At 41.5% G+C, this 72,089-nt stretch overlaps 1 protein-coding gene across 1 annotated transcript; it reads right to left on the bottom strand.

Annotated features, from left to right (window-relative positions):
• Window positions 1–33,023: 33,023 nt before the first annotated feature.
• On the bottom strand, window positions 33,024–67,933 carry LOC127581794 (serine incorporator 1-like). The gene is made up of 10 exons (XM_052036497.1): window positions 67,774–67,933; window positions 56,268–56,429; window positions 52,558–52,745; window positions 49,164–49,243; window positions 47,766–47,903; window positions 45,137–45,306; window positions 39,257–39,347; window positions 37,500–37,650; window positions 36,349–36,561; window positions 33,024–35,450 (listed from the first exon to the last, which is right to left on the bottom strand). The coding sequence occupies exons 1-10, from the start codon at window positions 67,810–67,812 to the stop codon at window positions 35,312–35,314; spliced, it is 1,371 nt and encodes a 456-aa protein (XP_051892457.1). The 5' UTR covers window positions 67,813–67,933; the 3' UTR covers window positions 33,024–35,311.
• Window positions 67,934–72,089: the final 4,156 nt, after the last annotated feature.

Raw genomic sequence — 72,089 nt, 5'->3', positions numbered from 1 at the left:
TTTAAGTCTTCACCAATGCTTACGGGAATTTATTTTATGAAGTCAAGGTGATTGGAGGAAGTCAATTTTTGGTTGGTCATGGCATTCCTTAGATGTTTGTCTTGAGTATTTTATCTTTTATATTTTACTCTTTGCTTTGGCAACTTTTCACAGGGCATTGCCGCCTGCAGCATTTCCATTGGCAGATGTGTCAACAACAAAACATTCCAGCTAAATGCCATGGAAAGAAAGAAATATTGTTGAAAGGAAAATAAAGATCAAACAAATTGTTGAGGTAAAACATTCAAAAGAGTCAAAAAACAAACTGCTGGAGGAACTCAGTGGGTCAGGCAGCATCTGTGGAAGTAAATGGACTGTCAGCATTTCAGATCAAGACCCTTCATCTGGAATCAAAAGAGTCAGCCCGGTCTAGTTACTTCCAAGCCAAGAGGTCATCTTGCACATTGCCGTAATCTTAGCTGATGTAGATATTTTGTACTAGAGACTCTGTGACTTTTGGAAGTGATATTAGACTAAGCCCGATTTTCTCGAGGCTCAGATGAATGTCAAGACCACATGGCAATGGTCAATGAAGAGAAACAAAATGCTGTTCTGGCCAGCGTTTCTCTCTGCCTGACCTAAAACTGCTGAAACCAAATTAACTGATCTAACTGTGGAAGTAACTGTTCACAAAATGTTTATTCTTTTCACAATGGGTACTGGATTTACAAGTTATCTATTTCAAGGTGACATAGTTGGAAATATGCTGAAAAGATGCATGTAATTATTAATTTAAAATCTTCTCACAACTCTACAAGTGCCTTTACATGGACATTGTCATTCATTGATCCAATGTTGGAAGGTCAGTGGCCTTAACTCACCGTAAGGTGGTTTCATGTTTTACATCTTATGGTGATGGAGAGCAAAATAGCCTGGAACATCTGCAATGATTTCCACCCACTTTACATGGAAAAATCTGCTGCAAACCTATCTCTCACTCCCTACTTCAACCTGCAAATCCCTTGTGCACCCTCCTAAGCTCCATTCACTGCCACCCCTCCAAGGATGCACACTAAGCAAGTCCCTAACAATCCCAGAAACAAAAATATCTCACTGAAGGAATTCAACAGCAGTAAGGAATATCAAATAAGAATATTAGAACATGAGAAAATAGGATCAAGACGAGGTTAACTCATTCCCTCATGCCTGCTCAGCCATTCCATATGATCATGGCTGATCTGTGCCAGATCCCATCTCCTCCCCTCCATCTGTAAGTACTCCCAATGATCTAACCTCCACAATCCTCTGAGGTAGAGAATTCCAGAGATTCACCATCTTCTGTGAGAAGAAATTCCACTGATCTTGTAACTTTTGTCTCCTTACTCGAGACTCTCGCATGAGTGGGAATACAATCCTGGCCCCCTCAGGTCTGTACTTTGAAAATCTTTCATCTTTAAGCAAAATTCATGCTTTTTCCATAACCTACAATGCTTATAATATGTATCAATCATTATGTTGCTCTCTTTCATTCAATAAGAGACAATACAAGGCTCTGGCCAGTTATCCAAACTAAGAAACAAATCTTTTTTATATAAGAACTTATTGTGTAAAGCAGCATTTTTCTATTGTGCCTATTATCGCAAAGGCAGGCCTTTTCTCGTCCCTTGAGCAAGTTAGATTGTCTCAAGTACAATTTTGAAAGTGGTACTAACCCAATATTACACAAGTCATAAGTGGTTCAAAGGAAACAATACTTAGTTTTTGTTAGTCAGGTTTTCAGTGTATATTCCTCTTCCAAACCATGATAATGACACTTCCCTTCTGTCTTTATCATCCAATGGATTCAAATGGCAATTTCTCTGCCAACCACTGCAAGATACTGCAGAGAGTCGTGGACACAGCTCAGCACATCGCAGAAATCAGTCTCCCCTCCATGGACTCTGTCTATACCTCTCGCTGCCTCAGTAAAGCAGCCAGCATAATCAAAGACCCCACCCACCCTGGACATTCTCTCTTCTCCCCTCTCCCAGTGGGCAGAGGTACAAAAGCCTGAAAGCACGCACCACCAGGCTCAAGGACTGCTTCTATCCCACAGTTATAAGACTATTGAACAGTCCCCTAGTCCGATAAGATGGACTCTTGACCTCATAATCTACCTCATTATGACCTTGCACCTTATTGACTACCTACACTGCACTTTCCTCTGTAGCTGTGACACCTTACTCTGCATTCTGTATTGTTTTACCTTGTACTACCTCAATGCACTGTGTAATAAATTGATCTGTATGGATGGTACGCAAGACAAGCCTTTCACTGTACCTCAGTACAAGTGACAATAATAAACCAATTCCAATTCCAAATGATAATACAACAGACCTGAATACAGTTTAAATATGAAACAATTAATTGTGATTAATGTGAAACTGAAAAGAAGGAAAAATCATCTTATCATGTATACTGTAGGTCCACTTGTTAAAAATTTACTCCAGGCACAATTTTTTTTACCTCAGATCTCATGTGCACTGTAGTAGCCCACTGAAGAAAAGGGTAAATACTTACTGTTAGACTTTCCCACAAGACTATTATTTCAAGAAAAGATTTCTAATGTTTAAACTTTAGTGGGCAGTGGTCCAGTCTACCAGTTACAGATACCAGACTCTTGCTGACACCATGACAATTCAGGAGTGTTCACCTGCAACTTGCAAAAAAAGAACATGGTTGCCATGGGACAGGAAAAGCTGCAACAAAATGAAGGTCAAAGTTCATTTTTCTTTTTTGCAGAAGAACATTCACTTTAAATTTTTCGTTAAAAAAAGAAAACACTGTTGTATTTTTCATTGAAACCGGAAAAAACAAAAATGGAAAAGTAATCAATGACACCCATAAATTATTCAGTTTTATGCCTGCAATTCTACAATATCAAATATTCTACCTTAAAAACATATTTCTTTGGAAACTTTGTTTGGGTCAAGTTGGAGAGATGTGGAGGAATGCTCCAGATATTGTCCTCGATTAAATACATTTGGCTAATAAGACACGAGGCAGTAAGAAAGATCCCTGCCATAGTTAATTATGATGGATGTTCATAAACTTATAGGTTAGTTGCTGGTTGATCTCTTTTTTCTGGTCGTCACTGCAGTTCTGGAAGTTTGATGCTGGCATGTTGTTTCAGCTTGAGAAAGTCCACAGGGTGGTGTGGCTGATGCTGAAAGACATTCTGGAAAAAGTGATTGCTGAAAGTTAGCTTTCCTCTTCAAAAGCTTAGGTAATGTCCAATGAGTTTCTCCTTGTGCCAGTTAAAATGATTCAAAATGGTGGCTGTTGTATGAGATTTTGGCTTTAAATGTCTGAAGAAAAGTTGATTAAAATACATTTATGATGTATATAATAATATTAACCTTTATTACATAAGGATGATACATGCATCAATGAACTTTGGCTCCATAAAGGAATTTCTTTTATGCAGCACCTGTTGTTACATAGGCAAACATGGGCTTTCTGAAAATGAGATGGGGTCCTTGTTAATCTGGTTTGCTTTGATGATGACAAGGGAGAAAGATATTGAACGATACTGAGAAAATATTTTCTCTTTTTACCATCGAAATCAATGGGAATCAAGAGTAAACCTAATGGTTGGGTTCATACATTGCACAAAGGAGGTTGTAGGTATCTCGTCCGAGGACATCACTCCAGGAGTTTCTTATGCTGATGTCTCACCTTGAATCATCTTCAGCTGTTTCTTCAATGACTTTCCTGTCAACTTAAGATCAGAAGTGCAGATGTTTCATGATGATCCTTTCACAACTCCTCAGTTAATGCAACAGTCCATGCCTGCACGTAGCAAGACCTTCAGGCTTAGGCTGAAAAGTAGCAAATAGCCCACAAGTGTCAAGAAACATTCACTTTCAACAAGAATCTACCAAACCACCATTCCCCATTCCCCAATCCACTTGAAGATCAATGACACTCCTCTCAGCAAATAGCCCACCATCAACATTCTGGGGGCTCACCATTGGCCAGAGATGGACTGGACCCACTGTAGGAACGAGAACAAGTCAAAGACTGGATGTCCTCAGGTGGAATAGCTCACCTTCAGATACCTCAGATCCTTTCTATTATCTTCATGGCACAAGTCAAGAAGTGTGATGGAATACTCTTCACTTGCCTGGATGAGTGCACCTTTAAGAAAATTGATACCAGCCAGGGCAAAGCAGCCCACTTGATTGGCATTCCAAGTACCACCCTAAATATTAATTCCCTCACACCTTAGTTGCACTATGGATCACCCACAAAATACACTGTAGCAATTTGTTAAGGCCTCTACACAGCACCATCCAAACTTGGGACTTCTATCACCCAGAAAGGATAGGCAAAAGGCATTTGGGAATACCACCACCTGCAGGGTCTAAATCCTTGACCTCTGCTGGGTCTAAATTCCAGAATGCAACAAGAAGATCGGAGTACCCTAACCACGCAGACTGCAGTGGTTCAAGGTGTACGATGGATATCACAGCCTCCCTCCCCAATATGTGTCTGCTGAGATCAGAAAGTACTGTGTGCTGAATGGCACAGCTCCCCTATTTGCATCTTTCACAGTTACAGTTCAAGTGTGGCTCTTGGAGGTTCACATTTACAGTTTGTTTACCATGAATTTTGCCACCACCTTCTTAAAGACCATTAAAAATGGGCATCAAATACTGCTCACAAGATCACAAGATCACAAGATAAGGGAGCAGAAGCAGGCCATTCGGCCCATCGAGTCTGCTCCAAGGAAAAGGGAAAAAGAAATGGGGTGGGAAAAAAAGAGAGAAAAAAAAAACTATTCTAATCCCATTTGCCAGCCTTATCCCCATATCCCTTGATACCCTGACTATTTAGATATCTGTCTATCTCCTCCTTGAATACCCCCACTGATCTGGCCTCCACTGCTGTGCGTGGCAAGGAGTTCCACAATTTCACCACCCTCTGGGTAAAGAAACTTCTCCTCATCTCTGTCTTGAAACTGTACCCTCTAATTCTAAGATTGTGCCCTCTGGTCCTGGACACGCCCACCAAGGGAAACAGCCTAGCCACATCTACTCTATCCTTACCTGTCAACATTTTAAATGTCACTACGAGGTCCCCTCTCATCCTTCTGTACTCCAGCGAGTACAGTCCAAGAGCCGACAAACGCTCATCATACTTAAGCCCTTTCATTCCTGGAATCATTCTCGTAAATCTCCTCTGAACCCTCTCCAACGTCAGCACATCCTTCCTAAGATGCGGGGCCCAAAACTGCGCACAGTATTCCAAATGAGGCCTCACTAGCGCCCTGTAGCGCCTCTAGGTATTCGGTAACCTCCTCCTGCTAGCGCTGGATACATTGAGTGTATGAATAGTAAAAAGAGACATGACTATGTGAAATAAAATCTCATGGTATTACATTTGACCGGTCACTGAATAATGAGCCAAAGGAAATGAAAGATCAAAGTTAAAGAATTGCTCGAAGAGTTGAAGAATTTACCAGTTATAATTTGTGTAAAACTCACTTAGTACCTAGTTGTACAGATAATGAAGGTTTTTGCCTGCCATAACCACCATATGACTGGTGGCCAAACCAGAACCCTTTTATGATTTAGGCACAGCCCTTTGAAATTCACAAACTCTTGCCATGAGCTTCTCACAGCCAGACTTGGGTCACGAATGTGGCAGGTGTATAGCGGGGGTGGGGCTGTGACATTCAGTGCATAGTGCCCTGTAACCTCAGCAGGTGTGTTGGGAGGGGAGGGGGGGTTAGTATATCCAATGCACATGGCCGTCTAGCCTCCACAGACTGGCCGTGTGCAGCTTCATGGAACAATTACAACAAACTGCTGCAATCAGACTGTGTTCAGCCACTGTGGGGAATGCACATGGTGTGTTTGCAATCTCCTGCAGAATATCTCTGCTGTATACAAAGCCTGCGTATTGCAGGCTGTGCTCACTACTCTTTACTTAGTTGTACTACATTAAGTTCAGTGATGATTTCAGAGGCCAAAGCGTCCTTTTAAAATATGCAAGCATTCTGTGCATTTCTAAGTGGAGAAAAAGCAGAAGATTTCAGAGAATCAGGGATGTAAGGCGCTGAGAGTTGATCAGAGAAGGCTGGGGAACAGATAACAGGCAGGGAACCGCAGAAAGAAAATATTGGAGGTAAAAAGAATGGTGATGGACAAATGGCACTGTGAAAAGATTGATGACAAGCAGGTGTTATGACACACAGTTTTAAGCCAGAATGGCAAGACACTCACTGTTTAAAATGGCAAACAGTTCTGCATTATCTGCAAAGTATCACCCACTCACTACAAAGCGAGCTAATTGAAACATCACCATAAACACATCACAGCCAGTTTTCATCTGAATGTCCTCTTGGATCTAACAGGAGGAAAAAAAAATCAAGGTCACCACATTCTTTCTGCGCTCTGCAGGACACCGGCCAGGAATATGACACTGCACTTGCCCAGTAGACTGAAATTTCAACGCTTAGAATTATCCTCACCATCCAAGATAAACCAATTTGCTCTAACAGCAGTACAATCACAAGCTAAAACATCCATTCCCTCTCCCAGTGGTACGCTATAACTGCAATGTGTACCAGCTACAAGAGTCATTGAAGCAACCCCAAGGGTATGGTTCAGAAAACCACCCAAACCCAAGACCCCTGCCCTGTAGCAGAATGAAGAAACCAGGTATGGGGGAACACGATCATCTCTAAGTTCCCTCCAAGTCACACACAATCTTGACTTGGACAAGTTGCCTTTCCATCATGGTTTGGTAAAATTCCAAGCAGCATTGTGACCATACCTTCACCCTATGGACTGCAGCTGTTCAAGAAGAAAGCTTACTACCAACTTCTGAAGGATATATAGCAATGAGCAATAAATACCAGCCTTCCAAACAGTGCCCACATGCTGAGAATAGATTACAAAATACAAAGGAAGCAAGTAATTTATACTCGGAAATAATTAATGAACCTTTGAGATGTCACTGCATTGCAGAACAGTTAATTGAAGGAATGAATTCTATGATATATACCTTTCATTTTCTTACTCTGACACAACATATAAAATGGTGTAATGGTGCCGGCAATATTTGATAACCTGAAGTGCAGCCAAAAGCAGTAATAAGCAATATTAAACTGCAACTGTCTTTTGTCAGATTGTAAATTCTTCGCTAATGACTCCAATCCCTATTTTTAGACGTCCTATTATTGCAATGTCTAGACCTGGCTCCACAGTTTTGAATGATAAGGCTAACAATTCATGGAAGCCATGGTAACAAAGCAGACCCTCTGCCTCTCAGAACAGACAGCACCTCCCACAGTGAAAGTGAACATGATTAAGCTTGATCATTGCCTGTCTTCATTTCTTCAAACTGATCAAACAAATTCATTCTTTCATTAGTTAGACTTCTTGCTTCTTTGAAATTATTCTGAGAGAGAAACCTAAATTGGTTCAGTTTTGGAAGAAGGCATAATTTCCAAATATCCTACAGGGTATTTATTACTGAATCTATTTACAGTGATGCGGTGGGTTGCATATTCCTGCCTTCAGTTGGAAAAGCTAATAAGTTTTGGACTAAAATAATATACATATTTTCTTCCTCTTCTTCGATAGTCCCTTGAGATTGAAGATGACTTGCTTCCACTCGAGTTTTGTGGGTTCTGAGGTGGTTAATGGTACCAGTGTGGAAACTGCAGATCTTTCCATAGATAGGCAGGAGGTGGTTGACAGGGTAGGTGGATGGGTCATTTGTGAGGTGGTGCACTACTGCCACTTTCACAGGGCTTCTGTTTGTTCCCAATGCTGGGCCCCGAGGTGATCAATGCTCCTTCTCCACTTTGAGAGGTTCCTCAGAGTTGGCAGGGATGTTCCATTTCTTCAAGGAAGCTTCGAGCTTCCACTTTTGTCTCTGTCTGCCTGGCAATCTCCTCCCAAGACTGACCTCAAAGTGTCCGTTTGGTGAGTCTGTTGCAGAGCACGTGAACAATATGTCAACTCTGAGTAAGTGGGGCCTCTACACTGAGAATGTTGCCCTTGGAGACGGTGCAGATGTTAGTTTGCTTCTCCTTCCAGTGAAGTTGAAGGATTTTGTGGAGAAAACATTGGTGGAATTTTTCCAGTGCCTTGATACACTTGCTATAGGAAGTCCAGTTCTCAGAAGCATATAGGAGGGCAGGGATCACTACTGCCCAGTAGACCATGTTTTCTGTCACAGCTGAAGTCTTGATCTTCGAATACCCTTTTCTTCAATCGACCAAAAGCTACACTGGCACATTGAAGGCAATGGTGAATTTGATTATCGATATCTGCCTTCATCAAGAGTTGCCCCTGAGACGTAGAAGGTGGTCCATAGTTTCATGGGGTGATTGCATCACAGAGTCATACAGCATAGAAATGGACCCTTTAGCTCTCCATGTCCATGCCAACTATTTTGCCCATCTACAACAATCCTATTTGCCTGCATTAGGACCGCATCTTCTATGACTTGCCTTGTCAAGTGCCTGTCTAAATGCTTCTTAAAATGATTGTGTCTGACTCCAACATCTCATCTGGGAGCATGTCTCTTATATCAATAACTTTCTGAGTAAAAAAAAATCCCTTTTAAAACTCCTTCCTTTCACCTTAAACCTGTATGCTCTTGTTTTTGACACCCCGACTATGGGGAAAAGATGCTGACTATCTATGCCTCAGATACTTTTCTATACTTCTATCAGGTCACCACTCAGCCTCCTTCACTTCCCAGTAAACAAGCCTGGCCCATCCAATCTCTCCCCATACCTAAATTCCTCCAATCTGGGCAACATTCTGGTCAATCTCCTCTGCACTCTCTCTAGCGCAATCACATCCGAGGGTCTTGATGTGCACACATATATGAGTGTAGCTTCTACATGACAATGTACAAGGCTCGTGGCATAAGGGGTCAGAGGTGCTCCTCTCATCATCATTGTCTGCAGCCACAGCATTAGGAACAATAGAATGAGAAGGGGTGAATCAACCAAGAAGGCCATACCTGCAGCCATGGTGGAATGTGTGACACAACACTCCTCAAATCAAAGCAATTTTTCCAAATGTTCATCCATTCTCAGATCTCCATCACTGAACCCTCAACCCTGTAGATTCCGTTGCTCCCATCTCTGACACCACAGGAACAATACTATCCCTATACATCTTATCATACTCTGGATCTCATTTTTACAGCTACACATATATCCAGCTTCTTTACAAAATGAATGGGGATCAGTCTTCTGGCTGTGCTTCCTGTGAGTACCTTGTTACGTAGATTCAGCCCTGGTTAGTACTGGGAATACCAGATGTGTTTGGCTTGATACCTGAGGCAACAGGTGATCTAACCAATAGGCCAAATGTGCAAATGAGAATCTCAGTCACACTGCTTGCACTTAAGAAAACTGAATTTATTATGCGTTGTAACATTCTGTACCTCCCTATATCTTCCAAGTGGTGGGGAAAAGTTGATTCTGATTCTGGTTCAAATTTAGCTTAGTTTATTTAAATCTGCATCCCTTCTTTCTATCTTTTTACTCTAATTCAAATTACTTGTGTACCCATGGGCCATTGTGTGTCTCGGCTTTCTAAGGTTTGAATTTTATAACCTTTTTTTAGTCACCGCCTCAATCATGTCCATTTTTTTTTGTTGAAACCTAGTTCTGCAAATCTTTGCTTGCAGTTTTGCAGTGACCATTGTCACATCCGATATCAAAACAATGTCGGTCTCCACTTTCATTTTTTAATCACTTTCTTGGTTTAATGAGGAAAAGCCAAAGACTTGTATCAGCAAGAGTCTGGATTTGGAATCATTGTTCAGCTGTTGTTATATTTGTTGCTGATGTTACTGAATACGCAGGTGGCTTCAGTGTGGTGTTATTCTGTTTATCTGTAGAATTCTGGCCAGGACAATGTCATTTCAGGGATCAATGATGGCTCTGTAGAAAAGGATGAACATGGAGCAAAAGCCATGCACAGATGCTACCCATCATTCACTCCCAGAAAGATTAATCTTGATGGGAATATTAAGGGAGCCCCATTGTATTTTCGAGAATACATGCCTTATTGTTCAAATGGTTCAAACAGCAAGTAATCCAACAAATGGTGAAAATGGATATTCCAAGCTCCCAGTGGCTCCAATGCAACTGCCATAAACAAGGTACACAACATCAACCCTGGAATGGACATTACAATAAGAAATATTTTCAAATAAGATGATTTACTTCAAAAAAGATCTTATATTGATTTCAGACAAGTTTCATCTTGACCGGTGAATATTAATGGTTTCTGTGGGTGGCGAACCAACTTGTAAAGGCTGGTTACATGCGTGAGGCAATGAGATCAAAGTCAGTGTGCACATGAGGAGGCGCTGGTGATGGACATTACAGACTGATTTATGAGCTCAGTGCAAACACTTTCACCAAGTTTTTGAAGCATTTAATTTCCGAGAACTGCCTGTAAGGGTTGTTATCAAGGTCATTGCCTCTTGTATTGATCTATGTCACTCGGAGAATGGCTGCTGTGTTTCACACATTAAGACACTAACTACTGCCCTAGTGCTTTGGGAAAACTTGTGATTGTGAAATAAGCTATAGAAATGCAAGTGCTTTATTACTTATGACCAGAGGATGCCAATCCCGCAGGAGATAAAATAAACCAGTCCCTGGGATTTAATTCACAGTTCGGATTGGGCTAACTGTGGTATTTATGTACAAGTAATCATGAAACAAACTGTTCTGATTGGTTTAAACATTCTGCAGTTCTCCAAACTCGCACACATGCATGTCAAACTTTTGAATGTTGTTGCTTCATGCATTTTAATTTTGTAAACGTAGTCCCAATTGAGCCTGTGTTAGCAATCAGGAGCCCATTGAGTTTTGAACACATGCAGGATGGCCACAAGTAGGTCTTTCAGCTCAAAATGCTTGCAAGATATTTGGCTTAAGTCATTTACACGGATGATTAAATTGTGCCCAAATATCCACATTCTTTTAAGTGTTTCCATAATATCCTTTGTTTAGGAACAAGTTTCTGGTCACAATACTGGCCTCTCCCTAACATCGAAAACATGAACATCCTTCAATTGTGCTCTTTGTGGAGGTGAGGACACAGAGAAATTGCAGGAGGTTGCAGATGTTGGTGATCAAGTCTTTTAGGTGCAACATGTGTCTGAAACACAAAAGGGAGGGGGCATAGATCTAGGGTGAGAGGGGAAAGATTTAAAAGGGACCTGAAGGGCAACTTTTTCACACAGAGGGTGGTGAGTATATGGAACGAGCTGCCAGAGGAAGTGGTTGAGGCAGGTACAATAGTATCATTTAAGAAGCACTTGGGTAGGTACATGGAGGGGCGGGGCTTAGAGGGATATGGACCGAACGCACAAAATTAGGACCAGATAGGTGGGTACCATGGTCAGCATGGACTTGTTGGTTCGAAGGACCTGTATTGCTCTATAACTCTCTGAATTCAGCAAGTTTCTGCTTATGAAGGAAGATCGGAATGGCAAAGAGTCATAAACCATTATTGAACATGAAATCACTTTGCCAGCTTATACAATACACTAAAAGTAGCCCCAGCCAAAGGAAAACAGAAAATAAAACAGTTGAGACACAAGGGACTACAGATGCCGGAATCTGGAGCAACAAACAATCTGCTGGAACAGCTCACCAGGTCGAGCAGCATCTGTGGGAGGAAAGGAAATATCGATGTTTCTGATTGAAACCCCGCATCGGGGCTGAGAGTGGAGAGGCGAGCTGGCCAGTATAAGGAGGAGAAGGGGAGTGGTGAGACAGGAGCCCGATATGTTTGGTGGACTGAGGAGGGGTGTAAGATGACAGACAGGAGGTGCCAGGTAGGGAAGGGGAGCAGAACCTATTGAGTTGGTTTCTTTACAAGAAAAATTTGAGACTAACGTGAGAAACATTTTTTGGAGAAGGAATTATTCCAGAGATCTGAGCACATAAATCTGTCCTGACTTTTCCACTGCAGTGCTGAGGGATTGATTCATTGTCAAAGGTGATGTCATTCAGATGAGAGGTTAAACAAAGGCCCCATTAGCTCTTGCAGGCAGAAATAATATATCTCATGGAACTAGTCTGAAGAAGATCAGGGGATTAAGCTGGTGTCCAATGTTTACCCTTGTAAGTATAACATTTAAACAAAATCATTTTATGATCATTATCTCCTGTGTTCAAAGTGTCCTCCAAATTTCCCACATGAAGTTCTCTAGTATATCCTAAAGTCTTGAAAGCTACTGTAGAAATGCAAAATTTTCCAAGTTCTTCTTTACTTAGCTGAATTTCTTTGTAATAAATCAGAGCTTGCTTCACCACCTTCGTGTACCAGCTAAAAACTTTGTGAAAGAACTGGCCCAGGGAGCTTCAACTCAAGGGTGATCTGAGGGACTTAGTACCCACTGAACAGTCTAACAAATGGTTGAAATGCCTTGCTTAGTCCCAGCTATTACAGAAGCTGAGGGCCCTCTCATTGGAATCAATCACAAACACTAAATAATGGTTGGGATTTTAAGACTATAATGATATGGATGTAATAAAAACTTCAGCTGAACTTTTATTGCTGTAAATAAATTTCAAAATAGTAATGTCCCAGTCCTTAGCTTCTGCCAAATTTCCCATGTCTAACACCAGTGCTCCTGCACTTGTTTGCCCCTCTCAGTATCTGACTTCCCCTTTTAACTCACATGATGAGGATCTACTTTGGACTCACAATCTTTTTAAGGAAACAAACCTCTGATCATAAGCTCCTTTGGATCCTAATTTGGATGGTTTCATTTAATCTAGCTACTAATAAAGTGTAAAATTCAAATTAATTGCAAATACCTCTTCTCCAAAAGCAATGTCATCCCTGTAATAATCCGTAACCTATCTATTGCTGCTTATTAGGAGCCCCATGGCACTGTGGTTGAAGGTTGTGTGAAAACTCTGAAGTGACCTCTATTGAACCAAAGAGGTTAGATCACCAAAGACATGGGGTGCCATTAAATATATTGTTACTAGCTCAGCAAATTCCACACCAATTTATCCCTTCTTTTAAAGTTAAATTCGGTCATCCTTATAACTGAGTAATTTATACCCACCAATGGGAAGGACATTGATTATGAAGTTAAGTATTTTTCAACATCAGTCCGGCAAGAAATGTGCAAGAGTTGGCTGAGTTGGAGGGGTTTATTCAGCAGTGCTGGTCAAGCAAAACAAGAGTCTCGCAAGAAGGGAGGGTGCTTCAAAGAATCAGTATTACAGTGTTATTGCACAACTACAGAACTTCTGGGAGGGGACGGTTGCCAGACCTGGCCAATGGAGACCCTTTTACTTTGCCTTAAGGATTTGCCCTGACCTCCAATACCATTGAAGGTTGCGTTAACATCCATTTTCTGCAGCCATCTCCTGTGGTCCTGACCTTTAGCATAGCCATGGAGAAGGATAGGAGCAGACATTATAAGAAAGTATTTAATTGGGGAGGGCAAATTACGATGGTATTAGGCAGGAACTTGGGACCGTAAATTGGGAAAAGATGGTCTCTGGTAAATGCATCGCAGAATTGTGGAGGTTATTTAGAGTCCACTTACATGGGGTCTTGGTAGGTTTGTCCCACTGAGACAAGGAAAGGATGGTAGGGTGAAGGAACCATGGTTAGCAGAGAAGGAAGCATATTTAAGGTTTAGGAAGCAAAAATCAGACAGGATTCTTGAGAGTTATAAGGTAGCCAGGAAGGAGTTTAAGAAGGGACTTAGGAAAGCTAGAAGGGGGCATGAGAAGGCCTTGGCAAGTAAGGTTAAGGAAAACCCGAAAGCGTTCTACATGTTTGTGAGGGACAAGAGGATGACTAGGGTGAGGGTAGGACCGCTCAGGGATAAGGGGAGGAATATGTGTCTGGAGGTGAAGGAGGTAGGGAAGGTCCTGAATGAATGCTTTGCTTCAGTGTTCACCAGGGAGAGGGCCTTAGATGAATGTGAGGTTAGCGTAGAACAGGCAAATGTGTTGGAGCTTTTCAAGGTTAAGAAAAAGACAGTATTGGAGCTACTAAAAAGCATCAGGATAGGTAATTCCCCGGGGTCAGATAGGATATACCCCAGGTTACTATGGGAAGACAGGAAGAGATTGTTGGAGCATTAACGGTGGTCTTTGAGCCCTCCCTGGCCACAAGAGTGGTGCCGGAGAATTGGAGGATGGCAATCATTGTTCCATTGTTCAAGAAAGGTAAAAGGGATAAATCCTGGGAATTATAGACCAGTGAGTATTACATCAGTGGTGGGCAAACTAGTGGAGAGGATTCTTAGGGACAGGGTTTATGAGCATTTGGAGAAGCATAGTCTTATTAGGGATAGTCAACACGGCTTTGTGAAGGGCAGGTCGTGCCTCACGAGCCTAATAAAGTTTTTTGAGGAAGTGAAAAGACAAATTGGTGAAGGTAGTGCGGTGGATGTGGTATATATGGATTTTAACAAGGTATTTAACTAAGTTCCCCATGGTAGGCTCATCCAGAAAGTCATGAGATATGGGATCCATGGAAAATTGGCAGTGTGGATTCAAAATTGGCTTGCCCACAGAACGCAGAGGGTGATTGTAGAAGGGGAGTATTCGTCCTGGAGGTTAGTGACTAGTGGCGTTCCACAGGGATCTGGTCTGGGACCCCTGCTCTTTGTGATTTTTGTAAATGACTTGGATGAAGAAGTGGAAGGATGAGTTGGTAAGTTTCCAAACGACATGAAGGTTGGTGGTGTAGTAGATAGTGCAGAAGGTTTTCGTAGGTTGCAACAGGATTTAGACAGGATGTAGAGCTGGGCAGAGAAATGGCAGATGGAGTTCAATCCGGAGAAATGTGAAGTAATACAATTTGCAAGATCGAACTTGAAGGCAGAGTACATGGTTGATGGCAGGATTCTTAGCAGTGTGAAGGAACAGAGAGATCTTAGGGTCTAAGTACATAGATCCCTCAAAGCTGCTGCGCAAGTTCATAGGGTGATTAAGAAGGCATACAGTGTGCTGGCCTTCATTAGCCAGAGGATTGAGTTCAAGAGCCAAGAGGTTATGTTGCAGCTCTATAAGACTCTGGTTAGACCACACTTGGACTATTGTGTTCAGTTCTGGTCGCCACATTATAGGAAGGATGTGGAAGCTTTGTAGAGGGTGTAGAGGAGATTTACAAGGACACTGCCTGGATTGGAGAACATGCCTTATGAGGAGAGGTTGAGCAAGTTAGGGCATTTCTCTTTGGAGTGACGGAGGACAAGAGGAGACTTAATAGAGGTATTTAAGATTATGAGGGGCATAGATAGAGTGGACAGCCAGCACCTTTACCCCTGGGTGGCAATGGGCAATACTAGAGGTCACTCATTTAAGGTGCATGGAGGAAAGTTCAGGGCAGATGTCAGAGAAAGGTTTTTTACACAGAGAGTGGTGGGTGCCTGGAATGCACTGCCGGGGGTGGTGGTAGGGGCTGATAGGATAGGGTCAATTAAGAGACTCTTAGATAGGCACGTGGATGAAAGAAAAATAGAGGGTTATGGGAGGTTAAGTAGAGAGGGGGATAGATTGAATGGGGATAAGGTTTATATAGGTCGGCACAACATCGTAGGCCAAAGGGCCCATATTATGATGTACTGTTCTATATTCTGTGTAATATTCTCAGTAGTGCACCTGCTCCCAATCCTCACCTCTGTAGGGGATAGGTTGAGTGAATGAATCCACATGTATAAAAATAAATTGCCCAGTACCTTTAAAGTTTTTATTAAGATTCAGCTCTGAGTAACGAGAAGCCTCCTGCTGCAAGCCACTAATTGTTATTTTTGGGATGATTCCAGATTATTTGTAATTGTGCTAGTTGAGGTTGGTTAGAAGAAAATGCTGAGCTTTTCTCTCTATTTGTTAGGTCTCATGCTGAAATGTGCACCTACAGTAAAGTGCATTACCTGAAGACTAATGTGTGTGCACCTAATGGCTTTGTTCTTTCATTGCCTCTGTACTTTCTCTTGTTGTAGTATTTGATTATGGTCATGTAGGAGTGTCAGACAGTTTTAAAGAAAAATACAGAATAAAACTTGATAATTGATCCTAGTTGCAGAGCTAACACTCCCTACTCCCTCAGAGACAGTAAGCTCCTAAGGCAGCTTTAATATTAAGCCAGAATGGAAAATGATGGTTTTCACTGTTTGAAGAACTGTACAGAGTTCCATTAAAAAAATGAACAGATTTTTCATTCCCTTCTGAACTCAATAGGAGAGAGCTATCATTTCAGGAATGCATGTACACCAATAATATGCACTGTTTTTTTTCCATGGAGCTGGGTGCCAGTTTCTTTTTGGGGCTTTCAAAAGCTGTTTATTAAACTTATTCATTGAACTTAACCTCATCTGTTAATATATCATCACTTCGATGTTTGAGTAATCCTAGCTACTGATGTTTACTTGTTGCTATGCAGTCTTCTCCATACCCTTGCTGGAATATTTTTTGATGACTTTTCCATACTCTCCACATCCATCATGATGCTTATGTCGACGTTCTGAATTTTCTTCCCATGGCAACAGGGAGCATTGCTGTTCAGCAAAACAAAAACGTTTTTCTGACATACTTCCACATGTAATGCAAAGGAAATACCTTTCATGTCGTGTTGGGGGAATTAATGACCTGAAGCAGTCTGTTGTCATTATAAAGGATTTAAATGAACTAAAGAAACCGAAAATTCTACCTTTGAATTCTACCTAAACTTGGAGCCATGGAAGAACTAAACACTCAAAAATTTGGATCATAAGATGGGATCCTGATTCCTGAAACTCTACCAGGGCCTAATGACATAATCAGCCATTGACAAGTGATGAAGCAGGAGGCACTGGTGCACAATGGATTAAGATGTGAAGATATCCGATTAGAGCTTCCCTACTGGTTTAGAGAGGATATATCGTGCCTAGTGTGACATTCAGTTATAGAGACCAAGAACAACCCAGACTCCAGGTTCCAGGAGTGAGGGCATGCAGTTACATGGAATGGTTGGAGAAAGCAAAGTGGTTCTCCATAAAGTGAAGGTTTGATACAGGTGTTCAAAATCATGAAGCATTTAGAGAAGGGGGAGAAACACTTGTCAATATCTTAAGGGTCAGTAGCCAGTTGCTGCAATTTTAATATTATCAATTAAATAACCATCAAAGAGATGAGGAAAGTCTTAGATCTTCTTTCAGTTAGGAGCTGAATGGCGCTGCCTGAGGGAGGAGAAACAGATTCAACAGTTGTCTTCAGAAGGATAATGCATGAAGAGTTGATGGAGAAAAGGTTTGCCTGTATATAGGGAAAAGGCTGGGATCTGAAAATACCTGGTTTTTGGAAAAGCATCCCAGCTTAATGGTTCAAATGGCCTCCTTTTGTACTGGGTATGACGGGCAGCCTGTGTTGGCTAGGACAGCTTTAATGGGAGTAAGTTCTGTGGGCATCACTAACACTGAGCCAAGCAGTATCTATATAAATATCAGGGATCTGGATATCCATGGGATTCTCCCAGTCTCTCTATATAACATCAGTAGAATCCTTGGAGTGATCACAACCATGCAGATCTTCAGAAATAGTGATCATGGATGAAGCGATGACCTGCACAATCAAACAGCCTTTTGACACTCACTTTACACATCAACAGTGTATCTCAGGGTGGCTAATTTCTGGAAATGTGCCCACAGTTGCTTCATGTAGTAAAGACTGAAGAAGGGAAAACCGTGAAGAGATATTTCATTGGGATTTTATATAACAGACGAGAAGATTTCCCAAAAATCACTGTCATCTCAATGAATGTGATCTTGATCATTCTGGTACTGATTAAAAAATATTCTCATCCACAATTCAGTGCCAACCAAAAAAAATCAAAAAGTGAAATTTATGAATCCCATGCATTAACATCAGTGGCTGACATTTGTCATGGGCTGACGTTTGGCAGGGAATATTCATGCTATTTTGGCACCTAATGGCTATCTCCATTAAGAAAAGGCTAATTGGCCTTTGTAAATCTCCCCTAAAGTGTAGGTGAGTGAGAGAATCAAGGAGGACTTGAAGCAAATGCAGGGGGAGAATATTAAATGGGGTTAATGTAAGAGTGTCGGTGGTTCTTGATCAGCATGGACTCCGTGGGCTGAAAGGCTTTTCTCCCATCTCTCTGAATCTATGAATCTATATGTGACCAAGTTTACCCTGACAGAAGCTCCCAGACTCATGACTTCTAACTTCAAGAGGCTCAAAAGCTTACGAACACCATCATTCCCCCTGCTTCTTCCTAGTCATGCAACTTTCATCTTGAACATGTATCATTATTCCTGCATTGACACTAGGCCAGTATCTGAGAATTCTGTATATTCTATCTTCAGAAGAGTAGCAACCAGGCAAGGACCGTAGTGACTCAGGAAGAAGGCTTTTTTCTCAAGCCAACTGGAGATGGACAACCACCATGCAATGTTGTTGTTAATTTCAGATTAATCTGAATAATGCTGGTTGTACCTTTTTTTAAATTCACTGCAGCCCTGTGTTAAACCTTTGTGTTAATCCCACTTCCAAAACTATTTCCAAAGAGTGCACTCCCCAAGCTGATCTATAGTTGGTGCATGTGCCTTACGGTTACTAAATAATGTCAAAACTTTGGCAAAAGCAAAGTATCCAACAGTGGAGTAGAGGTATGTCTGTTCATTTATCAAGTGATTGAGCCTCAAGGAGCATTCTCTGTTCTCATGTGATGGATATCATCCACGTGTAATTTCATGATATCTTCAGAGCGAAATAGCACTTTCCAAATGAATATCAACCCAAATTGTTAATGTTTCATTATTTTGCCTCTCTTGGTAAATTGTTCCCTAAATCATCTTGCACAACTTCTCAAAGGGCTGTTCAGACTATTGTTTTATTGTCTTTTTTTCTTCATTTTCTCTCCATTTAACACAGCTGCAAACATCCATACAACCATTGCTTCCTCTGGGAGGCCAATGGCTCGTTTCACCAAAGATGTAAATTCACATTTTTGCCAAATTTGCAGCTGCCCACAGTTATAGAGCAAAGTGCAAATAATAAATTAATTATCTCCAATCTTCAATCCAAGCAAAACATTTAGTGTCCTGATGCAATTTTAGTCTCAGCTCAAAGGCAAAATGTTTCAAACTGGCCTATTATTTTGATTCAAAGCTTCTCTCCTGCTCTGCTAACTATCATTATGCAAGTGTCCTTTTCTCGTTCCATTATCAGTTTTCACATATAACCGTGCTTTTGTTGGATGTTAGCTTTGTACAACGTTATGGTGACAATCCTTCACAATCAAACTGAAAACTGGATTTGAGCATTTTGAATTCTTCCATTATTGATCCTGTTCAGTCTGTCTGAATCCAGACATCCTTTCAAAATCTCTTGCTGCAAAGTATTCAATTTCATATCAATCCCATTCACTCATCACCCATGATGTCCAAATTAGATTCGTGACCACTAACAGCTCATTTTTTAGGTTATTTTCCTTGTTCTTAAACCCTTCCATGACTATGTCCTCCCTGCCTTCTCCCAGCTCCCTAAACCTCAAAGGTCTCTGAGCTTCCCAGTTATGGTGGCTTGTGCAAACTCAATTTTCATTGCTCTGTAAGAATCAGAATCAGCTTTATTATCTCTGACTTAGATGACACGAAATTTGTTGTTTTGCAGCAACAGTACAGTGCAAAGACATGAAATTACTATAAATTACAAAAATAAATAAATAGTGCAAAAGAAAAGGAATAACGAGGTAGTGTTTATGGGTTCATGGACCGTTCAGAAATCTGATGGCGGAGGGGAAGAAGCTGTTTCTAAATCATTGAGTGTGAGTCTCCAGGCTCCTGTACCTCCTCCCCATGGTAGTAATGAGAAGAGGGCCTGTCCCGGATGGTGAGGGTCCTTAGTGATGGATGTCACCTTCTTGAGGCACCACCTCTTGAAGATGCCCTCGATGGTGGGGAGTGTTGTGCCTGTGATGGAGCTGGCTGAGTCTACAACCCTCTGCAGCCTCTTGCGATCCTGTGCATTGGAGGCTCCATACCAGGTGGCGATGCAACCAGTCAAAATGCTCTCCACTGTACATCTATAGAATCTGCGGTGACATGCTGAAACTCTCAATGAAGTAGAACCTGTCTGCTGCCATTTGCTCTACAATTCCCTCTTTTAGCGCTTCCCCATCTCTATTCTCTGTTATGCTCTTTAAAGCCTACCTCTTTGGCCAAGCAGTTGTTCACCAGCCCTAAAACCTCCTTAGTCAGCTGATTGTCACATTTTGTTCAATAACATTCCTTTAAAGCACCTTAGGACATTTCTATTGGGTTAAAAATCGCAGCGTAATCGTAACTTGTTTCTGCTGTGAAGTATATCCTTCCTCATTTCCCAAATGAAAGGTGTGATGTCAGCTATCATGCTCTCACTGAAAGCTAAAATTGCACCTGTTTAAGGGTTCTTTATGTAGACAGTAAACAACCATTCACATTCACTTGTTCTCAGCCTCTTTTTAAATGCATCTATCAACTGGGGACTCTGGACTCTTCAGAGAGCTGGTCAAGTTAGTTAGCTTGTGTGTAAGAATCACTGTAAGAGCTGATTTTCAAATGTAGTTTTACTTATTATTTTCTATTGGTTATCTTTTCTTATAACTAATCAAACAGAAATGTTGTACTACTGCTACTAATCTCATTATCTTTGGCATATGAACACAGATGAGTAACTTTGTCTGCAGCATCCAGACCCAGAGGATCATACAAAATAAAAAGAAATTTGCATCACAGACCATCTTTCATGACCTTAAGGTGACACAAGGTGAATGAAACACTCCTGAAGTATGTTGCGATGTGGGAAATGCTGCATCTAGTTGACACTCTCATAGACAGCAATCAGGTCATAAGTATGTAATCCGTTTTAGTAATCTTTGTTGATGCTGACAATTCAGGATTTCACAGGACACAGGGAAGCACTTCCCCACTCTTATTCAAAGAGTCCTGCAGAATTTTTCATGTTCAGCATTTTGGCTTTCAATGGCAGAAGCTGGCATCAGGGACACTGCAGCACTCCCTCAGTAATACACCGAAGTATTGTCCTAGAAGATGTGCTTGGGAGTGGATTGGCAGCCACGACCTGTATCCAGAGCCAAGTGTGATGTCACCTTGGCTGACACCAATGGAGAGTCAGTCAGTCAGTTTTATTGCCTAGTGGTAGCTTGAACATTTTCTCCTAAGTCCCTGCAAACACTGGATAGCACTAACCTCAAGTCAACTGGCCACATTCTGTTTTCAGGTCATAAGACAATTCCATTTCAGTAAAGACTCGTAAGTTGCTGGATCTATGATGTAGCTGTTCTTTTGCCATCCTTAACAAGGCAGGCAAGGAATTAGATGTTTAGTTATATGAAATATTTCTCAAGTTTTGTTTTTTCCTCTTCCACATGCCAATGTTTATTGTAAAGCTGTGTCCAGCCTTTGGAAGAAAGTATTGCAAAGTTTGGATTTTTACAGAGATCAGATTGAATGCTGAACTTCATCAATCTTAATATTCTCAAGTTAAACCAAATTCCTAAAGCATTACTCTGTAACCATTCTTTAACTGAATAAATTTAAATTAGACAGGAAACTGGGGTTTATCCAATCAGAAAGCATTGTACTACTGTCTGTCAAAAGTTCAAGCAAAAAATTCCATCGAAAATATCATCTGTTTAACATCAAGCAGAGAAGGAATACAGAAGCAACTGCTTAATGCATTTCCAGTCTTCCCTTTTTGTTGGGGGTTAAGGCAACACCACCTCTCCTGGTTGTTCTTTTTTTCTCAGTCTGAAGTCTTATAAAGCACCCCTTCCTGTAGTCTGTTCATATCATTCTCACTGGGATTTGGACTAGAACCCACTAAAGGTGCCACCCATTCATTACTAATCTAATGTGCCTTTGTGTTGAATGTGTTTATCTGGTTTGAAATTAAAACAGGGATATAGGTTTTCTCTGCCACCTGACAAATCATGGAACAATACAGCACAGAAGGCGGCTATTTGGCTCATTGTATCAATGACAGTACAGATTGTTTTATGCAGTCAAGATGTGACACAGCAAGCCTCCATGACAAACCAGAAGAAATATGTCTCTTTGACAGAGTTGTGGAATTAGTCTCACTCCTCCGCTCTTTTCACATAGCTCTGTAAATTCTCTCCCTTAATTATACAATTCCTCTTTAGAGGCTAGTGTTAAACCCACTTCCAATACTATTTCTGAAGAGTGCATTCTACAACTTACTGTAGAAAAAACATCTCCTCACTGAAGTTCCTCCTCCCTGGTTACATTCTAATATATTTCTTGCCCACTCTTACCAGGGCCTTGACATCATTCCTTGTAACTGAGTACAATACTTCTAACCAGTGACTTATAAAGTGATGTCCTTGCATTTATACGTTAATTGAACCAAAAATCTTAGAAATTTTTAAACAGCTTTCTCAACTTCTCCTGTCACTGTTAAAAATGTATGTACAGCAGCATGGTGGTTCTATTGTAAGGAATTGGAATTGGAATTGGTTTATTATTGTCACTAGTACTGAGGTACGGTGAAAAACTTGTCTTGCATACCATTTGTACAGATCAATTAATTACACAGCGCATTGAGGTAGTACAAGGTAAAACAATAACAGAATGCAAAATAAAGTGTCACAGCTACAGAGAAAGTTTAGTGCAGGTGGAAAATAAGGTGCAAGGTCATAACAAGGTAGATTGTGAAGTCAAGGGTCCATCTTATCGTACGAGGGAACCGTTCAATCGTCTTATAACAGTGGGATAGAAGCTGTCCTTGAGCCTGGTGGTACGTGCTTTCAGACTTCTGTATCTTTTGTCCAATGGGAGAGGGGAGAGGAGAGAAGACAGAATGTCCGGGGTGGGTGGGGTCTTTGATTATGCTGGCTGCTTTACCAAGGCAGCGAGAAGAATAGACAGAGTCTATGGAAGGGAGACTGGTTTCCATGATGTGCTGAGCTGTGTCCACAACTCGCTGCAGTTTCTTGTGGTCTAATGAGAGTCTAAAATAATGATTCAAGCACGTGAGTTTGATTCCCATCACTGCAACTGGGACATTTAATTTGATTAATTAAATAAAACTGGAATGAAGAGCAATCTCAAAAAATTCAACCCATTTTAGTCGCACTAAGCTCACTATTTCTTCGTGTGGGACTCAGTTTCAGAGGCAGAGTACAATATTCTATTTCAACCATACAGAATGTTTTGTTCCACTGTTGGGGATGAATTTCTGGTCACGTGAGATTGTCATTAAACTGAAAATGCACTTGTGTTCTTTAGCAAAGGAGATCTACTGGTCTAAACCTGGACTAGCCAAAATATGACTCCAGACCATCAGCAATGTGGTTGACTCTTAACTGCCCTCAGAACCGACCCTTCAGTACAAAGGCAATCAAAGGTAATTGCAAACCTCACCAACCATGCCCACGTCCCATGAATGAATAAAAGAAATCCATACATCCTTAGGTCTCTGATGTAGAACTGCAAGAAAAGGTTGAAGGTGAAAAGGTGCAATATCCCATGTGTTCATTCAGGTACTTTATTATTATTACCCTTTGTGACCGTAAGTTCTAAACCCTCACCACCCTGTAAATGGAAAGAGTTTTCATAAAGTCATACAGCATAGAATTAGGCCCTTTGGCCTACTGAGTCTGCACTGACCATGAAACACCCATTTATAATAATCCCATTTTATTGTATCAACATACTCATCAACTCCCCCAGATTCGACCTACTCATTAGGGGCAATTTACAGTGGCAATTTGCCTTCCAATCTGGACATTCTCCAATTTGGGAGGAAACCAGAGCATCCGGGGAAACCCACATGGTCACAGGGAGAACATACCAATTCCACATAGACAGTACCGAAGGTCAGGATTGAATCTGGGTTGCTGGATCTGGGAGGCAACAGATCTAACAGCTGCGTCACTGTGTCATCCTGACTTTAACTTTCCTCAGTCCCCCTCTAATCCTCCCCCCAATTACCTTTAATCCATATCCCCTTATTATCAGCCTCTTCTGAAAATGGAAATAAATCAGTCCTTGGTCACCGTCTCCAGATCCCTCACAACTGTATACACCTCAATTAAATACACCTTTGTTGAAAATTAAATAAACCCAGCTCAGACAATATCTGATTGCATTAAACATTTCCCACAGATCCGCAATAACAATCCGGAGACCTGAATTCAAACCCTTCCCAAAACATTGACAATCCTTCCCCCCACCCGCCCCCCCACCCACCAGAGATGCTGCTCAACCTGCTGAGTTCTTCCAGTAGATTGATTTTCACTCCAGATTCCAGCATCTGCAGTCTCTTGTGTCTCAAACCCTGCCGCGGCAGTTCAGGAATTAAATTCATTTAGTAAACTAGAGCTTATGAAGACAAATAATCTGACTAACACTGACCACAAAAAAACTACCCGACTGTTGCAAAGTCCCATCTGGTTCCCGAATGCCACCATTAGCCGATCTGGAAATATGTGAACCCAGCCCTGCCCCATGTGTTTGACTGTGAAATGGTTGAACATATCATAGGGATGGGCAATAAATGTTGTCCAGATCCTGAAAACTGAATAAACAAAGTTTGTTCTATCTCCACAGCACCTTCTGCTGTCACTTCTTTCATGTATGATCACATTACACAGTGCTCTAGACTTGGTCTCCCTAGTGATCCATATACCCCTCACCTTTTTATTTCATTTTGACAATTAAGGAATAGAATATAAGGTCTAGGACTGTATAAAACATTAGTTAGGCCAGTGTTTAACTACCTATTTACCTGTCCCGATACCTTGAAGGATATTTGGGCAAGCACTCCAGGATCTCATGACCCCTCTACACATCTCAGTATCCTACCCCTTACTGTACATGACTTGTTTATTTGCTCAAATGCACTTCCTGAAATTCACAAGGGTTAGTTGTGTTCATAAAAGGAGAGACTTGCAGGGCAAGCGATTATATCATTTTTTCAAAGATCTGTCAAAAGCAAGCAAGGCCAAATGATTCCTATGGTTGGAATGTTGGAGGATGTTTGAGCTTGTGAAGTTTCTGACATTCCTGGTGACCACAGTGCTGACAAAGTGGAACTCCATTTGGATGACGTGTCAACGTGTGGTGCCAATAGTCCTGTGTCATTGAATCACTTCTCGACTTGTCGACCACAAGGAGTTCAACTTGCAGGTAAAATAAATAGAGAAGGAATTTAAACAAAGGTAATGAATCAGTGTGACCACACGTTCTCGGTGTAAGGCATGTGATAGGACAGGCCCTGTTGATATCAGTGCTCTCTCCCATCTCAATGTTTGGATTGTGTAATGAGTCACAAGGTGCAATGTTGCCTGTTGCTAAAGCCTTTAGCCCCAGGTTCATCAATCACGCCTAACATTGTGTTGAAAACAAGGCTGTTTTTCTCTTTCCCTTTATGGTTTGAATTCATTTCCAAGTTCTTTGAATTAGTATTTTACAGTTTCACTTGTTCTGATCAACCTTTTGACCTGTTTTCCCTTTCTGGTTCTGATGAAAGGGCTGAAATCAATCACCAAGCAAATCAATGGCTCATGTTACGCTTCGTCAATGGTTAAAAAGAAAATCCAGGCATGGGATAAAGAGTGACTCTCACAGGATCATTACCAATGCTTTTGAAATTCACTTCACCTTTGAGCAGCTCTCCCTGAATAATCATCCCACCTTTTCCCATTTGATATCCCTGCTGTGTGCTCTCAACATTTAACCTTCCCATTCTAAATATTAAATATTTGTGCAATTTTGAAACTTTCCAACTTTCAGCTCCGGACATCATGGAAACCAGCCTCCCCTGCATGGACTCCGAGTACACTTCTCGCTGCCTCAGTAAAGCAGCCGGCATAATCAAAGACACCACCCACCCTGAACATTCTCTCTTCTCCCCCCTCCCATTGGGCAGAAGATACAAAAGCCTGAGAGCACGTACCACCAGGCCCAGGGACAGCTTCAGTCCCGTTGTTATAAGACTATTTAACGGTCCCCTAATACAATTAGATGGACTCTCGACCTCAAAATCTACCTCATTATGACCTTGCACCTTATTGTCTGCCTGCACTGCACTTTTGGTGTCACCGTAACACATTATTCTGCATTCTGTTTTTGCTTTCCTTTGTACTACCTCAGTGTACTGTTGTAATGAAAGGATTTGTATGGACGGCAGGCAAAACAAAGTTATTCACTGTGCCTCAGTGCATGTGACAATAAACCAATTTACCAATTTTCTTTCCTCAATCTCAACAACAGTGGAGCATTTTACTTCCATCTAAGATCTAAAGTCTTTAAAAACCAAGCTCTCAATTTACCTCATAGTCCCAGTGCTGTCCTGCACTTGGCTTCTTATTCTAGATTTTCAATGAAAGTAAAAAAGGCCACAATTTTCAATACCACATGGGTGGTCTATATCATCTTGTCTTCAAGAAGACTGATCCAACTCATCCTCTATACTTAAGGCCTTTGTATCTTTAAAACACTGTGAATTTCCCAAAGGTGTAGCAGTTAGCGAAACGCTATTACAGCGCCAGCGACCTGCGTTCAATTCCCGCCGCTGTCTGTAAGGAGTTTGTATGTTCTCCCCGTGTCTGCGTGGGTTTCCTCCGGGTGCTCCGGTTTCCTCCCACATTCCAAAGACATACGGATTAGGAAACTGTGAACATGCTTTGATGCGCCGGAAGCATGGCGACACTTGCAGGCTACCCCCAGAACACGCTATGCAAAAAAATGCATTTCACTGTGTCTTTCGATGTACATGTGACTAATAAAGATATCTTCTTAACCTTAAAACTTCCTATCCCAGCTCCAAAAAAAGACACATCACAATCGTAAAATTGTATCATGTAGGAGGAAGCAGTTCAATCCATCGTGCCTTAGCTGGTTCTTTGTAGAAATCATGTAATTAGTACCAATCAAGTGTTCTCTATCCATAGTCATGTATTTTACAAGTTACAGTTGAAACTCCTTCCATCATCTCCTCAAGCACATCATTCCAAAATGTAACATCTCACTTTCTGAAAGAAAATCCTCACCTTTCCATTGGTTATCTCAAAGTGTGAGGCAGTGTTTCTCTGGGCAAAGTTTATTGCTCAACTAATAATTAACAAACATGACCGGATTTCTTGGGCTTGTGGAGTTTAGCTGTGCACAAATTGGCTGCTCTGTACACAACAATGACCAAAACCATTTCTTCGGCTGTCAAGCACGTTAGAAGATGGAGACTGTGAAGGATGCCAGTGAAATGCAATTCACTTGCCAGAAGAGGAGGGAAAACCTTTAAGTTTGCCCAAAGTGCAATGAGAATAATAATGAGGCCCAGCGCAAGTTTGAGGAACAGCACTTTATCTTCTGCCTAGGCATGTTGCAGCCTTCTGGACTCAATACTGAATTTTACAATTTCAGGTAACTTGATTTCTGTCTGTATCAGTCATCCATCTTTAATATTGCCTCAACTTGTTTGTTTTCTTTTCCTTTTTTTTTCTTTTGCTCTCTGGAAGTGGAGGACATGTCCCAGCCTGACCTGACGATAAGGTCTTCCTGCTCTGCATTCCCCAGCTCCTACTTTTGTCCATATTCTCACTCTCTAACTGCTCCCACTCACTCATTGACCAGATAACCTCATCCTTGTTTGTCCTCATGGTTACCCGGGTTTTACCCGATCAGAGACATCCCCCTCCCTGACCCCCCCGCTGTGGCTGAACAAGGCTCTCGTCTCCTTCGCACTTCGTCTTCAACCTGAAACATGAACTGTATCTCTTCTCTCAGATGCAGCCAGACCTGCTGAGTATTTCTAGCACTTTCTGTTATATATTATATGAGAGTTAAAAACTGATTGCCTTATGAAATCCAAAAATCTCTAAGAGCAATACCTTTCCCCTGAACTACACAGCTGAGATTGCAACACCATGAATTTTACACACATTTCTTTCTTTATGGTCACTTGACAGTAGGAATGCCACAAATCACTTCAAAGATAACAGGTGTCTCATCAGATAGACATCAAGGAAAGACAAGAAAGCCTTGTCCAGTTAATAAGTTTGTTATGAATCTGTCCATGAGTACAGTAACCTGTTAAGAGTTTAGGAATTTTTAAGAAGTGACTGCAAAGAAACCAAAAACAAGCTGAAACCGCACTACTTCCCTGAATCACACGGAAAGCTTTTCATAATTCTGTTGGAATTTGATCACCTCCAGGTTAATACAGTGTTCCTTACTTTCTCTTAGCACTTGAGGGCTGTCTCTCTCCTCACCTTGTGGAATTTCTAAAGGGAAAACTCTCAGAATTAAATGGATCTTTGCTAAAATGAGAACTACACGAGAAAATGTGTTTTCCCAGTCGACTGTTAATCAGCTCCCTGGTCTTGAGACTGGAGAGAGAGCTGTGGACAAACTACAGAGAGCACTGCAGCCATGGGGAGGCTGAAAGAGACAAAGGAAAGAGACAAGTGTTGGAACTCTAAAGTAAAAACACAAACAGCCAAGTCCCATTTCTCTATCATTCATGTGTCTTTCTAAGGGTCTCTTAAATATCCCTAATGTATCTGCCCCCACAACCTCTGCCAGCAGTGCATTCCACGCACCCACCACTCTCTGTGTAAATAACTTACCCCTGACATCCCCCTTATACCTTCCTCCAATCACCTTTAAATTATGTCCCCTCGTGTTAGCCATTGTCGCCCTGGGAAAAAGTCTCTGACTGTCCACTCGATCTATGCCTCTTATCATCTTGTCCACCTCTATCAAGTCACCTCTCATCCTCCTTCTCTCCAAAGAGAAAAGCCCTAGCTCACTCAACCTCTCCTCATAAGACATGCTCTCCAATCCAGGTAGCATCCTGGTAAATCTCCTCTGCATCCTCTCGGAAGCTTCCACATCCTTCCTATAGTGAGGCGACCAGAACTGAACACAATATTCCAAGAGTGGTCTAACCAGAGTTCTACAGAGCTGCAACATATGAGCCCTTCGCCTCTAAATTCAAAGAGCTGGCTTGCCACAGGTCAAGCAACAAGCTCACGGTCATACTCACCAAATCATACCTTTCAGGCAATGTCTCAGACTTCTCCTCCAAAGGAGGCAGCCCAGAGGAATACTATCAGGAGGGAATTTTCAACAATGTCTTTGGACCCCATTACCTAGAGTCATAGAGAGACCCAGCATGGGAACTGACCTTCAGCACACCAAGTCCGCACCAACCTTCAACTATCAATTACCCTAATCCTACATTAATCCTTTTTTTTTAAAAATTCTCCCCACATTCCCATCAACTCCCCTCAGATTCTCCCACTCATCTACAGTAGGAGCAGTTTACAGTGGCCAATTAATATAAAAACATGAACACAAGAAAAGACATAGGATCAGAGACCAAGCTATGCAGCCCATTGACTCAGCTCTGCCATTCATTAAGATCATGGCTGATCTTCCACCTCCGACCAGGGATCGAACATACAATTCCGTTCGGTTCTGTAGGTTTGTGATGCACTGTGGAAACTTGCTACAGCAACATGAGAACCCAACATTTGTGCAGAAGGGTTTCTACAGAAATAACCCCAGGTTACAATACAGGGGCAGCAGTGGAGGAAGTGGATGTGACCTTCAGATCAAAATGTTCTTAAGGAACATTCTTCAATTGGAATTTCTTCACACATAATTGTTGTTATCAAAAAGCAAGCTTTTTTTTTAATAACATGTTTGATCACATAATGCAAGGTCACAACTTATTTCGAGATGCATTAGTTGTTAACCATTAAGGGGTACAGAACTAAAGTGTGTAAATGGAGTTAAGGCATGGATGCCATGACCTCCACGAATGATAGCGAATGACCTACTGCTGTTGTTATGTGGTTACTAGGATGAAAATTCCATAGAGACAACACAAAACTAGACCCAGAGGTGACAAAGTGCACAAGTATGAGATAGCTCACATGGAAGTCACTAAGTCCAGGTGAATGATGGAGATGTGAGCAAGGTTGATCATTCTAGGATCCACAATAGGATTGTTTGATCAAAGATTATGGATGGTGTTAGCCCACAAAAAATTAGTTTACATAGATGTAATATTAAATTGAATTACTCAGACTATGAATGGTAAATCTATGATAATTCAATTACTCATTGACTGTGAATAGTGTCAACCAAGAAAAGATTGATTATACTTGAAATGTTGGTAGTGTTGATGAATAATAGATTGGATTACACATCGAACTAAGCGTTAACCCAGATAGACACATGGACAATGGAATGAGGATTTTGATCAGTTTCATATCCTTTTCTTGCTCCACACTAAAATGACTGAACACACTTTGGGTCTCTGATCTGGAAAAGACAAAGCCAACTAGTGACCAAAAGCAGGTAGATACGTAAAAGGCCTTTGACTAGTTATAGAACCAAGGGCCTTAATTTAAAATATCCATAAACTGCATTAAGAATGCAGGTGAAACCTATTTTTAGGCAGGGTACTGAGAATGTGAAATTCACTTTCAGAGGGAGTGACTGGGGAGAACAGCAGTGACTGGTTTAGGGGTAAGTTGGATAGGCGCAAGGGAAAGAGGAACAGAAGTATTTTGAATAGAATTTGAAGAACCAAGGTCACTGAAGACTTGTGTATTTTGTTTTTTAATGTAATCTAATTCCATGCATGCATTTTTCTTATTTGATAAAGGGATAAAATCTTTTGCAACAATAATGGCAACAGAATGCAACTGAAAAAACAGATTGAATAATGTGGACAAGAGTGGCCCCTGCTGGCAGGATCTATTACAGCAATAACCAACAAGTTTTATGTTGGAGATGTTTTGCAGGCTAGTTGATTTTATCTTTCCAGACTACCAATCCTATCCTCTGTGATGACCATTACAGGTGCCTGGATAAGATGATGCATGAAAATAACCCTTAAACAACAGCAGAAAGATATATTTTATAAGGGTGAATTAAGCGGCTATAAAATGATTAACTATTCTTAGCAGTTTCTTGAATAAGTGTGCTAACAGTTTTACAGCTGTGGTAATGTTATCTATCACAGCACCAATCTGTGCCCTCTTCTGGCTAGATGTTTTGGAGCAAACTCTGGGTCATTGCAGGTAGAAGGGACTACATCCCAGAACAGTGCCGATACATCCAATATCATGGCTGTCGACACACTTTGGAGTCTTGCAGAGGTCTCTGGATTAGCTGAAGGCAACATTTTCCCAGCCTATATTTTCAGGCCCAATACAAAAGGGAAATCAGCCTGTGAAGGAGCATTACCTTATGTACAATATACCTGTTAACATGACATGTCTGCGGTAAGCGAATATTTTCCCTGCTGTTCCAAGTCAATGTAAGAAGTTTGTGGCCTCTTACTTTTTCATTTAACTATTTTACACCCCTGTACATTAAAGTCAATTATTTAGCAGAAGTTTAAAATCAAAACAATGATTTTTCAACAGAAATAGATCTCAGGGAGAGAGTATGGCATTAGGCACATTTTCCTCTTCACCTTTCCTACCCAAGTACCTGTCCAAATGCCTTTTAAATACATTGTAATTGTGTCTGCCTCCACTGCCACCTCTGGCAGCTCGTTCTATGTAACCACCATCCTCTGTGTGGAAAACTCAGATCTCCTTTAAATTTCTCCCCCTCACCTTAAATCTGTCTTTTGATATCAGACTGCCCTGCCTTGGGAAAAATACTATCTACCCTATCTACGTCCCTTATAACCTTATAAACCTCTATAAAGCCACCCCTCGCCCTCCTGCACTCCATTGAGAACAAACCCAACCTATCCAACCTCTTCTTGTAACTAAAGCCCTCCATTCCAGGCAACATCCTGGTAAACCTCTTCTACACTCTTTTCAATTCTACCACATCCTTCCTGATGACTAGAACTGTACACAGTACTCCAAGTGCAGCCTAACCCAACATTTTGTACAGCTGCAACATGGCATCCCAACTCTTATTCTCAATGCCTCGAACTATGAAGGCAAGCACACCAAATGCCTTCTTCACTACCCTTTCCACCTCTGCTGCCATTTTCAGGGAACAATGAACTTGGACCCCAAGATCTCTCTGTAAATCAACACTCCAAAAGATTTCCACACCAGGTATCCCTTCTGTTCTGACAAAGGGATTTTGACCTGAAATGCTAACTTTGTTTCTCTTTCCACAGATGCTGCCTGACCTGCTGAACATTTCCAGCATTTTCTGGGAAGGCAGACAATGATAATGAAATTCACCGTTGCCTTCAATGCACCAGCAGAGCCTTCGGCAGACTGATAAAGGTATTTGAAGGTCAAGACCTTGGACCTAGCACAAAACTCATGGTCTACCAAGAGTGGCCCTCCCTCCACCTTCCGAGTCCTGGACTACCTACGGTAAGTATCTCAAGGCAAGAAAAGTAGAACGTACGTTGCCTCTGTAAAATCTTCCAGATTCACTGGAAGGATAAGTGAACCAATGTCAGTATCCTCTCCCAGGCGAACATCACCAGTATTGAGAGTCTAGTTACACTTAGTTGGTCACATTTGGCAGACCACTTTGCCTTTATGTCCGACAACCTGACTCTCAAAACAGACCATCTACTCCAAGTTCTGTGGGAGGAGATTACCTGGAAAACAAGGAAAAAGATTATCCAAGTATATATACACGTGTGTGTGTGTGTGTGTGTGTGTGTGTGTGTGTGTGTGTGTGTGTGTGTGTGATAATATATACAAAATATAATATACAGTATATATACTTAATGAGGTGAAAAGTAAATTGTTATGAAAAATCTGAAGGAAAAGAAAATGCACAGTAATTCAATCAGCACCCATAACAAAATGTAGAAGGCAGACAAATCATTTCAATGCATCTCAGTCAGTTGACACTACCGGATTGAAATGACAATCTCCTTCCACTTCAACTGCTGATTGAATAAATTCCACAACACTTGGTTTCCCTGCTTTGAGTTCTACCTTTTCAGTGATCTGTGCAATGACTTGGGAGATAAAGTCATACGTGAAACTTGGTGAAAAGAAATAAAATCTTTATTGGTAAAGTCCGTGTTATATTTATGATAATACACACATTAAAATCATCTCTAAAATGAGTGACTGATGAGACTAGCAACTAAAAGTAAATATCAATTATCAAAGAAAATCGCAAAAAACATTCCATTTGACTGTTTGAGGAACTTCCTTCAAAAGTCGGCAGTCATAGGCTGTAGCAAAATGCTTTCTTAAAAGTACAAGGCAAAATGCTTTCTTAAAAGTACAACGTGTGTAAAAATGGCCTTTTGCAATTGCAATTAGTGTTTTCCAGGGTTTCAAAACGATTCATCGTCTTCAACAAATGGAATACGCCAAGCACGGCATCTTTTGAAATAGGCACATTAGTGAGGAACATTTTTTAAGCATTGAAAACCAAACATAAATGGTGTCATATAAAGATGATTTTACAACTGATTTTAAAAATTCCCTTTTCATTACATATAGATAAATCATATGATAACTACAAGGATACAATGTCTGATAGAAAATGTCAAAAACATTCTACATTATATAAAAAATCATTCAGGTACTTCCCACAAGAAGGGATATAAATATTTAATGTAGCATTTTTAAGATTTTGATACAAGTTTCGGCAGATGCCATACACCCTACTGGTCTAAAACATGTGGCATAAATTCATTGAATTTTATTAGCTCACTACATAATAATTAGCCCAATATAGACATTGTCACTGCTTCTGATATTTTCCCCTTACAATGCTTAAAAAAAAGATTTTCCACTTTTGCAAATTATTTCCTGTGCAGAGGAGGTTTCAAAATTAAACGCATGAAATCAGGAACATGTGGTTACAGCCACACACGCAACAATACTAAAGGTTCCCAACTTCCAAGATACCCATTATGAAAAGAAGCTAAACACGATGTAGAAAACATATCCATTCCAACATTAGAATTATCACGAAAAAAACGAATATTCTTGTTCAAGGAGACCAATGTGGAAGGGATTAACTCAGCAACACAAAACACCCAAGCATCATCATCCCACTGTTCATTTATTTATAAATGTGTCGTGCCAGTAGCCAGACTAACTGAATCTTATATTCTTGGTGCTCCCCTCTGCTCTAACAAAATAAAAACAACATTGGAACTGTCACAGATCAAAGCCATTTTTGCTCTTAGTTAAACTATTGTCAGTGAGGATTGGCTTTTAATTCCTATTTGTATTCTATACTGCATGAACATAATGCACAATTTCAAGCATTTCCTATTAATTACTAAAACAAATCCTTTAAAAAAAAACTTCCTATCCTATGTTATTTCCTGCAATTTGTTTTGTGTAAACCACACAGTAAACACATTAGCTTCCTGCATACCATTTCATTCCATTATTCTTATGCTTTTCCATAAACAAGAAATTCTTGGTCCAATCTCTACACAGCACGCCAGAAAGTAACATTTCCTTCATCTGAGGTCACATTCCTAAAAATCTCATACTTCATGGAAATTTGTCAAATAAATACTGAAGAAATATCAATAAGCTGCTATTTTTAATTAATAACATGAAGATGTTTGATTATATTTTGTAGATAAAATTATTTCTGCCATTTGGGAGCAAGCAAAGTGACAAGGTTTTACTTTTAACGGCAGATCACCTTCCTATGGTATTGTCCCTGGGAGCAAAGATCAGGTGTGGGGTCAAGATGAAGCAGGAATTACTGCTGGAGCACACAAACATAATTTGAACTCCCTTAAAACACCCTGCAATCTACTTTACCTTTATAATTCTATTCTAAGTGCTGTACGCACATGTACAAATCTACATGTTGTAAATGCATCTTTCTGTTGGTGGCAGCATCTCCACTGGCAAATGGGTGCAATTACAACATGACCGTATTCCACGGGCGGTGACCACGATAAATATGGGCAGAGGAATCAACAACATACAAAGGAGTGATTGGCAAGAAGTGCAAGACGTTTAAATACATTACCATGTCTGTCTAAAAAGTCAGCTTCAAACATTACTATGATTATAAAGAGAGGAAAAAAGTGAATTATCCATAAAATGTACATAAGTACCATTACAGAGATTTGAAAGAAAAAAAAGTAACAGAAAGTTAGATTGAAAATGCCGGAAAAAATTACCAGCTCAATCCAGCACGGAATTTATTTCTGCAAGCATTGTTTAAAAGTTCAATTTTATGATAATAAAGTTATCTTGAGGTTTACCTACAGTCAAGATATTGAGTGAATTCAGCCGAAAATATAAAATCAACAAAAAGGCAAGTATCTCCGACCGGTACTTTTTGTTTAAGTGAAGTCACGATCGGACAGTATGAGAGGAGCAACCAATGTCCACAGATACAACAGGAGTCCAACCCAGCTTGAGGAGATCTTCACCCAAACAGCTGGCCAGGTACTCTGCAGGGTCGAGTAATCAGAGTTGGGACTGGGAAAACAAGACAAAGAAATAAAAATAAATAAATCAAATTCATGCAAATACCAGTTAATGATCCAAGCAAGAAATACGGTTGTCAAACAACAGACCAATTTCTATAAATTTCTCACCTCAAACAACTGATTTTGTAACTTAAGTGGTTATAAGTACATTAGAAGATGAGCAAAAATACAAGAAATATGAAAAATAAAATTAATTGCACCTTGCTCAGCTACTGTGTTTGTGTTTATGTCCTCCAATGACAAATTCAAAAGTTTTAAGTGCACAGATGCAGAATAATAAGTACTGCTCACCCAGGGAGCAGCTAAACACAGTGGTATTCATTCCACCTCCAGTACCTGGCCACCCATCACAAAAGACATCAGGCTTCTCATAGCCAGGGTCTATGTTGTTCCACTTTCACATGTACGCACACACACACACACACACACACACTCTCAAGGCAAGTCTTTTAAGAGCAATAGGGAGCAATAACCCCAGAAATCTTTTTTAAAATGTTCCCTTAACTCAGAGCTGCTGAGACCAATTATCTTAGCCACAATAAATGAACTACTTGTCCATTCTTCAGGTGAATGTGGTTCACCGCTGCACTGAATGGTGAGAGGGGTAAAAGCACCAGCTCGGCACTCGCCCTGGGAAGTGTTTTACTCTTTCAACTTTAGTGCTTTCCATCCTCCTGGGGAAATACTGACATTCTGAAGTTCCCTGGCTCTGCAGAACAATCTACAGAAAGTAGTAGAATCTTCCTTCGAGGAACTAATGGAACCACACCACAGAATGACATTTTAAAGCCTGTTCCTCTGATAACTGAGCACCACAGGCTTCAGTTTTGCCCAGTTTATAGCATGGCAGAAGGCACCATTATTAATGTTAACAATGGCAAGCTTACCTGTACCAATTAGTAAGTGTCATCATAATGTACAGAGATGCCAGGAAAAGGCAGAAGTGGAAGAAGGAGTAGCTGTAAGTGACTGCATCCTGCTCATTATCCACTACTCGATGCACACCATCTTCATGGGGAGAAGAGAAGTCATTTAGCACCCCTTCACCTTCTTCAGTCATCATCAGCTTGTTAACTTGAGCATTGCTGGAAGACCGGATACTGCAGAACATGAAAGAAAAAGGATGCACCATCAAGGAAGGCATTTGAAGAAAGAATACTTCATGTGGTATTTAAAAGGTCAGCCTATAAACTTTTGTCTGTTAAGTATTTAGCACTTAATTTTACTTCCTCTCATTCCCTGGTCAGTTTTTTTTTCCTCTTAAAATTTAAATATGACCAGAGTAATTTAAAATGTAAAGGTTGTCACTGATTTCTAATGATAGTAAAAGGAATGGGTTATCAAACTCTAGAGTTGAAGAGTTCAGGGAAAGTTAGGCAAGGCAGCTAAGTGGATCATCAATAATGGATGTCTTTTGGTTCACATCAAGTCACTCTCAATTTCCAGTAAACTATACTCAAGTTAATATCCAGTAAATGCTTCAGAAACCAAAAAAAAATCCACAATAAATTGTTTGCCCTGGGTAATATTGCACAGAACTTCAGTTTGGTTGTATTGGAATGCGAGAAATACTGAGGAAAATTGTGGAAGTACTTAAGAGCAAGTTACTTAGCAAATCTGGCATTTAAATTAATTCACACATTTTACTTAAAAATATCTTTGATCCACACAGTTTATCTTCACTACCACAATTATATGTTAAGAGGAGGGCATAGCAAGCTAGAAACGCCATCCCTTTCTTTCCTGTGGCTGCTACCTACACAGCTATATTACTGCTGGTAGAACTGTATTTTGCACAATCCACTGGCATGCCTGACCCCAGAGCAACAAAGGAGACCACCACCTGCAACATCTGTTAAGTCTGAACTATGATCTGGGAAGAATATTTTATCACCTAATGAACAATAATCAGTTGAGGCCTGGATTCATACTCCTAAATGACTTACAGACCTGCATAGCTGCTTGGGGTAAGAAATATTAGGTGCCCTTTTATTTGGAGGAAACTCTTCTTTTTAAAAAAAAGCATACAGAACCTGACCTTGAATAAAGCACACAAATGAGAAAGATGACCAATCCAACAATGCTCTGGGCATCCCACCACTGGACCACTTGATTGGAGGGTGGTGCAACAGTTGAATTGCTAGTTGTTTGATGGACAATACTCAGCAAGCTGGGGTTACAATTTTTATCTGCATAAAATGAACAGAAAATAGTATTACCGCAGGATATTTCCTATTTCACTGATGTACAAATGTGAACAGTGAACATTGTGCCTTTTTTAAAAGAAGTTTAACAATGTAAACCAAGCCTGCAAAAAATACTCCGTAAAGTTACTCACAAAGGGCACTTCCAGTCCCACAGCAAGACGACATAGCTGTCTCCACTAGTGTGACATTGCTATTAATATTTATGATGTAGACTTTTTTTTAAAAAAATGGGAATTGGATCAGGACTGCCCAACCTCACTTCAGACTCCAATTAAACTCAATCTGCCAAGAATGCCCCAGTGTTGGGGGACTTGAAGTGGTTTTGTGTTTTATTTCATTTAAGTTATTGACCTAATTTCTTAAACACAGTCTCGCAGTGGACTACACTAGAAAATCAATGAGGCAGTTTTAATTAATTAATGTTTTTAATATATTTCAAAAACTGGGAAATACATTTCTGCAAAATGTTCACTCATTTTTCACAACCAATCCAAAGAAATAGTAACCGAATGTACTGAAGCTTCAAAAAGAGGTGATCCAAGTTAAAAATGCTTAAAGCTCACTAGTCACATTGCATTAAACACATTCAGATTGACTGGTAGGAAAAGGAAGCTATTCAGCCCCTTAAGTCCACTGTACCAGTCAATTACATCATGGCAGATCTGTAATATTAACCCCATCCACACAAAAGCAAAATAGTAGAGATGCTGAAAATCTGAAACATCAGGAATTGCTACTAATACACAAGTCAGGTAGCATCCACGGAGGGGAAAACTAAGTTAATGCTTCCAATTGAGGACCTTTCATCAGAATTGGAATGAATTATAGATATTACAGAATTTAAGCAATTAGAGACACAGCAAAAATGGGTGGTGGAAAGAATAAAGGGGAGGTCTGATAGTCAGGCAGGAGTGGTTAAATGTCAAAAGGGATGATAGTCCAAGAGAGAAGTGGATGGTGAGAGGATAGACTAAGAAACAGGAAAAAAAAATCTAAATGAGGTGTAAAGGTCCAAGGAAGCCGGATGAACTGCAACCCATGTGTCAGTTATGTACTTCCTGACTCAGTGAGTTCAATAGTTTCAGGTCTGCACCACTGCTACCCTTTATTTTGGGCACCAGCTGTTTACAATGATTCTGCCATTGCTACTCACACTGCCTTCAGACTCATCCTTTGTTTCTTTCTCTGCTGTATGTGTCCTTGAGTTTTGCACATCACCCCTTTTAACCTTTAATCTCTCCATTATTCCATTTTACTTAAAACCTGGTTGCATTTCCAACTGCTTCTTAGTTCTGTTGAAGGCGTAGTGACCCAATCCATTGCACAATGTTAAGATGGATCATCAAGTCAAGATGGATCATCAAGTCAAGATGGATCATCAAGTCAAGATGGATCATCAAGTCAAGATGGATCATCAAGTCAAGATGGATCATCACCAACACCAAATGTTTGCTCTAAGTGTTTATTACAATATCATTCTACAACAAAGAAACTAAAATCCTGAGAAATGCTGAAGCTGGAAAAAAAACAATAGCTCTCTTCTTCCTGCAACAGAACAATTGATATAGTGCTGCCAAGTTAAACTTACCTGGTTCATTGGTCATGGCTGACCAGGTCACATACATTGTATAAAGAGTAATGACAGAAGCTTGTAGCAAGCCTGAATGAGGTTGAGCTTCCTGCAGAAATAAAACAAGAAACAAACAATGCACTGGTAAACAAATAAGCTTAAATACTGCATATAGTTAATTCTATACTGAAAATATCAGGTAATATTTTGGATAAAGATGATATTAAATATTTTGAAAAGCTACAAAATGTAAATTTGCACCTTTAATTAGATCATCAATGGACTGCATTAACATAGAAAGCAAACACTTAGTCTGGTAGCTTGCTCCACATACTCGCCACCCTCCGTATGAAAAGGTTGCCTCTCACATCTGCTTTAAATTTTACTCCTCTCACCAAAAAATCTTTGTCCTTTACTTTTAGACTCCTCTCCCATGGGAAAAAAAAACTGACCATTTACCCCATCTCAAACCCTTATGATTTGAAACCTCCACAAGGTCACTTCTCAGCCTTCTATGCTCCAGGGAAAAAAAGCCCCAGCTATCCAGTCTCTCCTTACAACTCAAGCCCTTGAGTCCTGGTAACATCCTTGCAAATCTTTTCTGTACCCTTGCAGGCCTAATGGCATCCTTCCTATAGCGCAGCAAACAGAACTGCACACAATATTCCAAGTGTGGCCTCACCAGTGTCTTGTACAGTTGTAGGACATCCCAACTCTTGTACTCGATACCCTGACCAACAAGGGCAACAGTGCCAAATTCTTCCTTCGTCACCCTGTGTCACCAGTTTCAGGGAACCATATTACTTTACCCCTTGGTCTCCCTGTTCTCCAGAGCCCTCCCATTTACTGTACAAGTTCTGTTTTGGTTTAACTTCCAAAATTGCAACACTTCACACTTGCCCCAGTTAAATTCCATCTTCTCTATTTCTGAACCCGTGCAATAAAGGCCAGAATGCTGATTGCCTTTCTAACCTGCCTTCTAACTTTTTGCAATTCGTGTACTAGAATACCTAGATCCCTTGGAATTTCACTCACTTGCAACCTCTCGCCATTTGATTCCTCTTACCAAAGTGCATAATCCCACATCTTCCCACATTAAATTCCTTTGCCAAGTTTTTGTTCAATCATTAAATCTATTGATACCATTGCAGAGTACAAATATCATCAATACAGGGCATCCTTCTACCTGTTTTCGTAACATTGACAAACTGGTTGTATCTCTAACAATTTTTATTTCTGATGAAAGTGTAGTGACCATTGCACAATATGATAGATGGTCAACTGTTCTGCTCAAGTGTTCATTATAACATCATTCTACAACACATTATCAAAGAAATTAAAAACCTTAGAAATGCTGAAGCTGATAAAACAACTATATTTATCAACAGCTCTGCCCCATACACTCTGCCCACTCTTCCAAATCAGTTACAGGTGGTAAATATTTGAGGGCAAAGAACTTATCCTTGGGGCACTGCACTAGTTACATACTTCCAGCATGAAAAAGACCCATTTATTCTGACTCTCTTTCTTCCGTGTTATAACGAGTTTTCCATTCATGTTAACACTCTTCCCCAATACAGTGAGCTCTTATTTTCTCCAACTGTCATTTATGTGGCACCTGAGAATATATTTAGATTTCTAAAAGGCATTTAATGTCCACAGTTTCCTCTATTTGCTCTGCTTGTTTTATCCTCAAAGAACACTAGTAAATTTGTCAAATCTGATCTTCCTTTCATCAAACCACGTTGACTTGGTTTGATTGCATTAAACTTGTCTAAATGACTATGTCTTTCTTGATTCTAAACTTCAACATCTTGCCAACAAGCGATGTTAAGCCAACTTTAGTTTCCTGCTCTTTGTCTCTCTCCCTTCTTGAACAAGGAAGTCCCATTTCTAGCTTTCCAATCTGTGGTACCCTGCTGAAAAACTTCAACCAATGCCTCTACTATCTCTACAGTCACTTCTCTTAAAACTCTCAGATAAAGGCCATCAAGTCCTGAAGGCTTGCTGCCTTTAGTCACTTTACTTTTTCCAATACCCTCATGATTCTGAATTGTTACACATTACTCCACGTTACACATTACTCCACGTTACTTGAAACTAACCCACTATCTTTGGGATATTTAGGTGTTCTCCACCATGAAGGCTGATACAAAGTATTAGTTAAACTTACCTGCCACTTCTAACATTAAATTCTAACTTGTCCATTTTAATTTCCACATAAACATATTTCATACCACGACCCACTGCATCTATATCCCTACTTACCAGCGCACTGATGCCTTCCTTGATTAAGGATGTTATCCTCCCTCCTTTCCCTACTCTTTAGGAACATTGAATAACTGGGAATAAGGAATTCCCAGTCCTGGGCACCCTACAACCAGCTCTGTAATATTTTCTTCCCCTTCCTGTCACATTCTCCAATTCAATATCCTGTGCTCTCTCATTTCTTTCAATTTAATTACACCTCCTGTTACTGGGACCCTCTCCTCCACCAACTTGTTTAGAGCTGTCTAAACAATTCTATTTATGCTCTTTGCCAGAATGTTGATCCCAGCACAGCTTGTTCCTCCCTCAGTACTGGTGCCAGTGCCCCATCAACTGGAACCCATTTCACCCACACCAACCTTTAAGCCCTGTGTTTACTTCTCTAATCTGATGTACACTCTGTCAATGGGAATATAATGGATGAACATGTGGTGAAAGCAGATTCAACAGTAACTCTCAAAAGGGAATAATATTGTGTTCATGTGGAAGAAATTCAGGAGAATAGGATTAATTGGAAAGCTCTAGCAGAGCTGAAGCAATCACGATGGCCCAATAAGACCTCTTTATATACATTATCATTCCACAACATCTCCTAAAAAAAATCAATTTGTCATTATAGTTCCATGCTTCAATTAAAAGAAGAATATTCATTGATAAAAAAGCCAATCTTATAACCAACCAAAAAAAAACAGCAATGAACATTTCAGCCAGTACAGCATATAGTGGCATACAAAAGTTTGGGCACCCCTGGTCAAAATTTCTGTTACTGCGAATAGCTAAGCGAGTAAAAGATGACCTGATTTCCAAAACACATGAAGTTAAAGATGAGACATTTCTTTAATATTTTAAGCAAGATTACTTCTTTATTTCCATCTTTTACAGTTTCAAAATAACAAAAAAAAAGGAAAAGGGCCCGAAGCAAAAGTTTGGGCACCCTTCATGGTCAGTGCTTAGTAACACCCCCTTTGGCAAGTATCACAGCTTGTAAATGCTTTCTGTAGCCAGCTAAGAGTTTTTCAATTCTTGTTTGGGGGATTCTCGCCCATTCTTCCTCACAAAAGGCTTCTAGTTCTGTGAGATTCTTGGGCCGTCTTGCATGCACTGCTCTTTTGAGGTCTATCCACAGGTTTTCGATGACGTTTAGGTCGCGGGACTGTGAGGTCCATGGCAAAACCTTCATCTTGTGCCTCTTGAGGTAGTCCATTGAGGATTTTGAGGTGCGTTTAGGATCATTATCCTGTTGTAGAAGCCATCCTCTTTTCATCTTCAGCTTTTTTTTTTACAGACAGTGTGATGTTTGCTTCTGGAATTTGCTGGTATTTAATTGAATTCATTCTTCCCTCTACCAGTGAAATATTCCCCATGCCACTGGCTGCAACACAAGCCCAAACCATGATCGATCCACCCCCGTGATTAACAGTTGGAGAGGTGTTCTTTTCATGAAATACTGCACCCTTTTTTCTCCAAATATACCTTTGCTCATTGCAGCCAATAAGTTCTATTTTAACTTCATCAGTCCACAGGACTTGTTTCCAAAATGCATCAGGCTTGTTTAGATGTTCCTTTGCAAACTTCTGGCGCTGAATTTTGTGGTGAGGATGCAGGAAAGGTTTTCTTCTGATGAGTCTTCCATGAAGGTCATATTTGTGCAGGTGTCGCTGCACAGTAGAACAGTGCATCACCACTCCAGAGTCTGCCAATCTTCCTGAAGGTCTGTTGCAATCAAACAGGGGTTTTGATTTCCCTTTCTAGCAATCCTACGAGCAGTTTTATCGGAAAGGTTTCTTGGTCTTCCAGACCTCAACTTGACCTCCACCGTTCCTGTTAACTGCCATTTCTTAATTACATTACAAACTGAGGAAACGGCTACCTGAAAACACTTTGCTATCTTCTTATAGCCTTCTGCTTTGTGGGCATCATTTACTTTAATTTTCAGAGTGCTAGGCAGCTGCTTAGTGGAGCCCATGGCTGCTGATTGTTGGGACAAGGTTTGAGGAGTCAGGGTACTTATAAAGCTTTGAAATTTGCATCATCTAGCCTTTCCTAACGATGACTGTGAACAAGCCACAGCCCTAATAAGCTGATGAATGTCTGAGACCTTGATAAAAGTTATTTGAGAGCTCAAATCTCTTGGGGTGCCCAAACTTTTGCATGGTGCTCCTTTCCTTTTTTCACTCTAAAATTGTACAAAACAAAAATAATACACTAATCTTGCTTAAAATGTTGAAAAGAATGTTCCATATTTAACTTTATGACTTTTGGAGATCAGTTCATCTTCTACTCACTTAACTATTCACAGTAACAGAAATTTTGACCAGGGGTGCCCAAACTTTTGCATGCCACTGTACAACATGGACCCAGAGAATTATGAAATAATAACACAAATATATTTTAGCCCTCAATGTAGCCAAGAATGCAATTTGGTCTTACCCATTTAACCTGAAATAGATTTTAGTTTCCCATGAAACTGGATTATTTTATAATGGATTATTTCCCAAGGTTACAGTTTGCTTTTAACATTTTACATTAAAAGCCCATGGTCACTTGCCAAGGTTGGCTGAGAATTTTAAAAGAAATACTGTATGTTCAGTCATCAGTTTGACTTACACCCTGCCAGCACTTGAACAGCAGCAAGTCATTGAGCCCCTTAGCACTTCAAACACTGGTGAAATTACACTTTCATTCACCGTCCTCCAGTGAAGTGCATGGGTGAGCCGACAGTACTGACAGTATGAAGTCCCCACATTACAATAGTTAGAACTTCTTTTTTTCCGGTACTCAATTAGCTGCAAAGTGTGCTAGGAATCCCTGAGTTTATAGAAAGTGCTTATACATTTGTTATTTTTCAGATTGACACTCCATTGAATTAAAAGGGTTAGACTGATTGCACCTGAAACTCCAATCCAAGATTTTCTTCCAAATTGCAATTTTCATTTTGAGTGTCATAAGCTTCTTTTCCTCGTGATAAACATCAACCTTAAGTGAATCCCATGCTCAGGGTATCGTCTCCACAGAACAGGCAGCTACTCATGTTGTGCGAAATTTGCACATACTTGGCTGAGTGATGGCACATTTCAGGACATACAGGATGCACACATGCAGAGGCTTTGCTCTTCAATATTAGATTCACTATTCGGTTCCAAGTCCAGTGATAGGATATTGTATGTGGCACAAAATTATGACTATTGGCTGCTGGCAACTAAAGCAGGCTACAGATTTTAACCAAGGCCCATAAAGTTGAGTTGCAGTCAGGAGTAGGATCTGGCTGTTTCTCTCTTCTTTGTGTAACCCAGGATCACAAAAACCATTTGAAACCATTCAAGGGACACAAAGACCATTTAGAACATGCCGACTGATCTCAGCCAACTCAAAAATGTTGGACTCAAACCTGGTACTTAACTGGTCATGCAATTTAATTATTGAACCTACAACAAGTAGCATGAAAAGTTATTTATGTTTCTATTATAATAAGCCATCATGCTTACACTGATGTTGTGACTTTAATTTGGCAGAACATCCCAAGACCTTTCGTAACAGGAAGCTCAATCAAATCCATCATGAAACAGATGGTGAATTATTTATACAAGTAATCCACACCCTGGTTACAAATTCATATTTTTGTTTTCTTACCTGAACCTTTGGTAAGATGGACACAACAGAGACAATGGTGCAGAAGATGAGATTCAGACTTATGAAGGCTTTATTTATTGTACAGTCATCAGGCTTAGTGTAAAAAAGATAAAACACCACTACTGCAGCCAGTGAGACAAGGTAGTTGAAGGCCGTACAGATCAATAAAGCTGTAACAAAGAAGGGGAGAAGATGTATAAATGGACATGGTAATTTCAAAGGTATTTGTAATACTTCAATTTAAACATGTAAATTTTCTGAAACTGACCTCTCTCCCTACCAGTCATACCCCCCCCCCCCGCCCCCCCATTGAACTGAATGGAGCTGAAATGACTTGCCACAGCCTCAAAAGACAGATTTCACAGAGTAAGGGGTGAGAAGTTGCCAGACTTCACACCCCACTGCTGAATCAGTGTCAGAGTGCAGATAGGGTGAAAGTGAGCAAAAGCTCATTTAGCATTCTGCACAATTGCACAGCGCCCCAAATTTCTGCACAATATTGGAGGTAAAACCAACAGCCCCAAACGGCACTGTGGGCTCTTCGGTGCAAATTTCAGACCACTACCTTTCCAAACTTGGGCTCTCTGAAGAGCAGTGAAATCCTGATGGAAGTTGCTGAAGAGGAAAGGCAGCACAACAAATTAATTGGAAAAATAAAAACTGTAGGTTACATGGAATTGGTTCTCCAGCAGCAACGTCACAGAATAGCAGGAACTGGTTCATAGAATCATGGAGTCACACAGCACAGAAACAGACTATTCGGCTTGGCTCGCCCACACCAACCAATGTGCCAACCTGGGTCAGTCCCATTTACCTGCATTTGGCCCACATTCATCCAAACCCTTCCCATCCATGTATTTGTCTGTGTGTCTTTTAACCATTGTAATTATACCCACCTCTCCCATTTCGTCTGGCAGCTTGTTCCATATACTCACCACCCTCTGAAAAACTTACTCCTCTGGTCCTTTTTTAATCTTCCCCCTTTCACCTTAAATCTCTGTCCTCTGGTTTTAGACTCCCCTACTTTGGGAAAAAGACTGTGACCATCCATCTTATCTATCCCCTCTGACAATACCATCCCTGAACGGTGACTTTATAAACATCCATAAAGTCACCCCTCGGCCTCCTACACTCCAGGCAAAACAGCCCCAGCCCATCTAGTTAACACTCAAACTGTCCAGTCCCAGTAACATCATTGTGAATGTTTTCTGCATCCTCTCTAGCTTAATCACATCCATCCTACAGTCAGCAACCAGAACTGCACACAATACTCCCAAGAGCAGTCTCACCAACATCTTGTACAGCTGAAAAACACCATGATGCTGGAGGAACTCGGCAGGCCAGGCAACATCCGTGGAGAAAAGCAGGCAGTCAATGTTTCGGGTCAGGACCCTTCTTCAGGACTGAAGATAGGAAAAGGGGAAGCCCAATATATAGGAGGGAAAAGCAGAGCAGTGATAGGTGGACAGAAGCGGGGAGGCAGGGTGGGCACAAGGTGGTGATAGGTAGATGCAGCTAAGAGATAGTGATCGGCAGGTGCGGGGGAGGAGGGGAGAGCAGATCCACCAGGGGATGGGTCAAAGGTAAGGAGAGAAAAGCAAAAAAAGATAGAAAAAAAAGAGATAGGCTGAGAAAGGGAAAAAAAGAGAAGGAGCATGGTGGGGGGGGGGGGGGGGGAGGTGTTGTGGGGAAGGGTGGTGGGGATTACTTAAAGTGGGAGAATTCAACGTTCATGCCGTTAGGCTGCAAGGTTCCAAGATGGAAAATGAGGAGCTGTTCCTCCAGTTTGTGCTTGGAATGCTCCTGGCAGTGGAGGAGGCCAAAGTGGAACCTTGCAACCTAACAGCATGAACATTGAATTCTCCCACTTTAAGTAATCCCCACCCCACCTTCCCCACAACCCTCCCCCCCAACCATGCCTTTTCTTTTCTTCCCTTTCCTAGCCTTTTCTTTTTCCTTTTTGTTTCCCCCTCCCTCTCCTTTCCTTTGACCCATCCCCCAATGGATCTGCTCTCCGTTCCTCCCCCGCACCTGCCTATCACTATCTCTTACCTGCATCTAACTATCACCACCTTGTGCCCACCCCAACTCCCTTCTTTTGTCCACCTATCACTGCTCTGCTTTTCCCTCCTATATATTGAGCTTCCCCTCTTTCCATCTTCAGTCCTGAAGAAGGGTCCTGACCCAAAACGTTGATCGCCTGCTTTTCTCCATGGATGCTGCCTGGCCTACTGAGTTCCTCCAGCATCATGGTGTTTTTCATCTAGATTCCAGCATCTGCAGTCCTTTGTTTATCTTGTACAGCTGTAACATGGTGTCCCAGCTCTTGCACTCAATGCTCCAACTAATGAGGGTAAGCGTGCCATATGCATTCTTCACCACCCTGTCTAACTGGGTCCACATTATGATTTCCAGTACAATGAACTCTAAATCTCACCATCTCCCATCTTTTGCAGGCATTTGGCTTTAGTACAGTGAGGATCAAAGAAAAATAACAGGGATGATATTTGTGTCCATGTGACTAACCTCTTAGTAAATGAAGAATGACAGAAAATTGAGCTGTGTCTGCCTTCAAGCACACAGATAAAGGAAATAGAGGGAATAAAATTGTCTACTTATTTTTACATACCAGCAAACCAGCATCTGGAGTTTCCGTCTTCCATGTTCTGAACCCAGGACTGGCTCCAGGAATGAGCAAAATCGATGAGAAGAATCAGCTGGATGAGAATAAAGCAGAAAGCTCCAACCACACCAAAGTAGAACCACACTGAGGAAAAAAAAATAGCTAGTAAGGAAAGACAATATAGTGTGGGTGCCTGTGGACATAGAAAGTGGCAGAGGATAACAACAGGATTAGGTCATAGATTTGGCCGCATGAGGGCCATATCCTTCTTTTCTTTGCCCATTCAAGTGTCTGTCTAATGTCTTTTAAGCATCATGATTACATCCAATTCCACTGCCAAGTCTGGCAGTAAGTTCCAGGTATCAACCACTGTCTGTGTTAAAAAAAACTTTCCCTTCAAATCCCCTTTAAAACTCCTTCCTCCCACCTTAAACCTATGGCCTCTTGTTTTTGATACCCCTACAACGGGATAAAAGATTCTATCTACACTATCTATGCCTCTTACAATTTTATACACATTTATCAGGTCACCCCTCTGCCTTTTTTGCTGCTGGGAAAACATGCCAATTTATCCAGTCTTTCCCCATAACTGAACTCCTCCAATCCAAGCAATATCCTGGTGAATCTCCTCGGCACTCTCTTCAGCGCAACCATACCCTTTCCATGGTGTGGCGACCAGAACTGCACACAATAATCCAAGCATAGCCTAACCAGGGTTTAGTACAACTGCAACACAACATCCCTACTTTTAAATTCTATGTCCCAACCTATGAATGCAAGCATGCCAAACCCCTTCTTCACCACACTTTCAACCTGTGTTGTCACACTAAGGAACAATTGACTAGAACCCCAAGGTTCTTCTATTCATCAATGTTCCTTAGCACCCTACCATTTAGTGTGTGTCACCTACCCCGATGTGATTTCCCCAAAATGCATCGCCTCGCACTTGTCAGTATTAAATTCCATATGCCAATGCTCCACTCAACTTTCAATCTGACCTATATCCTGCTGTTGCCTGAAACAATCTTCCTCACTTTCCATTACACGACCAATTTTCACGTCATCCGCAAACTTACTAATCAGTCAGTTGCTTGAGTCTGTTCCACCATAGATTGCAGTGGGAGAGAAAAAAAAACCATAGCTATTAGGGTATAGTTTTAAACATTTCACCCCTACCCTTTCAGGCCATCATCAAGCTTTTAGTTCGAGCTTTCACAAACCTGGAGATTAAATATGTGATCCTCTAATTGCTGGTCCACATGCTAATTGACTGAACCTCCCATAAAGTGGATAAATAATTGCTTGCAATTTTCTATTTCTTTTTAATGTAACCACAAGATTTCAATGCATTAAAAAAACTTCTATATGAATGTTTCTTTACATAAAGATGATTTTTTACAATACCTGTTGTAAATGTCCCATCAGGAATGAAGAAAGCACCAACAGTGATCCCCACCAAGGCCAGGAATTTGAAGAACCAGAACCTAGAACAGCCATTACAGGCATTATGTTTTCAAATGAAATATGCTCATTACCACCAAGAGGATAGTCCACCAAATCAGTTAAAACAACCAGAATACGAACTACCAAAAGGGAGCAGAAGTAGGCCACCTGGCCTCCCAAGCCTGCCCCACAATTCAGTATGATTGTGGCTGATCTATGCTGGCGTCAACTCTTCTTCTGTGCCAGTTCCACAAAATAATTGAGAGCTTGAGGAATTAGGGATCATCTATCTCCACCTTAAATATTTCTAATGATCTGGCCTCCACCACACTCTGGCAGAGAATTCCAGAGATTCACTACTCTCTGAAAAAAGATTTCTACTCTCCTCACTTTTAAGTGACTGGCCCCTTGTCTTGTAACACTACTTGTAACTAACACACTACTTGGTAAATTATTAATTTGAAGACTTAGAATCATAGAAATGTATGGATGGCACTGAAACTGGCCCTCCAGGCCCACCTTGTCCATGCCAACCGTAATGTCTATCTACATTAATCCCATTTGCCCACATCTCTCTACTCTGATGTACCTGTCCAAACGCCTTTTAGATGTTGTAACTATATGTGGCTCCACTACCTCCTTTGGCAGCTCGTTCCAGATATTCGCCACCCTGTGTGTGGAAAAACATACCCCTCAGATCTCCTTTAAGCTTCTCCCCTCTAACCTTAAACCTTGCCCTCTAGTTCTAGATACCCCTGCCCTGGAAAAGATCCTGACCATCTACCCTACCTATGCCACTCATAATTTTATAAACCTCTACAAACTCACCCCTCAGTTTCTCACTTCCTAAGAATAAACCCAGCCTATCCAACCTCTTCTTGTATCTACAGCCCTCCATTGCAGGAAGCATCCTGGTGAATCTCTTCTGCACCCTCTCTATTGCTACCACATCCTATCTGGAGTGTGCAGACCAGAACTGCATACAATACTCCAAATATAGTCCAAGCAATATTTAGTACAACTGCAACATGACATCCCAACTCATTCTCAATGCCTTATCCTACGAAGACAATCATGCCAAATGTCTTTTTCAAGTCAAGCCTATCCAACTGTATCGTTGTCATCGTGGCTATCCCTAGAGGTCAAGGATGATGGTCTTTGTTCCATTGGTCAGAAGTAGCCCACAGAGCAAAGACGCCTGTGCGTGTATTTGTTTAATGTGTACTTGATGTTGCACTGCAAAAAGCACACGATACTTCACAAATCAACCAAATGATTCCAATGGCATGGAAACCACGACGATTGGAGCTGATGCATTTGTTGCAGCCTTCACAGCCGTTGAGTTCGAAATAACTTCGTCCGCCTGTTCCACCGTTGAGGTCTTGGTTGGATTGTTCTTTGTCAGGGACCTCACCATTGACCTTACCGCCATGGGTGACCCTACCAGGAGCATAGCTCCAGACGGCATCGCTCTCGGGATCTCAGGACCACACAAGCTTCTCCACCACGACAAGGTGACAATCCACGGAGAAGCCAACTATATTACCACTTTCAGGAAGCTATGTACTTGCACCCCAAGGTCTCTCGGTACATCAGTGCTCCTAAGGTCCCTGCCATTTACTTTACATGTTTCTAACAGAATTTGACCTCTCAAAGTGCATTACCTTACACTTGTCTGGACTAAATTCCATCTGCCACTACTCCGCCCAACTTTCCAACTGATCCATGACCCACTGTATCTTTAAACAACTTTCTTCACTGTCTACGACTCCACCAATTTTTGTGTTGTCTGCAAACTTACTAACAATACCCACTATATTCTAATCCAAGTCATTTATACATATTTTACACACCACAAAAGGTCCCAGCACTAATCCCTGTGGTACACCACTTGTTACAGATTTCCAATCAGAACAACACCCATCCACCACTACCCTCTGCCTTCTGTCACCCAGCCAATTTTAGATCCAGTTTGCCAACACACCTTGGATTCTTTGTGCCTTAACCTTCTATTTAGGTCTTCCGGACTAATCTACCATCCGGGACCTTGTCAAAATCCTTAATGAGGTCCATGTAAACCATGTCTACCACTCTGCCCTCAATTTTCCAAAAATCAGCTTTGTGAGACAACTGATATCATACTCTATAGATGCACCAAAAGGAATAGAGAGAAGAAAAACAATTACACAAAATCCAAAGGTTTTTCAACCATCCTTCTAGAAAGTGGGAATACAAAGTGAAAATGGACCCTTCCTGTTCTTTCCCTTTCTCTTAAAACTTATTCATCTCTAAACCTTCCATTTTCTAGGGGACTATAGAGGGGCAGAGCTAGTTGAGTTGTGCCTTACAGATCCAACGACCCAGGTTCAGTCCTGACCTCTGCTGTGGAGTTTGCATGTTCTCCCTGTGACCATGTGGGTTTCCTCCAATTTCTTCCCACACCCCAAAGCATGCAAGTTAGTAGATTAACAACCCGCTGTAAATTGCCCCTAGGGTGTGGGTGAATGGTGTACTCTGAAAATAAAATAAAGATAATGTAGTATTGGTGTAAATGGGTGCCTGAAGTTTGGCATGAATGTGCTAGGCCAAACAGCTTGTTGTGTGCTGTATGATGAAAGATCATTGACTTGAAATAATAATTATTTTGGACTTCACTGATGCTGTCACCTTTGAGTGCTTCAAACACCTTTTGATTTCAACTCAAACATCCTGCATTTGCAATATTTTCTGTTTGTACAACAGAATTAGTCATGCTTGGGTTACTTCCACAGAGTGGTGACATCCAGATGGCCAAGTAGATAGAGCATTACTAGCAAAAGATTTGGTACCCCAGCAAGAATTAATGTTATCAGGAGGATTATGGAATTCTTCATGGTTGATTAGATCTACAGCTTCATTACTGCTGCTATCATCACAACCAATATTTCACTCAAACAAACTCCAAATCAAACTAATCTGCTAATCTCACACTGCAATCTGAGGAAATTGTGAATTGGCTGCCATGTTTCCTACAGTACAACACAGACTAAGCTTGACAGAACATCAATGGCTGCAAAATATTTTTGGAAACACTGAAGTGGTGAAAGATGCTATAAAATTTCAATTGTTCCTTGCATCTTTGATCTTTACTGCAATTTAATTCTAAATCTGGCTGTTCCCTATTTTGGAATGTTCCTGCCTTTGCAAAATTATCGTGCTATTTCTGTTGCTGTACACTGGTAAGAATATTATTTTGTGAATTACATCTCTAATGTACATCAGATCTGGCAAATTACTCAAATTTCTCAAATTCCATCTCTGATGTTATTACTAAAGATTATAAATAAACAGATGTTTTCTATTTTAAGTGACTCACCCATTCTGTAGAGCACCTCTTGGGTCTTTACTGCTTTTCACTTGGATCATTATTAAGGCAAACAGGAAGAAGAAAGCAGCCAGACTAAAGCACATGCGATAAACTGACTTATAACCCACGATGATATTACAGTTAACGCGACCCTGAATGAAGGGAATGCTTGAACTTCCTTCACAAAATCCAGGAATCTGAAACAGAGATGAAAAAAACTATTACAGTTAAGTGGAAGTCTCGATTCTTTTATTATAGGCAATCAATTACCACCTCCACTTAAAACTGCTTAAACTGTGCCCAAGGTATACATTAGCATGTTTTGAGGCCAAATCCTTAAACAAGTAATGACTTAAGAATTTTTCTGTATTGCATTTGAGAAGATGAAAGATGCAAAACCAAAGCAAAACAATTTCACTGGCAGTGGGGAGGAATGCAGTTCAACATGTTTATATAAGCACATGCTATTTTAAATGGTGACCATCGGAACTTAATTGATTGTATGTGCAAATATTGATTTGAATGTTCTGCATTACATTTGAATTTTTATGGAATACAGTAAGTTTTGAAATTTAAAAAAAAATTTGCACAACTTGCAAATAAATGATATTCAAATTTATTTTCTAGGTACTTGTATTTGTTACCTTAAATTGAGGCTTAAATTACCTTAAAAAGCCATGAATTTTCAAACATACATTATGTAGCAACATTTTACAGCTCGAGTTTAGAAGCTCTGCAGCCAGGACCCAAGTGGAATGTTCACGAGAATCTTGCACAAGTCAAAATTTCAGGAACTACATGCATGCATATGTCAAATCTCAACCATGGTGTGGAAATAGAAGAAGTTTTTCAAAGTTCTGAGGTACAAGTTCAGGGAGCTATTGATCAGTCAGCTTGACACAGGAAATAAGAAAAATGCTCTAGACTATTCTTGAGAAAATGTTACTCAACAAATGAGAGAGTCACCAAATAAATACTGTCAAGGCAAATGATTTATTGTGACAGTCAAAGAATTTCAGTGCTTTTGAGATTTGAAGCAAAATTGAGTTATTGGGAGAGTGACTGTGCTGCAAGTGTAGAAATTTTGGTGCTCTGTACTAGCTATATTAAAACTAGAGAGAAATCTGAAAGCTTTTTAAAAAAATAAAAATCAAATTAATATTAACAAAGTTGGATAAATTAAAAACCACACAAACAGAATTAACATGAGCTTTAATAAACGTAGATGATATTTGGGACTAAAGCACTTGCTCTTCTACAACACTATATAAAAATAGGCAGCTGATGCACATATTAAAGCTGCTCATATTATTTTTGCATGTAACTTTATTGGTGCTATTGTATGACACACAAAAAGACCAAAGAATACCGACGTACCAAGGGATCTGTGTTTTTACTTGCATGTGAAAAATATAAAGCATGCAAGATCAGCTAGTAATTCAGAAGGCATATGGAACATTGGCCTTTATTACAAAAGTAGGGATGTATAAAATGCTGTTGAAACAACTTGGATTATTCCATACAATTTTGGTCACCTGATTTAAGGAATGTTCTTCTTGCATTGGAGGCAGTTTAAAGAAGGTTCACTTGACTGATGCCTGGGGTGAAGGGGTTGTCTTCTGAGGAACGTCGAGTCTGTACTCATTGAAGTTCAGAAGAATAAAAGTTGAACTTATTTTTACATAAGGAGGCTTGACAGGGTAGATGCTAAGAGAAGATTTCCCCCTCCAGGTAGAATAAGAGGTCATCTAGAAGAGGAGAAATTTCCTCCCTCAAAGGATCAAAAACCATTGGAATTCTCTATCCCAGAGAGCTGTGGATGGGGTCATTGAATATATTCAGGCCTGAGACAGGCACATTTTTGAACGACAGAAGCATTGAGGTTTATGGAAAATAGGAAGGAAAGTGGAATTGAAGCAAAGATCAAATCAGCTTGAAATTATTGAAAGACCAAGCAGGCTCAAGGGACCCGTTGGCCTATTCCTGGTCTTATTTCTGATGGTTTTACGTAGATATGTTGAAACTAAATGGATGAACTGTGTTATGTGAGATACTGCTCAAAACAGTGTAGAGTTTCAGGAAACATAAACCTGCTTACAGTGGATGGATGCCCCTTGGTATGAAGGCAAAAAAAATTGGGTGTGATTACAGTGCAAAGATTTAGTTGAAGCTGATGTCAATAACACTAATTAATAGTGCAAAACATCCCCAAGGCACTCGATTACAGGACAAAACAAGTTCATTTCACTCTTCTAAAACTAAAAACAAGACTGTGCTTAGAACAGTGCATCATGTTGAGCATCTTGTTTTCAAAAGGAAATTGATTTTCTCAGAAATTTTGGGCAGTACATCCAAAAACATGGGGGAACAGAACATTTAGGATTAGGATTACAATGTAGATGTTAAGAAATTTTCTCTGACACATGATCCTGTCCCCCTGAAAATACTGATTCGCTGGAATAGTTTCATGCTCCTTAAGGTCCCCACTTCTCACCCCCAAGAGCTCATTGTGTCATCACACATCAGACCAACAACAGCAAGGATCATTTGTTCCACTGAGAATGGGAATACTGATTTTCTTTTTCAATCATAGAGTTGTACAGCACAGAAACAAGCTCTTCAACCCACCAACAACATGCTGCTCATCAAGAACCCACTAATCCTGTTTTATTCTTAGCCCCCTCCCCATTAACTTCCCCTAGATTCTGCTACTAGGGGCAATTTACAGTGGCCACTTAACCTACCAACCAGCGTGCTTTTAAGGTGTGAGAGAAAGTCCGCATGGTCACAGGGAGAACGTGCAAACTCCACACAGACAGCAACAGAGGTCAGGATTGAAACTAGGTCACTAACACTGTGAGGCAGCAGCTCTAACAACTATACTTCTGATCTGGCCATTGGTAATGAGGTTGTTTATAGCATCTCATCTCAGCTGTCCAAGTGGTTATCAGCAGGTTCAGTACCACAAATGATCAAACTGGCCTTCATGTAGCACTTTTGACATTTTCAAGTTATCCAAAGCAGCTCGTTAGTTAATGGATAGAGATAAGTGAGGGAAACAGTGTTAAACTTGTGGAGCAAGTTCACACAAACAGCATTGTTCAATACGGTTTGGCTACATTGGTGTTTGCTACCACATGAATTCCCTCATCATCTTGGGAATATCCTTCTTGTTCACCTAGCCTCAATCTAATATTTCATGCAGATATCACTAACATGCAAGGTTCCCTTAGCACAATCCTCAAGCATCAGCCTGAATTGTGCATTCAAGTCCTGCAGTGCATCTTAATCTGTGGGAGTCTAATTCAAAATGCAAATGCTGCATTATAACTAGCACGTGTTTAGGGATAGGGAAAAATATTAGTCAAGGTTTGAACTGCTAAGCCTTTCCAGCAGTGCCTCCTGGTAGGTGCAAGGATTGATGCTATGCCAGGATATGCAACATGTTTGAATGCTCAGTTGCCATTTAATAAACATTTTTCTAGATGGCATGAAATAACAAAAGCACTAAATCAATACCAAAATAACACTGACTAGAAAATCTGGGCTCAAGTGCCTTGACTCAAACAAAAAGTAAGTTTTTTTTTACTGAGATACTTGTAGATTGTTGGCTTCCATCAAAGCATATTACAGCACGTGTCACACAGCCTTCTGAACAGATGATTCAGATGTACAAATTTATACAAGATGTATAATTTTAATCTTTTACATAAATTTACCTTTCTCAGTTGGGTCTCCATCCCAGGTACTATCATAATAACAGAGACAATTGTTCCAAGGAGCAAGAAGAAGGCATAGATGAGGCGAGTCACCACAGAGTTCTTGGTAGAAGGACAGCATCCTGAAAGCAGACAGGGTGCACTCCCGCACAGACAAGAAGCCTAAAATAGAAAATATGATCAAAATTATAATCCAATATAACTTCCAATTTCTGTTTTTAAGTTAATAATAACTTACATTATGTTGGGCCTCGACACAACAAAAATGAATTTCACAGAAATAATTACCCAAGTTTTACAGGTCAGGATTTAAGCTTATAGTTGACATTGAAGAAACCAGTCCACAAAGCTTGGAATTGGAATATTATTGTCACTTGTACTGAGGTATAGTAAAATGTCCCGGGTTAGTGGGGTCTTTTATTATGCCGTCTGCTTTACCGAGGCAGCAAGAAGTATAGACAGAGTCCATGGAGAGGAGGGTGGTTTCCGTGATGTGCTGAGCTGTGTCCACAACTCTCTGCAGTTTCTTGCGTTCTTGGGCAGAGCAGTTACCATACCAAGCCATGATGCATCCGGATAGGATACTTTCTATGGTACATTGATTAAAAAGTTGGTGAGTGTTAAGGAACATCCCATCAACTTCATTAAACATTAGACACAACCACACACTGCCACTCCACAAAACATCTGTGGCTGTCAGATCCTTTTCTACAAAATCTTTGGCGTGCAGCAGAAGTAACATCAGAAAAACGAAGGAACAGATCCATATTTCCAACAGACAGCAAACCAGGAAGTTAAAAGATTTAATTTTTCCAATCTTTTTTTGTATGAAATAAGTTTTTTTATACATACAAACACACACACACACACACAAGAATCCAATAATTTCATGGTCAGCACAAGCTGTTTTTAAACCCTACATTATTAACTAAATTTAAAATTCCACACCGGGTAGGTAGGACTTGAACTCAGGATCCACGTACCTAAACACAGAATAAGTGCTTCAGGGCCAGAAAGACTGCTGAAATTATTATGGGTTTAGTACACCATTAAAATCTTAGTTACACCTCATTCTGATTGCCACAACGATTTCAGTGCATTTCTTTTTAATAGCAGGAATAGTTCATTAAAAGTTTACTTCAATTCACCGATTCTATTTTGATTGCCTTGGTAAGATCGTAGAAGATTTTCCAGCAGAGTGGTGAATCATTTCTGCATTTCCTTGTTTGTACCATGCATGCTCTAGACACTGGTATCAGGATTTCCTTCATCATTCCACTGAGTGCTGATAGCTTCATTATCAGTCCCAGCATGAAGTCTGGGCCAGCATCTGAAACCATGATTGTTACTCGACTAAGACAAAGCACAACAGATCTCAAAACTTGCACCTCCTACCAAAATAAATGAAACTAATTCACCTTCCCAATACTTAACAATAGGAAGTAAACATTTCACACTGAATCCTGTCTATGCTCACCAATTTCATAGCACTTCCAACCTGAAGGCGCGAGAATATTATGTTACTGAATATTATGCGTTTAATCTTAGTCCTGACATGCCATGCCCGATTTTGGGATAAGAAGATTCAAGAGACGGAAGGAGAAATAAAAAAGCTTGACAGGAACAAACATGGAAACATTGGCCTTACAGATCACCTTTTGAAGTTTATTCCTTTTGTCTATAAAATCGATTGGCTCAGATTTGATGCGAGGATAGCAGTGACCAGCATTATCGAGGAGTGAATTGGGCAGTAATGTCCAGAGCATGCATATGCAAAACCAACAGTGCAGTCCACATTATCCAGTTTATTCACAGACTGTGTGATATTCCCTGCAGATAGATTCAACTTTCAATCCTTGCAAGAGCATGAAACTCTCATACACTGCCACCATACATGCCAGATAAAAAGTTAGGTCTGGTGCATTCAAGTGTGCATCAAATATTTAGTGATAAGGTAAACTATAATTACAATCAACCTGACTGGCACTAAAATACTAATTTTACAAGTATAGAGTTTCATTTCTTTAGAAAGTAAATAAAATGCAGGAATGTTTTACTTTCTCTACCTACCCTGTCCCCACCAAGGTTTTGGCAATAGATAATTTTAAATACACAAGTTCTCCCCAGGTTATAAATTCCCGACTAATAGACACCCTGTACATATGAAGGAGCACTTGGGAGACCGGCAAGATGGGCGAGGATGGATTTGCCAGACTCCTAAGCACCGACTTGTGGGGCTGTAGGCATCTTCTGACAGGTGGGGACAGGGTATTTCCACATGCCTTCTCTCTCCAACCAGTGAAGCCGGCTCGCAGATGATCTACCCGTGTCAGCTTGCTCTCCCATTACAGCTGTTTCAGTGATCTTCTCCCACACATTATGTCAGAAATAGGGACTTCCTGTACATGTTTTTCTAATGATTGGGTGAGACTAGTAAAACTGGTTAAACAATCTAGATTTATTAACGAGTCATTATTGAAGATGAATACCTATTCAACCAAATCTTGTTTATTTATGAAAAACTCAAGCACTGATAAATTAAGTAGGCAGCACCAGGTCGCCGCCAAATCCATTGGGATATTTCGGGCCAACGCACATTGATCAAGAGTGCCAGGATCCAACTCCATGATTGCACCGTTCGCCTCTTCTGGGATAAGATGTCATTATGTGGGTGAAACTTATTCAAGGAGCCAAGAATTAAAAGGTAATGATGACAAATTATGTATATCAGATAAACTTCAAAAAGGATGATATGAGTTGCTGTGTGCTCATAATTATTAGGTTTGAAAATAACAGTGGAATTTAAGGATGGATTGCCCAGGACAGAGTGGAGAGAACAACTACTACCATCTTAAACTTATAATAGAGTCCCAGTTTAATTCAGTGAAAGATTTTGTTTGGATTTGTAGCTGGTGCAAGAAGAAATTGGTTTCCTGACAACAACTCCTTAAAGAGCTTTTTTTAGGAATTGACAAATTTAAGGTTTTGCTGCTTCTTTTTCAAGATTCACAATCCATGGCACTATTGAAATTCTTCACAATTTTGTAGACTCATAAGTATTTACACGTGTCTTATTTGATAGTTTTAATTTTTTTAATATTATTCTTGATTTTCTAATATGTTGTTTTAATTGTGGTATAAATTTTAGTCTTAATTTCTTTCTGCTTCTTTAAATCAAATGATATTGTTCTATCCATGTTTAAGCTAACTGGACAGTGGTATACCCTCAGCTGTGTTTTCCCTGAAATTGGCATTCGTCATTGGCAGACTGCGTTTCGTAGTGTGAATTGCTACAATACTCTGGTTTCTAAGTCTTTTGAGTTAGACTGTCTCTCCATGAACATTCTTCATCTGATTGGTTGAAGAGTCACTCTACAGTACTGTTTTTTCTTCTTACCCATATCAGATTCCTATTAAGAGGAGTCAGTGAAGGTGGATGTCAGAAACAGGAAGGGAGCAATCACTCTATTGGTGGTATTCTATAGGCCCCCCCCAATAGCCACTAGGACACTGAGGAGCAGATAAGTAGGGTTAATGCTGATGCGTCCTAATTATCTTGAATGATTTTCCAATCAATACATCATCATTACTGTGGACCATAACTGTGGATTATGACCAATGTTCTGCAAACAACATCAAGGGAAAAATGTGACTTCACATTTCAATACTTCAAATACATCTCCCTGACCACATCTCAGTACACTTTAAAACCAACTCTGGCAAATCTTGCTCCAACCAGATGGAAAGAACGCAAGTGCAACATGGCAAAGATGGGAAGTAAATACATTCATACGATCAACAGTACATCAAGAACTGATGAATAGTTTACAAGATCGCAGCATAAATGGCCCAACAGTTTATAGAACCCTTAAAAATAAGCATTTCAGCTTTTTGTGTACATTAGATTCAATTTTGTTCAGTCTTGTGCAATTCACATCTTTCCCAATCTGAAAAATAATTCCTATTTGTTCATCTGGGCTCACGGACCAAATCTCAAAAACTAACAGCTCCATTTCAAACATCTTCACAGTTTGTTTTCTTCCAGTTTCTCTTACCCTCAGGGATTGAAAAATATAAGCACTTGAGCAATGTTGTGCATATATTGGCAAACAGCATTTGAACTGAACAGAATCCAAGTAAAATGCTGGTTTTCTTGTGATCTTAATTCCAGAGAGTATTGTTCCATTCCACTTAATTTCTTCTTACAGAACAACACACTCATCACATTTTTTGCTCTGCACCCTCCAAAGCCAGTTTATACTTCATAAGCAAGTCATTCTCCGTCAAACATCAAAGAGCAACAGAATGCTTAAAGAGCTCAATGGGTCAATCAGCATCTGCAGAGGGAAAAGGTGCAAGTCAACATTTCAGGTCCAGACCCTGCATCAGGACTGACAGGGAGGAGGAAAGATTGCCAGTATGATGGAGGTGGGATAGAGGCTGGTATGTTATTGCAAGGGTCAGATGGAACAGGGGAATGGGAGTGCTGGACAATGAGAGAAGAAAACCAGGTGAACGGGGAGTGTGTGTGGGAGGAAAACACCAGGGCGAGCATCAGGCCATGGTCATCTCCAGCATGGCATTTTAACTCTCCTTCCCACTCCTGACCTGTCTGTCCTTGGTCTTCCCCATTGCTATGGAAAGGCCAAATGCCAAGTGGAAGAACAACGTGTCATATTCTGCTTGGGTAGTGGAATGGTATGAACATTGAATTTTCCAATTTCAAGTAACCCTCACCCCTGGTGTTCTCCTCTCACATACACTTCCCATCCACTAGATTTCTTCTCTTTGTTCACTGTTCCCATTCCCCCTCCACCCAACTGGTTCCATCTGTCCATCATCTCCTCTCAGTCAGGTTCCACCTATCATCTACCACCTTCTATCCCACCTCCGCCCCCACCATACTGCTACATACTGGTTACTTTTCCTCCTCCCTCTCAATCCCGATGCACGGTCTCAACCCAAAACATCGATTTACATCTTTTGCCTCCAAAGATGCTGCTTGACCTGCTGAGTTCTTCCAGCGTTGTGTTTTTTGTTCCAGATTCCAGTATCTGCAGTCTCATTTGTCTTCAGGCCATTCTCCATACTTTCCACTTCCTTAAACTGCATGTAATTGCTCCATGCATTTTCACCAGGACAAAGGACTAGGTCGATGTTGATTGTTTCTTTCACATGTTCTGTCAGTTTCCTTTGTGCTTTGAACACATCAATATTAAAATAATGCCATTGCTTCAGCTCTCCCTGATTGCAACCTATAACCAAATGACCATAAAGATATCATCTGGCACTCCACAAAGCACTTCTTTTTGTACCACTGCACCAATATTCAGATCTTCAGTTCTAACTTCAAACTCCTTTGCTCAGTGTCTCTGCTTCCACAACCCCCCCCCCCCCCCCCCACTATCTCCTTTCCTACTTCCAAAACTCTTATGACGTGTTTTCCCCCCAAAGGTATCTGCACCCTTCCCAAACTCTGACAGTTTGGTGGCCACTTGTTATCCAAAAGCACTGCAAGTTATTTTTACCTGTACATAATTTGTGCCTATCCGGATGCATAGCAGCTTGGTATGGCAACTGCTCTCCCTGGGAGCACAGCCCAGTCCATCACGCAAACTAGCCTCCTCTCCAGTGACTCTGGCTGCACCTCCCGCTGTTTTGGGAAAGCAGACAGCATAATCCAGGACCCGTCTCACCCTGGTCATTCTCTCTTCTCCCTTCTCCCATTGGGCAGCAGATACAAAAGCTTGAAAGCATGTACCACCAGACTCAAAGACAGCTTCTATCCTGCTGTTATCAGACTCTTGAACGAACCTCTCATTTGCCAAAGATGAATTCTAGATCCTCCAATCTACCTCGTTGTAGCCCTTGCACTTTATTTGTTTACCTGCACTATACTTTCTCTGTAGCTGCTGCAGAGAATATTCAGCATAGTTTTCTTTTTACTACCTCGAAGTGATCTGCCTGGATGGCACACAAATGCAAGTTTTCCACTGTACCTCAGTGCACAAGACAATAATAAACCAATTCCAAAGAAAAAGGTAAACTGTTAAGCAAATAAAAGCAGCAATTATTTTGTGCATCAAAAAGCAGCACTGAAAGATCAGTCAAGATTACATGCTCAAGTCCTCGAGTCAGACTTGAACTCAGTCTTCCCGTTCAGAGGTACTGTCAACTGTGGCTGGAAGTCACAACAGCTCAGCTCTCCAATTATTATATTTATTTGTTCTCGCTGTGATCCATAATGAACATGGGTTACAGGCCATTTAATCTCAGCTCAGAAAGAGAAGCAAAGTTCCAGACAGGCCAAGTTTCAGTTAACATTTTGAATATTAAAATGTTGTTTAAAGTACAATGCACATTTTGTACCCAAGACCTGCACTTCAAGGGAGCAGAACTGTTTCAGAGAGCTGGCACAGGCAAACGAACCTGAGTGGTCTCCTAGACTGTGTAATTTTATGATAAATCGTAACATAGCTGTTGAGTATTACCAATAGAAAAATCATTTTACACAACAATTCTGATAGAAGCAGGGAAGTTGTAAATGTCCCAATATTTTGAAAATACACTCATAAGTATGAAATTTAAGACCAACTTGATAATATGGTTTAATTCCAAACTTTCTTCTCTCCAAGATTTTAATGTCACACAGATGTTGTACAAACTGAAATTCAGATTAGAAATAAAAAGCTGGTATCAATAAGCCGCCATTGGTCATTTAAAAAAAACTTGTTCATTAATTTTTTTAAGGAAGGAATCCTGCGGTTCCCTGGCTGTTATGTGACTGCAGTCATATTTGAATGTTGACTCCGAACTGCTACCAGTGGTTCAAGGGGATCCACCATTACCTTTTTCACAGACACCAACAATGAGACAAACAAACATCAGCCAAGACAGCAAAACCCAAAGCCCAATTCATTTTGCTCTGTGGCCTAGATTAGAACCAATGCACTGACGTGAAGCTTTAATTGTCAATGTATTGACGTGAAGCCCTAAATTGTAGCTGGTTTATTATTGTCATATGTACCGAGATACAGTGAAGAGCTTTGTTTTGCATGCCATCCAGACAATTCATTTTAAACACAAGTACATTGAGGTAGTACAAAGGGAAAAGCAATAACGGAATGCAGAATACAGTGTTACAGTTACAGAGAAAGTGCAGGTAGACAAATAAGGTGCCAGGGCTATGGCAAGGTAGATTGAAAGATCAAGAGTTCATCTTTATTGTACAATATGTCTGTTAAAGAGTCTTATTACAGTGGGATGGAAGCTGTCCTTGAGCCTGGTGGTACTTATTTCCAAGCTTTTGCATCTTTGAGATGGTTAATATTTGAAAAAAAAATCAAGGAATTGAGGGCTAAGGAGAAATGGCACAGAAGAGGAGTTGAGGCCAGCATAGATCAGCCATTATCACAATGAACAGCAGGGCAGGCTTGAGGGGCCAAGTCCTGCTCTTATTTTCTTGTGCTGGAGTATAGGGGTAAAATTGAAGATAAAGCAGAGTTAAAGTAAGCATTGTAATGTTTCCTAAACTAACAAAGTTGGGCATTCTTTGATGCTCTTACACCATCAGCTTCCCCAAGAGGCAACAAATCAAATTTACTTGTCAAACTGGCTGGATTTTATCAATATACTGCATCTGTACTCTAATTTATTGTCCTTCACATTGAAATACTGACACAATCAGAAACATCCAAAAACAACAAATGAATGTGATAACCTCTGAATACTTTCTGATGAACAATATTTCTGGACCAGCTCAAGTAAACCAATAACAAAACAAAAATTGCTCCCACATATTACCCCGCACAGACAAGCTTAGTAGAAACTGCTTGAAACTAGCAAAACATTTCATCTGACAAAGCAATGGTAGACTTATGACCAAGGTCTCAACATGAGGAATCAGAGGACAAGTAGTGGAAACCAGAGTTACTGGATAAAAAGAGAAAACAATATGTAGTTAAAAGTAGTTAGATACAAGATTTCTTTATTAGTCACATGTACATCGAAGCACACAGTGAAATGCATCTTTTTGCATAGTGTGTTCTGGAGGCAGCCTGCAAGTGTCACCACGCTTCCGGTGCCAACATAGCATGCCCACAACTTCCTAACCCATACACCTTTGGAATTTGGAAGGAAACCGGAGTACCCGGAGGAAACCCTCGCTGTCACTGGGAGAACGTACGCTAATTACGCTAACCGCTACACTACTGTGCCTGCATGCCCGTGTCAGAGTTACTCACGACTCGCAAAAAGTGGGAAGTGGTGAAAAACAAGGAACAATGCTTAAACCACTGCAGTTCTCTACTTACTTAAAACAATTCAGATTCTGGACTCAAAATAACAATTTCAAAATTTTTGAAAGACATTAAGTTGGAAGATATTCCTATCAGCAGGACTTCAAGAAGTTACAGAAAAGCAATAATAAACTTGCAGAAAGGGCACATAATTGGCAAATAAGGGAAAATGGGATAAAGAAAATATAACCAAGTGCGGTAGAGAAGAGGAGCATCTGGTGGTTCAGCCACGCAATCGCTGGCAGCTGTAATCAGCCTAATAAGGTAACTTATTTTAAAAAGAAACAAAGAATTTGGGTTCATTTCTAGAAAAGTTCTGTAAAACTCCCACAGGATTTTGGGAAAGACACACTTGGAATACCAGTTAAAGTTTTGGTCTCCATGTTACGCCAAGAATGTTCAGGCATTGGAACAGGTTTACAAAAGCTTCACACGATTTATATCAAAATTGAGAGATTTTACCTATCAAGAAAGACTCAATAACTTTGGGCTCTTTCTCTCAAAGAGGAAAGACTGAGGGGTGATTTCAAAGAGGTCTTTAAAATTATGAAAAACATATTCTTTCATTGGTGTGAGAGATCGGAACAAGGGCAATAAATACAAATTAAGTTATTAATGAATCCAAAAGATTTCAGGAAGTACATTGTTAGCCAGAAGTGAACACCCCAATTCACGGCATAGTTGACAGGACCTGCAAAATGCATTTAAGAGAAAGGCAATGTTGATAAGATAGATGAAGGAAGATCAGGGCAATAAATGGACTATTTCTGGCAGTAATTACTGTGTATTGGCTCGTGCAAGATATTTATTTATTAGTCACATGTACATCAAAACACACAGTGAAATGCCTCTTTTTGTGTCACTGAGAATGTGCTGGGGGCAGCCTGCAAATGTCGACACTCTTCCAGCGCCAACATAGCATGCCCACAGCTCCTAACCTGTACATCTTTGGAATGTAAGAGGAAACCAGAGCACCCAGAGGAAACCCACGCAGACATGGGGAGAACGTACAAACTCCTTACTGTCAGTGGTGGAATTGAACCCAGGTCGCTGGCGATGTAATAGTATTACACTAACTGCTACGTTACCGTGTCTTTCATTAGAACTCCTTCGGAAATATCCCTATTCAAATAAACAAATAACTCAGCTAAAAACATGTTTGATTTCTAACCTCTTAGCTTTGACAAGCCATGAACTTGAAACGTTAAACATTTCTCTCTGCACAGATGTTGCCTCACCCATTTCCAACATTTTCTGGTTTTAATTTACATTTCCATCACCTGCAGGTTTTTTTAAATAATAAATTTGGATAAATGATTAAAATCAATGTTTATTTTATGCTTCAAAATATTAATTTAGTATGATGGATCAATACATCAAATATTTATGTTCATTAGGCTGCACTTTTTGTGCTGTTCTAGTCAACACACTTAGGGAAGGACGTGATTAAGCCAGAGAAGATGCAGGAAAGATTCACAAGGAAGTTGCCAGGATTGGAGGGCTTGAGTTATCAGGAGCAATTGGATAGACTGGGTTTGTTTTCCTTGGAGCAAAGGTGGCTGAGAGTTGACGTGACAAAATTATAAGAGGCACAGATAGGGTAGATAGCCAGTATCTGTTTCCTATAGTAGGGATATCTAAAGCTAGAGACATAGGTTTAAAGTGAGAGGGGAGGAGATTGAAAGGGGGTCTGAGGGGTAAATGTTTCACACACCGAGTAGTCGGTATCATTAGTGAGGAGGTGGTGGAGGCAGGAACAGTAACAACATTTAAGAGGCATCTGGACAGGTACTTGAATGAAAAGGGCATAGAGGGATTTGGAATTAATGCAAGCAGGTGGGACTAGCAGAGATAAGCATGGATGCAGTGGGCTGAAGGGCCTATTCTATGTTGTACAACTCTATGATTCTATACATTGGCAATACATACTTACTGATATAGACTGACCCATTAACTATAGATGCAAGAGACTGCAGATGCTAGAATCTGGAGCAAAAAAAAACAAGAACTGGAGAAACTCAGCAGGTCAGGTAGCATTTGTGGAGAAAAGCAGGTAGTCAACATTTCAGGTCAGGACCTCCTATATATTGAGCTTCCCCTTTTCCTATCTTCAGTCCTGAAGAAGGGTCCTGACCAGAAACATTGACTGCCTGCTTTTCTCCACGGATGCTGCCCAGCATACTGAGTTCCTCCAGTATCATAGCGATTTTCATCTAGATTCCAGCAGTCCTTCGTTTCTCTAATTAACGTTTCAGGCTGAGACCTTTCATCTAGTCTTAACCTGGAATGTCGACTCCATTTCTCTCCACATATGCTGCCTGACTGACTGAATTCCTCCAGCATTTGGTTTTTTGATCCCTTAACTAAATCAGTGGTTGGGCAATGATAAATATTTTTCAAAACACATCAGGGCATAAGTATGCTAGACAATAACTCAACTAAAATGTCAGGGACATCAACGTGAAAAAATAAGATTGGGTGAGCCACAGCTACACTCATAACATGATAACAAGATGCACTCGCTCTGCCTGCACTCTTAACTTGAAAGAGTAGGGAGTGTTCCTTAAAAAGGGCAACACCCCAATGAAGGAAAAAAAACAATCACCCGCATGATGCAAAGCATTTAACAACGTCGTCATGATCAAAGCAACAGGAAAATGGCAAGCTCTTATTTACCCCACTAAAATAAGTAAACACACGCCGTGTAGCAGCAAAAGTATTGTCCATAAATAAAAAAAATATAAAATATTCACAAGAGTTATAAGGAAATCGCACAATGTTTCTTCAATCAGGAAGTGAAAGATTGTTTAAACAAAACAAAGTTACAGTGTAATAATGCAAATTCCTGATCCCTGCGGAAAACTGACGATTTAAATGGAAATAGAAGATGAAAATAGCAGCTTTTGAAGTGAAAACAGAAGAAGTCTTTGGGTCAATGTTGTGGGGACGGTGATCCGTGGTCAGGCAATGGCACACAAAGGCCCTTTAAACAGCTGAGCTCGTAGTTCGGGGGTTGGGCGGGAGCAGGCCCGGGGGTTGGCGGAGGGGTTGTGGGGGTAGGGGTGGGAGGTACATCGTCGGCCAGAATAGACAGTTGGCAGGACCGGTGTGGGGGGAGCCAGGCACCCGACGGGGGGGGGGGCTGGTAGATCACCAGGACCCGACGCACAGACAGGCCCCTTGGACATTCTCGGCGACCCGGTACTCACGCAGCTGGCCAGAGAGCAGATGCCCAGGCAGGCTCCCATCGCCGGCGGCTCCCAAGCTCCGGACCTAGACACGAAGAAGTTCCTCCAACTCCTCTCACCCGCCGCGGTCTCCTTACCTTCGGCACTTCCCGCCAATCCTCGGCCGCGGACGCCTTGCCTTCGGCACTTCCCGCCAATCCCCGGCCGCGGACGCCTTACCTTCGGCACTTCCCGCCAATCCCCGGCCGCGGACGCCTTACCTTCGGCACACCCCGCCAATCCCCGGCCGCGGACGCCTTACCTTCGGCACACCCCGCCAATCCCCGGCCGCGGACGCCTTACCTTCGGCACTTCCCGCCAATCCCCGGCCGCGGACGCCTTACCTTCGGCACTTCCCGCCAATCCGCGGACACCTTACCTTCGGCACTTCCCGCCAATCCTCGGCCGCGGACGCCTTGCCTTCGGCACTTGCCGCCAATCCTCGGCCGTGGACGCCTTGCCTTCGGCACACCCCGCCAATCCTCGGCCGCGGACGCCTAGCCTTCGGCACTTCCCGCCAATCCTCGGCCGCGGACGCCTTGCCTTCGGCACACCCCGCCAATCCCCGGCCGCGGACGCCTTACCTTCGGCACACCCCGCCAATCCTCGGCCGCGGACGCCTAGCCTTCGGCACTTCCCGTCAATCCTCGGCTACCACGCTGCCGCCTACCGGCTGCAAGGGTCGGTGGGGGTGACAGCGCAGGAGGGGGGAGGAGGGGAGGGGGAGGAGGGGAGGGGAGGGGAGGGGGGGAGGGGGGGGAGGGGAGGAGGGGGAGGGGGGGGAGGGGAGGAGGGGGAGGAGGGGGAGGGGGGGGGAGGGGAGGAGGGGGAGGGGGGGGAGGGGAGGAGGGGGAGGGGAGGAGGAGAGGGGGGAGGGGAGGAGGAGAGGGGGGAGGGGAGGAGGAGAGGGGGGAGGGGAGGGGGGAGGGGAGGGGGGAGGGGAGGGGAGGAGGGGAGGGGGGAGGGGAGGAGTGGAGGGGGGAGGGGAGGGGAGGAGGGGAGGGGGGAGGGGAGGGGAGGAGGGGAGGGGAGGGGGGGAGGGGGGGGAGGGGAGGGGGGGAGGGGGGGGAGGGGAGGGGGGAGGAAGGGGGGAGGGGGGAGGAGGGGGGGGAAGGGGGGGAGGGGGGGAGGGGGGGGAGGGGAGGGGGGGAGGGGGGGGAGGGGAGGGGGGAGGAAGGGGGGAGGGGGGAGGAAGGGGGGAGGGGGGAGGAGGGGGGGGAAGGGAGGGAGGGGGGAGGAGGGGGGGAAGGGAGGGGGGGAAGGGAGGGAGGGGGGAGGGGGGGAAGGGAGGGAGGGGGGAGGGGGGGAAGGGAGGGAGGGGGGAGGAGGGGGGGAGGAAGGGGGGAGGAGGGGGGGGAAGGGAGGGAGGGGGGAGGAGGGGGGGAAGGGAGGGAGGGGGGAGGAGGGGGGAGGAGGGGGGAAGGGAGGGAGGGGGGAGGAGGGGGGAAGGGAGGGAGGGGGGAGGAGGGGGGGAAGGGAGGGAGGGGGGAGGAGGGGGGGGAAGGGAGGGAGGGGGGAGGAGGGGGGGAAGGGAGGGAGGGGGGAGGAGGGGGGGGAAGGGAGGGGGGGGGGAAGGGAGGGAGGGGGGAGGAGGGGGGGAAGGGAGGGAGGGGGGAGGAGGGGGGGAAGGGAGGGAGGGGGAGGGGGGGGAAGGGAGGGAGGGGGAGGAGGGGGGGAAGGGAGGGAGGGGGGAGGAGGGGGGGAAGGGAGGGAGGGGGAGGGGGGGGAAGGGAGGGAGGGGGAGGGGGGGAAGGGAGGGAGGGAGGGGGGGGGAGGGGGGGAAGGGGGGGAGGAGGGGAGGGAGGGGGGAGGGGGGGAGGGGGGGAGGAGGGAGGGAGGAGGAGGGGGGGTTTCAGAATCAGATTTATAATCACCGCCTTATGTGACGTGAATTTGTTGTTTTGCAGCAGCAGTACAGTGCAAAGACATAAAATTACTGTAAATTACAAAATAAATAAATAGTGCAAAAAAAAGGAATAATGCGGTCGTATTCATGGGTTCATGGACTGTTCATGCAGCAGGATCTGGAAATTACACCCTACAAGAGCCACCTACAGGTTGTGAGGATTTCAGCATTAAGAACTCCCCATCATGCACAGACTGCTCTTGAACATCAGGTAGAAAAAGAGAGACACAAGCAACAGCAGATGCTGGAAACTGGAGCAACACACAAAAAGCTGGAGGAGCTCAGCAGGTCAGGCAGAATCAATGGAAGGAAATGGACAGTCGACATTCCAGGTCCAGACCCTTCATCAGTCCAGTAGAAAAATAGAATTTCTGAATCTAAGGTCCCACTTCAGAAATTTGAAGCCATAATCACTGAAACTACAGTGTTTTATTGTGGTATGCACCGTCTCTCAGCAGAGACTTCAATCCCAGCTCTCTCGGGTGAACATAAACATTCATGTGGCAAAATTGGAAATGAACAGAGAAGTTCTTGCTGATGACATGGCAAATTTTTATGCCTCAACCAACGTCACTTGAAAAATTATCTAGTCATTTAATTCAGTGCTATTTCTGCCAACTTGACATCCACACATTTTTGGCACATTTCCTATAACCAGTGAATACACTTCAGAAATATTTCAATCGGTATAAAGTGCTCTGCAAAGACTTAAGATCCTGAAAGGTGCTATAGAAATGCAAGTCTTTTATTCCATCTAAAGGGATGATTGCTTATAATGGATGAAAAACCTTTCTAAATGTGCAACCACTTTCAGTATTTGTTAGTATCAGATGATAAACATTTTGGTGGAATAAAAGTACATTTTCTGAGTTTATGAAAATGTGAATATATTTGTACAATATACTAGTGACGTGTATGTTCAAATAAATAAATTACAATTCTTAATTAATTTTGCTGTATGCTTCTAGATTTTTGTGTTTATTCATTGCTGATTTACACCTCCAATGACCCAGGTTTAACTCTGATCTCTGGATACAACTGAGGCAGTGAAGGTGGAAATGTTTAAGCCTTTTCTCATCCGTTGCTTCTGTTGTGTAGGTCCCACTATTGTGGAGGAGATTGGAAATGACACAGGCCTGGTAGATTGTCAGTTTGGCATGCTCTGACAATCAGGCCCATAGTCATTGCTCAGTTTGCAGCTAACAGCTGCAGTCTTTAATGCGTATGTTGACTTCAGCATCAAGTGAGGGATTTCTGAAGCCTAGACATGTGAATTTGTCAACATCCTGCAGTAACATGTTATCACTGCTAATTGTTGGTGATATGGCAACATCCTGGGTCATGACATTCATTTTCCTAATGCTGATGGTAAATCCAAACTCCTTACGGGTATAAGACTGCGTGGTTTCCTCCAGGTACTCTGGTGTCCTCCCACATCCCAAAGACAAGTTAATTGGCCATTGTAAATTGCCCCTAGTATGCAGGTGAGTGGTGAATCTGGGGGCAATTGATGGGAATGTGGAGAAAGTAAATGGGATTAGTGTAAATGGGTGCTTGATAATGGGTGCGGACTCATTGGACTGAGAGGTCTGTCTACGTGCTATATGACTCTAAAGGTTTGCCAGAACTTCACCAGGAAGTTGCCCTGTGCTGACTGAACTAGCATCGCAGAACGAGGAACTTCTTCAGTGGCTAATGGGTGGATTCTGTCACACCCATAAAAAGTTTAGATTAACCATCAGCATCAGGAAGATGAATCTCATAACCCAAAAAGCTTCCATGTCACCATCAATTAACATTGGTAATGTGTTACCGGAGGATAATGAGAGCTTCACATGTCTATAATATACAGTGAACTAGTGCCTTGTAAATGTTCAGTATGACTCACTTGTTCTTGAACTTTATGTCTCTATTTACAAGTCAAGTCCAAGTCATTAGTATATATTACGAAAAGCAATAATCTGACAACTGACCCCTGGGGAACTCTTACGCATTCTGCCAATTGAAAAACAACCTTTCACTACTGTAGGAGACACAAGAGACGGCAGATGCTGGAATCTGGAGCAACGCACCAAACACTGGAGGAACTCAGCGGGTCAGGCAGCATCTATGAAGGGAACTGGACAGTCGACGTTTCGGGTCGAGACCCTACATCAGGACTCAAAGGTGAAGGGTTTTCCAGGACCCTTGAGGACCCAGGATGAAAGGATGTCCAGATGAAGTGTCTCGACCTGAAACGTCGACTGTCCATTTCCCTCCATAGATGCTGCCTGACCCGCTGAGTTCCACCAGCACTTTGTGTGTTGCTTTCACTACTATTCTCCATTTCCTGTAACTTGCTCAATCTTCTATCCATATGTCATTTTCCTAGAGCTTAGTCATTGTCTTGTGT

Source organism: Pristis pectinata, chromosome 22 (genome assembly GCF_009764475.1).
Source record: "Pristis pectinata isolate sPriPec2 chromosome 22, sPriPec2.1.pri, whole genome shotgun sequence".
In the NCBI taxonomy this organism is placed as follows: Eukaryota; Metazoa; Chordata; class Chondrichthyes; order Rhinopristiformes; family Pristidae; genus Pristis; species Pristis pectinata.
This window is presented reverse-complemented; position numbering and strand designations above follow the sequence as displayed.

Bases quoted from the DNA above. Each gene is read 5' to 3' on its own strand.
- LOC127581794 (XM_052036497.1), bottom strand. From the start codon at position 67,812: ATGGGAGCCTGCCTGGGCATCTGCTCTCTGGCCAGCTGC. The intron at 56,430-67,773 runs GTGAGTACCGGG...TTTCTATTTTAG, and splicing joins TCTGCTCTCTGGCCAGCTGC to GCTTCTTGTCTGTGCGGGAG. The intron at 47,904-49,163 runs GTATTGTAAAAA...TTTTTTCCTCAG, and splicing joins TGATGGGACATTTACAACAG to TGTGGTTCTACTTTGGTGTG.